The following is a 72089-nucleotide window of genomic DNA, read 5'->3' as shown; positions in this document are numbered from 1 at the left end:
GCGCTACCAGGAGACAGGCCAGTACATCAGGAGATGTGGAGGAGGCCGTAGGAGGGCAACAACCCAGCAGCAGGACCGCTACCTCCGCCTTTGTGCAAGGAGGAGCAGGAAAAGCACTGCCAGAGCCCTGCAAAATGACCTCCAGCAGGCCACAAATGTGCATGTGTCTGTTCAAACGGTCAGAAACAGACTCCATGAGGGTGGTATGAGGGCCCGACGTCCACAGGTGGGGGTTGTGCTTACAGCCCAACACCGTGCAGGACGTTTGGCATTTGCCAGAGAACACCAAGATTGGTAAATTCGCCACTGGCACAAAGTGCTCTTCACAGATGAAAGTAGGTTCACACTGAGCACGTGACAGACATGACAGAGTCTGGAGACGCCGTGGAGAACGTTCTGCTGTCTGTAACATCCTCCAGCATGACCGGTTTGGCGGTGGGTCAGTCATGGTGTGGGGTGGCATTTCTTTGGGGGGCCGCACAGCCCTCCATGTGCTCGCCAGAGGTAGCCTGACTGCCATTAGGTACCGAGATGAGATCCTCAGACCCCTTGTGAGACCATATGCTGGTGCGGTTGGCCCTGGGTTCCTCCTAATGCAAGACAATGCTAGACCTCATCTGGCTGGAGTGTGTCAGCAGTTCCTGCAAGAGGAAGGCATTGATGCTATGGACTGGCCCGCCCATTCCCCAGACCTGAATCCAATTGAGCACATCTGGGACATCATGTCTCGCTCTATCCACCAACGCCACGTTGCACCACAGACTGTCCAGGAGTTGGCGGATGCTTTAGTCCAGGTCTGGGAGGAGATCCCTCAGGAGACCATCCGCCACCTCATCAGGAGCATGCCCAGGTGTTGTAGGGAGGTCATTCAGGCACGTGGAGGCCACACACACTACTGAGCCTCATTTTGACTTGTTTTAAGGACATTACATCAAAGTTGGCTGAGCCTGTAGTGTGGTTTTCCACTTAAGTTTAGAGTGTGACTCCAAATCCAGACCTCCATCGGTTGATAAATTGGATTTCCATTGATTATTTTTGTGTGATTTTGTTGTCAGCACATTCAACTATGTAAAGAAAAAAGTATTTAATAAGATTATTTCTTTCATTCAGATCTAGGATGTGTTGTTTAAGTGTTCCCTTTATTTTTTTGAGCAGTATATTTTGTCCTGTAGTTCATTCAATGTAGTTGGAGAATCCAGTGTGTTCTGCTGGTCTTTAATAGTTGATTCTAAGATTTGTATTTGATCATGTGTCACGACTTCCGCCGAAGTCGGTCCCTCTCGTTGTTCGGGCGGCATTCGGCGGTCGACATCACTGGCCTTCTAGCCATCGCCAATCCGCTTTTCATTTTCCATTTGTTTTGTCTTTGTTTTACACACCTGGTTCCAATTCCCCAATTACTTGTTCATTATTTAACCCTCTGTTCCCCCATAGTTTTTTGTGAGTGATTGCATGTATACGGTCTGTTATTGTGGGATAGTTTATTGTGTTGTATTTATTGATTCCTTGCGTAAATTACGTTCCTTACTCATATCTGCTGTCCTGCGCCTGACTCCTCCACACCAGCTACACATAGGCCGATTACAGAATCACTCACCCGAACGAATGGAGTCAGCAGGAGCAGACGCCCTCCCTGTGGCGGTAGAGTAGTGCGTCCAGCAGCACGCGACCATATTGCAACATCTGGGCACCGCCATGGATCGCGTGCTGCAGACGATGGATCGTTGGGGGACGAGGAGCACGCAGGATTTCGTATTGGACTTCCGGACCCTGGCCGCCAGCGCGGGTTGGAATGACAGGGCCCTGATCGATCACTACCGGTGCAATCTGCGAGAGGACGTCCTTCGGGAGTTGGCCTGCCGAGACACCACCCTCACGTTGGACCAGCTGGTGGACCTGTCCATCCGGCTGGACAACCTGCTGACTACCCGCGGACGTCAGGATCGGGGCCTGTCAGTTCCAGCACCTCCGCTCCGACGCCCATGGAGCTGGGAGGTGCTGCACTTAGGGCGCCCGGAGGAGGGGCCATTCCCTGCACCATCTGTGGCTGCAGAGGGCACACTGTTGGTCGGTGCTGGGGGGGTGCCTCAGGGAGTCGAGGAAGCAGACAGAGCAATGTCGTGTCACCCCAGGTGAGTCGGCACCAGGCTTACCCAGAGCCCCCTGTTGCTCACATGTGTGTTTATTGAATTTCCTGAGTTTTCCCCGCATTCCCAGCATAAGGCGCTCATAGATTCAGGTGCAGCTGGGAATTTTATTGACCGTTCTTTTGCCCATAGTTTAGGGATCCCCCTTGTTCCTGTGGATATGCCCTTCCCTGTGCACGCCCTAGATAGTTGACCATTAGGGTCAGGGCTGATTAGGGAGGCCGCCGCTCCACTTGACATGGTTACGCAGGATGGTCACAAGTAGAGAATCTCTCTCTTCCTTATTGATTCTCCTGCGTTTCCCGTGGTGCTGGGCCTACCCTGGTTGGCCTGTCATGACCCCACTATTTCGTTGCAACAGAGGGCTCTCAAGGGGTGGTCACAAAAGTGTTCAGGGAGGTGTTTAGGGGTTTCCATCGGTGTGACTACGGTTGAAAGTCCAGAAAAGGTCTCCACCGTGCGCATCCCCTCAGAATATGCCAATTTGGCTCTCGCCTTCTGTAAGAAGAAGGCGACACAATTACCACCCCATCGATGGGGGATTGTGCGATAAATCACCTGGTAGACTCAGCATTTCCCAGGAGTCATGTGTATCCTCTGTCACAGGAGGAGACGGCGGCTATGGAAACATATGTCTCTGAATCCCTGGGGCAGGGATACATTCGGCCCTCCACTTCACCTGCCTCCTCAAGTTTATTTTTGTGAAGAAGAAGGATGGAGGTCTGCGCCCGTGTATTGCCTATCGGGGTATCAATCAGATCACTGTGAGGTACACCTACCCGCTGCCTCTCATTGCCAGTGCGATCGAGTCAATGCACGGGGTGCACTTCTTCACAAAATTGGATCTTAGGTGCCTGGTGCGTATCTGGGAGGGGGACCAGTGGAAGACGGCATTTAGTACCACCTCAGGGCACTATGAGTACCTCGTCATGCCGTACGGGTTGATGAATGCTCCATCAGTCTTCCAAGCCTTTGTTGACGAGATTTTCCGGGACCTGCACGGGCAGGGTGCAGTGATGTATATCGACGACATTCTGATATTCTCCACTACACGCGCCGAGCATGTGTCCCTGGTGCGCAGGGTGCTTGGTAGACTGTTGGAGCATGACCTGTACGTCAAGGCTGAGAAATGTCTGTTCTTCCAACAGTCCATCTCCTTCCTAGGGTACCACATTTCCACCTCAGGGGTGGAGATGGAGAGTGACCGTATTTCAGCCGTGCGTAATTGGCCAACTCCCACCACGGTAAAGGAGGTGCAGCGGTTTCTAGGGTTTGCCAACTACTACCGGAGGTTTATCCAGGGTTTTGGTCAGGTAGCGGCTCCCATTACCTCACTCCTGAAGGGGGGACCAGTGCGACTGCAGTGGCTGAGGCAGACAGGGCTTTTGGTCACCTGAAGGCTCTGTTTACCTCGGCTCCCGTGCTGGCTCATCCGGATCCCTCTTTGTTCGGGCGGCGTTCGGCATTCGATGTCACCGGCCTTCTAGCCATCGCCGATCCGCTTTTCACTTTCCATTTGTTTTGTCTTTGTTTTACACACCTGGTTCCAATTCCCCAATTACTTGTTCATTATTTAACCCTCTGTTCCCCCATGGTTTTCTGTGAGTGATTGTTTGTATGTATAAGGTCCATTATTGTGGGCTAGTTTATTGTGTTGTATTTATTGATTCCTTGAGTAAATTACGTTCCTTACTCATATCTGCTGTCCTGCACCTGACTCCTCCACACCAGCTACACATAGGCCGATTACATCATGTATATCTTTTGCTGTTTGTTCTTTGTTATAGGGCCAAAAGGATTGGTGAAGTGGTTTACCCATACATCTCCATTTTGGATTGATAATTCTTTGTGTTTGTCACGCTGTATAATGATAGGAGACTGGCGCAGGAATACAAAATATTTTTTATTTATTTCACTACCCAGAATAGCATACGTCATCAACATGATGGGAACGAAGCCCAAGACAACAACGTATATACAGTATATAACACAGGGCTGTAACCCAAACAAAGAGCGAGGTGTAAACCTTAAGGGGACGAGACCCGTAATAACAATACACGGGATGAGACCCATAACAACAAGTGCACACGAACAAGCAAGCCGATACAACAGAGCACAGGTACTCACAAGACCAACAGACATGGAACAATAATCAGCAAGGACAATGGGAACAGAGGGCACATATATACACATACTAATAAGGGGGAATAGGAACCACGTGTGCGTAATGAGACAAGCCAGTCCGGGGTTGGTGGTAATGAAACAATTCAGTGACGCCTAGAAGGCCGGTGACGTAGACCTCCGGAGCTGGTGAACGGAATGAGCAGCAGTACCGAGGGAATCTGTGACAGTGTTGTTTAGTGTTTTCCAATTGTCCCAGAAGTGGTGAGAGTCTATGGATTCTTCAATTACATTGAGCTGATTTCTGACGTGCTGTTCCTTCTTTTTCCTGTAGTGTATGTCTGTATTGATTTAGTGATTCACAATAGTGAAGGCATAGACTCAGGTTTTCTCGGTCTTTATGTTTTTGTTTGGATAGGTTTCTCAATTTCTTTCTTAGGTTTTTGTATTCTTCATCAAACCATTTATCATTGTTGTACATTTTCTTTGGTTTTCTGTTTGACATTTTTGGATTTGATAGGGAAGCTGAGAGGTCAAATATACTGTTAAGTTTTTCTACTGCCAAGTTTACACCTTCACTATTACAGTGGAACGTTTTGTCCAGGAAGTTGTCTAAAAGGGATTGAATTTGTTGTTGCCTAATTGCTTTTTTCCACACTACACTCCTTCCATCTATAGCATTTCTTAATATTTTTCAGTTCCTTTGGATTTGATGCCTCATGATTGAGTATTGCTCTGTTCAAGTAGACTGTGATTTTGCTGTGATCGGATAGGGGTGTCAGTGGGCTGACTGGGAACGCTCTGAGAGTCTCAGGGTTGAGGTCAGTGATAAAGAAGTCTACAGTACCACTGCCAAGAGATGAGCTATAGGTGTACCTTCCATTGGAGTCCCCTCGAAACCTACCATTAACTATGTACATACCCAGCGTGCGATAGAGCTGCAGGAGTTTTTTTGTTTGTTGGTTATGTTGTCATAGTTGTACCTAGGGGGGCATATGGGGGAGGGAATGCTGTCACCTCCAGGTAGGTGTTAGTCCCCCTGTGTGCTGAGGGTGTCAGGTTCTTGTCCGGTTCTTGCATTTAGGTCACTCTCTCTTTCTCTCCTGTTGTCACTCTCTACCTCTGAATCACTTGCTACCTGTTGTTTTCAAACAGCATCTTCCCCTCTGTATTTCTCTCAAGTGCTGTCCTCTCTTTGTTGTAGGGTGTCTCTAATACCAATTTAGTAATTCTCTTCCTTTCCTTTGCTCTGTGAATTGCCTTCATCCCACCCGCTCTCTTTGAAATGATTGTCATCTAGGAATGAGTCACAAGATCGTCATCCTCCGGTTTTTCTTTCTCTTTGTCTCTATTTCTCTCTGGCCCTCACTCGTGAGTCATGAGGAGTGTAAGTGGGGAGGACCTCAGTGCAGCTGATGGATCGTGGGTTTTTCTCACAAGTGACTCATTGTGAGTAAGAGGTTTCAGTGTGACATCGACATGCACCACACTCAACCACACTCACACACGAGGCAGCGACTGGGGTCAAATTGTAGGAGTAGGGTCAAATTGGGGAGATGTTTTGACTGCTAAGGGCTAGAGCTGTACACTGACAGCTGTCTCTACAGAAATAACTCCAGACATGTGTCTCCCAGTGGGTCTGTGTGTGTGGGTAGGTGGGTTTACATTGTGGAATTATTTTGTGTGTTTTTACTGTTTATTGTGTGTGTGTCTGTACTGTGTGTGTTTGTTTAGTGTGTATGCATGTGTGTGTGCAGTTTGTGTCTTTATACTGTGTCTGTTTTCGTACTGTGTGTGTTTGTACAGTGTAGGTGTTTGCACTGCATGTATTGTTTTACAGCTGTGTGTTTGTACAGGTCCCCTCATTATTCAGAGTCCTTGGTGTGACCTGATATGAGAGCGAGACTAGTGTATATCTGACGGCTGATAATCTTCTCTCCTGTCTCTGTTGCTTGCTGATGAACTTTGATAGAACTGGATTTGGGATTTAACCTTCATTCATCACTCATGCAGTAATAACATCGAGTGACAGGCAGCTGGGAATGACTTGCCACTATCTCTCTCTCTCTCTCTCTCTCTCTCGCTCTCTCTCTCTCTCTCTCTTCCCCTCTCGCTGCTGTCAGTACAGAAACTTCAATGACACAGGATCATCTTGGCTTGATATTTTGGCAAGGAATCCCTTTATCTACTTCCCTATAGTCAGATGAACTTGTGGATAACATATTTGTGTTCAGTTTGAAGGAAGTTGCCAACTAACGTTACCGCAATTGCTTACTAGCGTTATCACAATGATTGGAAGTCTATGGGAACAGCTAGCATTCTAGTTGGCATTGGCTCGTGAAGCTACCTCTAACTTCCTTCATACTGAATGCAGAGACATGAAAATGGTATCCACCAGTTCATCTGACTCTTGTAGACAATTAGAACATCATTTATTGTAGATTTTATTACCAAAATCCCAAACTATCCTTTATTAATTATAATTCATAGTAAATAAACAAAAAAAGAAAGCAGCCCTTGATGTGGACAGGTGCTGACTGCTGCTTCTAAACTCTGTGTAACGTCGCCGTAAGGAGTGGACCAAAACGCAGCGGGTACATTAATCATCTTCTTATTTATTGAAGGAAAAACACTTAAACAAAACAAACGACAAAAACAGTCCCGTAAGGTGCACAGACTACACAGGAAACAACCACCCACAAACACAAGTGAAAACGAACACACAACAACAACCAGCTGCCTCTAATTGGAGGTCATTGACAAAACTAACATAGAAATAGAAAAGCTAGATAAACACATAAAAATAGATAACCTAGAACATAAACCTTAAACCCCGAAACACACAAAACAAACACCCACTGCCATGCCCTGACCAAACTACAATAACAAATAACCCCTTTTACTGGTCAGGACGTGACACTCTGGCCCTATAACAAAGAACAAACAGAAAAAACTCTTATTTTCTACTGTTTGAGTACTGGTACCTCTTATAGAAATACCCACTATATCAAATCCACAACAATACCGACACCTTTTTTCCATAATTGTGAAATATTCAGAACTAGCATAGCATATAATAAAGACTTCCACTTATACAGTTGAAGTCGGAAGTTTACATACACCTTAGCCAAATATATTTCAACTCAGTTTTTCACAATTCCTGACATTTAATCTTAGTAAAAATTAGGATCACCACTTTATTTTAAAAATGTGATATGTCACAATAATAGTAGGGAGAATTATTTATTTCAGCTTTTATTTCTTTCATCACATTCTCAGTGGGTCAGAAGTTTATATACATTCAATTACTATTTGGTAGCATTGCCTTTAATTTTTTTTACTTGGGTCAAACGTGTCGGGTAGCCTTCCACAAGCTTCCTACAATAAGTTAGGTGAATTTTGGCCCATTCCTCCTGACAGAGCTGGTGTAACTGAGTCAGGTTTGTAGGCCTCCTTGCTAGCACACGTTTTTTCAGTTCTGCCCACAAATTTTCTATAGGATTGAGGTCAGGGCTTTGTGATGGCCACTCCAATACCTTGACTATGTTGTAGTTAAGCAATTTTGCCACAACTTTGGAAGTATTGCTTGGGTTCATTGTCAATTTGGAAGACCCATTTGCGACCAAGCTTTAACTTCCTGACTGATGTCTTGAGATGTTGCTTCAATATATCCACAGAATTTTCCTACTTCATGATGCCATCTATTTTGTGAAGCGCACCAGTCCCTCTTGCAGCAAAGCACCCCCACAACATGATGCTGCCACCCCTGTGCTTCAAGCCTCCCCATTTTTCATCCAAACATAATGATGGTCATTATGGCCAAACAGTTCTATTTTTGTTTCATCAGAACAGAGGACAAAGTTTATTTGTCACGTGCGCAGAATACAACAGGTGTAGACCTCACAGTAATATGCTTACTTATAGGCTCCAACCAATAGTGCAAAAAAGGTATTAGGTGAACAATAGGTAGGTAAAGAAATAAAACAACAGTAAAAAGACAGGCTATATACAGCAGCGAGGCTATAAAAGTAGCGAGGCTACTTACAGACACCGGTTAGTCAGGCTGATTGAGGAAGTATGTACATGTAGATATGGTTAAAGTGACTATGCATATATGATGAACAGAGAGTAGCAGTAGCGTAAAAGAGGGGTTGGCGGGTGGTGGGTGGGACACAATGCAGATAGCCCAGTTAGCCAATGTGCGGGAGCACTGATTGGGTGGCCAAATTGAGGTAGTATGTACATGAATGTATAGTTAAAGTGACTATGCATATAAGATAAACAAAGAGTAGCAGCAGCGTAAAAAGAAGGGTTGGGGGGGCACACAAGTGATGTACTGGGCCGTACGCACTACCCTCTGTAGTGCTTTGCGGTCAGAGGCCGAGCAATTGCCGTACCAGGCAGTGATGCAACCAGTCAGGATGCTCTCGATGTTGCAGCGGAAGAAACTTTTGAGGATCTCAGGACCCATGCCAAATCTTTTTCGTTTCCTGAGGGGGAATAGGCTTTGTCGTGCCCTCTTCACGACTGTCTTGGTGTGTTTGGACCATTCTAGTTTGTTGTTGATGTGGACACCAAGGAACTCGAAGCTCTCAATCTGCTCTACTACAGCCTTCTCCACTCCACCACTATGTCAATATAAGACTCGTTTTACTGTGGTTATAGATACTTTTGTACCTGTTTCCTCCAGAATCTTCACAAGGTCTTTTGCTGTTGTTCTGGGATTGATTTGCACTTTTCGCACCAAAGTACCTTCATCTCTAGGAGACAGAATGCGTCTCCTTCCTGAGCAGTATGACGGCTGCGTGGTCCCATGGTGTTTATAGTTGCATACTATTGTTTGTACAGATGAACATAGTACCTTCAGGCATTTGGAAATTGCTCCCAAGGATGAACCTTGGGAGCAATTTTCTGAGGTCTTGGCTGATTTCTTTTGATTTCCCCATGATGTCAAGCAAAGAGGCACTGAGTTTGAAGGTAGGCCTTGATATACATCCACAGGTAAAACTCCAATTGACTCAAATGATGTCAATTAGCCTATAAGAAGCTTCTAAAGCCATGACATCATTTTCTGGAATTTTCCAAGCTGTTTAAAGGCACAGTCAACTTAGTGTATGTAAACTTCTGACTCACTGGAATTGTGACACAGTGAAATATATCTATAAGTGAAATAGTCTGTAAACAAATGTTGGAAAAATTACTTGTTACATGCACAAAGTAGATGTCCTAACCGACTTGCCAAAACTATAGTTTGTTAACAAGAAATTTGTGGAGTGGTTGAAAAACGAGTTTTAATTACTCCAACCTAAGTGTATGTAAACTTCCGACTTCAACTGTATGCATTAGCCCTAGATGACAGACAGGGGGCGCTGTTTTGTAGCCGCTGCACAGCCATTTTAGTGCTTTTTAGCAGAATTGGTCAGGAGCCCGTCAAACTGCAAATTTACATTCCAGCGACATTCTCAACATGAGAATATACTGAAGTGGGTAAAACAGTATGTAAACATAATTAAAGTGATCAGTATTCAATGACTGTGTACAAAGGCAGCAGTCTCTAAGGTGCAGGGTAGAGTACTGGGTGGTAGCTGGCTGGTAACAGTGACTAAGTTCAGGGTAGGGTACTGGGCGGAGGCTGGCTAGTGGTGACTGTTTAACAGTCTGATGGCCTGGAGATAGAAGCTGTTTTTCAGTCTCTCAGTCCCAGCTTTGATGTACCTGTTCTGTCTCCGCCTTCTAGACGGTAGCGGGGTGAACAGGCCATGGCTCGGGTAGCTGAGGTCCTTGATGATCTTCTTGGCCTTCCTGTGCCACCGGGTGCTGTAGAGGGTCTATATGCTGGGCTGGGTGCTAAGGGTGTCAACCTCCTCACGGTAAATGCTGCTGCTGAGTGCTTTTTCCTGCACCATTTCAGGTCTGATGAAGGCCATTTAAGCTGAAACTGTTATGGTGCAACAGCTTGTACCTGAGTGACAGTGCTACTGTGCTAAGACACAGAGAAGGGTAGCTGTGTTGCAGTAGGGAGGTGGCGAGAGGGAGAGGGGTTAAGGGGTTCATAGCCCGTTGCTATGGTAGCTAGTGGAACAGATCAGCTGTGTGAACTCATCCTCAGCTCTGTGTGTGTGTGTGTGTGTGTGTGTGCGTGTGTGTGTGTGTGTGTGTGTGTGTGTGTGAGAAAAACCCATGATCAATCAGCTGCACTGAGGTCCTCCCCACTTACGCTCCTCAAGATTCATGAGTGAGGGACAGAGAGATATAGAGACAAAGAGAAAGAAAAAGGGAACATTCCTAGATGACAATCCTTGATTCGGAGGTAGAGTGACAACAGGAGAGCGAGAGCGAGGGAGAGAGAGAGAGTTGGGGGTGGAAGGAGAGAATGAGGGGGTTCTACTAAGCTATATAGTTTCAACATAAAAATAAAAATAAATGATCAGATTAATCTCTGCATGTCTGGCAGACATATCAGTGTGGGTGACGGATCACCACCTCAAGCTGAACCTCGGCAAGACGGAGCTGCTCTTCCTCCCGGGGAAGGACTGCCCGTTCCATGATCTCGCCAGCACGGTTGACAACTCCATTGTGTCCTCCTCCCAGAGTGCTAAGAGCCTTGGCGTGACTCTGGACAACACCCTGTCATTCTCCGCTAACATCAAGGCGGTGACCCGACCCTGTAGGTTCATGCTCTACAACATTCGCAGAGTACGACCCTGCCTCACACAGGAAGCGGCACAGGTCCTAATCCAGGCACTTGTCATCTCCCGTCTGGATTACTGCAACTCGCTGTTGGCGGGGCTCCATGCCTGTGCCATTAAACCCCTACTACTCATCCAGAACGCCGCAGCCCGTCTGGTGTTCAACCTTCCCAAGTTCTCTCACGTCACCCCGCTCCTCCGCACACTCCACTGGCTTCCAGTTGGTGCTTCCATGGTGCTTGCCTACGGAGCTGTGAGGGGAACGGCACCTCCGTACCTTCAGGCTCTGATCAGTCCCTACACCCAAAGAAGGGCACTGCGTTCATCCACCTCTGGCCTGCTCGCCTCCCTACCTCTGCAGAAGCACAGTTCCCGCTCAGCCCAGTCAAAACTGTTCGCTGCTCTGGCACCCCAATGGTGGAACAAGCTCCCTCACGACGCCAGGACAGCGGAGTCAATCACCACCTTCCGGAGACACCTGAAACCCCACCTCTTTAAGGAATACCTGGGATAGGATTAAGTAATCCTTCTAACCCTCCACCCCCCCCTACCCCCCCCCCCCCCAAAAAATATATAGATGTACTATTGTAAAGTGGTTGTTCCACTGGATATCATAAGGTGAATGCACCAATTTGTAAGTTGCTCTGGATAAGAGCATCTGCTAAATGACGTAAATGTAATTGTAAATGTAAACATATTTTGGGCCTTACTGCTATTAGCCCGTACAAACGCATTGAATAACAGATTCACTACATGGAACAACAGACAGTCACAAAAAAAGAAATCTAAAGGAAGTTTGTTCTTAAGTGTCTGTCCTATATCTGAGCATTATTAGAAAGATCAGGACACCTTTGTTATTTTTCTGCATGTATTTAGACCCTTATTTTTGGCACTAAACAGTCTCCATAAATTCTTCTAATGATGTTTGGACCCAGGGAACCTTCAGACAAGTGTTGTGCTGTCCTTGGGATTTTGTAAGAAGACAGATTTTTGGGATGTCTCATGGTCTGACAAACATCGCTCTCTCTCTCTCATCTTTCACCAGATGTGGAAGTGCGGCAGACAGATGTTTTATTATTCTAATTCAATTTCCGCGGTGGCGCTGGCATCGACTCCAGGGGGGTTAAATAAAGGTAGGGCCATGGATCAAAAATAACTGTCAGTATCTGGTGTGAACACCATTTGCCTCTTGCAGCGCTACCCATCTCCTTCACATAGAGTTGATCAGGCTGTTGATTGTGGCCTGTGAAATGTTGTCCCACTCCTCTTCAATGGCTGTGCGAAGTTACTGGATATTGGCGCTGGAACGCGCTGTCTTACACGTCGATCCAGAGCATCCCAAACGTGCTCATTGGGTGACTCGTCTGGTGAGTGTGCAGGCCATGGAAGAAGTGGGACATTTTCAGCTTCCGGGAATTGTGTGCAGATCATTGCAACATGGGGCAGTGCATTATCATGCTGAAACATGAGGTGATGGCGGCTGATGAATGGCACAACAATGGGCCTCAGGGTCTAGTCACGGTATCTCTGTGCATTCAAATTGCCATTGATAAAATGCAGTCGTATTTGTTGTCTGTAGCTTATGCCTGCCCATACCATAATTCCACCGCCACCATAGGGTCTCTGTTCACACCATTAAACCGTTCGCCCACACGACACCATACAGTACATCTGCCAGTTATTTAACTAGGCAAGTCAGTTAAGAACAAATAATTCTTTACAATGACGGCCTACCGGGGAACAGTGGGTTAACTGCCTTGTTCAGGGGCAGAATGAAATATTTTTACCTTGTTAGCTCAGGGATTCAATTCAGCAACCTTTCAGTTACTGGCCCAACGCTCTAACCACAAGGGTTTCTGCCCAGTACGTTTGAAACTGGGATTCATCCATGAAGAGCACACTTCTCCAGCATGCCAGTGGCCATCAAAGTTGAGAATTTAGACACTGAAGTCGGTTACAACGTTGAACTGCAGTCAGGTCAAGACCCTGGTGAGGATAACGAGCACGCAGATGAACTTACCTGAAACGGTTTCTGACACTTTGTGCAGAAATTATTCGGTTGTGCAAACCTACAGTTTCCTCAGCTGTCCGGGAGGCTCGTCTCAGACAATCCCGCAGGTGAAAATGCCGGATGTGGAGTTCCTGGGCTGGCGTGGTTGCAAGTGGTCTGCGGTTGTGAAGCCGGTTGGATGTACTGCCAAATTCTCTAAAACAATGTTGAACGCAGCCTATGGTAGAGAAATTAACATTAAAGTCTCTTGCAACAGCTCTGGTGGACATTCCTGCAGTCAGCATGCCAATTGCACAGTCCATTAAAACTTGAGACATCTGTAGCATTGTGTTGTGTGGCAAACATGCACATTTTAGAGTTGCCTTTTATTGTCCCCAGCACAAGGTGCACCTGTGTAATGACAATGCTGTCTAATCAGCTTCTTGATATGCCACACCTGTCAGGTGGATAGATTATCTTGGCAAAGGAGAAGTCCTCACTAACAGGGATGTAAACAAATTTGTGCACAACATTTGAGAGAATTAAGATTTTTGTGCGTATGGAACATTTCTGGAATCTTTTATTTCAGGTCATGAAACATGGGACCAACACTTTACATGTTGTATTTACATTTTTGTTCATTATTAAAACTCTTAGTAAGAGAACATTCATGATGATGATGAGTGCTGAATAATGTAATTTAAAGACTTCAAAAAAGACTCCATATAAAAGAGGGATTGTAATGGAAACCTGATCAATGTTATGCTGTCAGAATATAAAATGGTTGATTTCCTCCAATAGGTTTGAATATTCATGAGACAGGCTCCTCTGTCTAGCCAATGACATGCTTGGATGGTCACTGTGGCGTTCTTCCTTATTTGGGAGGGAAAATATGGCGACGTAGATTGTCTTCTGCTATGGTTATTATGAACCCCCATCTGTAGCATCACTACTGACAGCAGAGAGAGAGAGAGAGAGAGAGAGAGAGAGAGAGAGAGAGAGAGAGAGAGAAAGACTCATCTAGATGTTCTCAATCTCCGACATGTCACATCAAACTAACTGATAAAGTATAGTAGGAAATACTTGCGTACATCATCAACTTTACCAACTATACAGTAAAACAATAATACAGTACAATGTCCAGTTTAGTTAATCAATTCTAAACCACTACTAAACTCAAAGCAGGAACTAACACACACCATTGTGTGTGTGTGGTTGTTCTGCCCTCTCTCTCCCTACTCTCAGGTGTCCATGGTGTGTCTGGGGGATCTGTGTGGCTCTCCCCTCCCCCTTGCCCTCCTCTCTCCTCTTCCTAGTGGCTGGGTGTATCTAAGTTTGGTCTTCCTGCGTCTTTTCTCTGAGCACCAGACCCTCTCACAGTACTCCTCCAGCCGCTGTGTATCCCGATATCCTATAAGCTGGAGGAACTCCTTGTACCACAGCCGAGAGGTAGCTGGAGCGGGGGCTAGGGAGGACCCTGGTAGGGCTCCTGGTAGTCTGGAAGTGGGGTCAGAATTGGAACCAGTGTGGTAGTCTGGAGGGGTATCTATGGGAACGTGACAGGAGGTTGCTGTGGTCTCCCCTTCTTCCTCTCCTTCCTCCCCTGTCCTGTGTATCAGGGCACTGACCCTCTCCCCTCCCAGCACATGTAGCGTGACCGTCAGTAGGGTGTGGACATAGCCGTGTTCTACCGTCTGACACACGTACATGCCAGCGTCCCCAATCCGCACAATCAGGAACAACAACCCGTGGGTCGTTATGACTACACTCTCATCACCTCTGACCTGGGGGAGGGAGAGAAGAGGGAGGGGAGGTAAGGAGAGATGGAAAAGGAAGAAAGAAAGGAGGAAAGTGGTGTGTATGTATATATGTCTCTCTCACCTTCTCTCTGTCTGGACCTCTCTGTATGTACCACAGAACTCTGGCCTGTAGAGAACGAGGGGTACACTCCAGTAGAGTACTGTTATTCTCTACCCCATACACCTGCCTCTCCTCCGCACCCTGATACTTCTCCCCTACACACACACACACACACACACACACACACACACACACACACACACACACACACACACACACACACACACACACACACACACACACACACACACACACGCACACAATTCAGCAGTGACCTTTCTGTTACCTCAGCCAGGCCAAAGGCCATTGGCCAAGGAGTAATTACTTTCTACCCCCCTCCTCCCCCCCACCCCCCCACCCACACACACACAAACACACAGACTGACCATCAATCTGCAGCCCATTGCATAGCTGTACAGCGTTGCCATGGAGAACATCCTGTCGTCTGAATCGTCTGCTGAGAGAGAGAGGGGGAGTGATGGAGGGTGTTAAATGGGCATTTGGGAAAGTGAGATAAGGACAGAGTGGCATCAAAGGGAAGAAAGGGAAGGGATGATGAGAAAGAAGAAGGGGATTAGGGAGGATAGAGGTGCTAATGATTGCTATATGATGCCTCTGCGCCACTGTGCACATGTGCATATGTCTGTGTGTGACTGTACATGCCTGTGTGTCTTTGTGTATGAGGTGTGTGTTTCTGTCTCACCTCTTGGTGTAGACCCCAGCAGGGTAGTATCGTGAGCAGGTGAGTCCGTCCCAGGCACAGTAAGGATCCCTGGCTAGGCAACAGTCGGCACACTCTGACCCGTACAGTTCACATTGATGGAGCCTCACCTGAGCCACACCCACCTCAGAACCCACATAGAGCTGTTGCTATGAAAACAACAACACAGGGACCAAAATTAACAGAGGTACACATTTTTGTAAATATCAACATCATAAATCGTTTTTGTACTGTCATTATATTTCCCGACATTCAGTAAATCAATACACTGTCATCTTGTGGCTAGATGAAGATACTGTAGTTTTAAACAGCCATGCTTCAAAACAATGTTAGTAACTATGTTATTAACTTAAGATTTTAACATGATAAGTAGTTGTCATACTCGTTTTGCAGATATGATGATCTCAGTTATTGGCACAGGGACCTAGAAATAAATAACATGAAAACATTTTGATCTTCCACAAACAAATGAAATTGTCGAGTGCCAAGAATGTGTAATTGATGCAATGGCCATATTTTTCCATATGGTGGCGCTAAATAACAACAGTACCTTGAACACCTGCAGTTCCTCCAGTAGCACTTCCTCTATGGTGTCTGTGTCTTTGTTGTAGATGCTGATAACCTTCAACACAACAGAGTCGTCTATGGGAGAGAGTATTAAGTGATGTAAATATAACACCTTCACCAATACAACCACCCAGGACATCCAAATAGAAGAAAGTCAAAGGCTTTGTTTTGGGATGTCAGTGCCTGTCTGTCTGGTAGGCCAATCTTACCTTCCTGTAGATTGTGATTGTAATGCTGTATGTGATCAGTGGAGGGAGCTATAACCTTGGTGATACACAGCACTGGATGATCATAGTGTAGTGTCAGTGTGCGTACCTCTGCCTATGTACAGAACGTGGTAGTGTCCGTCCTGGGCCTGGACGCGGTCCACAGCAATCTGGGTTAGTCTCCTTCCTCCTGGCTCCGTCTGCAGTAGGACAGGTTTCTTGTGGAGGGGCAGGACCGGGCTTGACATGACGGGGTGGGAACGCACGAAACGCAGAACGTCATCAGGGAACTCCTTAGAACCTGAAAATCCACCACCGTTCACCTTACTGGCACACTGGAGAGAGAGAAGAAGGGAAAGAGATGGAGAGGGAAAAAGGATAGAGAGGGAGAAAGAGAGAGAGGAAGAGAGTGGAAGAGGGGGGAGAAGAAACATATGAATAAGAAAATAGCATTACACTGTCAAAGACTCGAATGGTTACTATTGAAGCTGTATGTTGCAGTATAATGATAGCACTGATTGTCCTCTTCTCTGATGCGACCTGCAGAGACAGCTACAGTAGCTCTGACATTCACAGGAAATGTTGTTTAACGACCTGTAACACTCTTTCTCTGCAAAGGGCAGCTGCCACAGACACAGGCATAAGGGGAGTGCTGTGAATGTACAATGCTGCTGCTGGAATGTCACATTTTTGAAAGACATTGTTGAAGGTATATTGTTTGGATATACAGTATGGAGTTTGCTGTAATGTAGGTGCAACTCTTAAGCAAATTCCTAAACTACCATTTTCTTGTGTTGCACCAACTATGCAGTGCATGGATCCTTACTTATCGGGTATGGAGAGCCAATCAGGTAATGTAGAGTCTATTGATAAGTCAGTAGATGTTGTAGCTGTAGGTTGCAACTCACAGATCCGGGGCGTGGGTAGGGGACCCGGCCTTTGTATGGGGTCCAGCGGTGCTCTGGTCTCTCCCGGTGTGCAAATTGGCCGTTGAACGCTGCTCGCACAACATTCATGTGGTACACACACACTGCATAGCCCCGGAACACAGCACTGAGGAGGGGAGGGGTGTAGATAGAGAGAGAGAGAAGATATTCAATACAATATACCAGTACATTTAAAAAAAAAACACACGTGACTCTCTCAGCAGACCTTGTAGTACTGAAGAGGCCAAATATCTCTGGATTCTTCTCATCCTTGTTCTTCAACACAAATACATCCTCTGAAATGAAACACACATGGGAGAGAGAAAGAGAGAGAGATTTAGGGTTCCATTAAGTGAAAGTACTATAGGTGTATCCCCTTCTCTAGGAAACACACACGAACACACAGCCGTACCCAGCTCGTCGAAGTGTGTGTCGATGCCGTTGGATCCAGCCACGGAGCAGATGAGACGGGTCTTTAGGAAGGAGCTCCAACGATTCACCAACATCCTCTGACCTCCTTGGTCATTCTGAAGGGAGGGGATGGAGGGAGAGGGGAGAGGAGAGGGGGAAAGGAAATAGATTAGAATTGGAAGGAGGCGAAGGAAGGGAGGACATGATACAGTATATGGATATGCTGGCATGCAGGATAGAACAGAGCATTTGTGCCGTTCTCACCGCACAGACCCGTCCCACCCGGGTGTAAACAGCCTTGTTAACCCCCTCTGCGTCCATCCCTCTCTCCGTGAAGAAGAAGTAGACCTTGTCATCATCTCTGTCATCGTTATCAGGAATCACCACCGACCCAATGAACTTAGGCTCTAGAGGAAACATGACAGTTTCAGAAAGAGAATGTGACCGCAGGATTACAAAGTTCACTTTGCTGCCAGGAAAATGTATCATACTTCTACATTTATGTAGAGAGCATATACAATATAGCATGTGAAAAGGCACTGATACTAATATTATTGCAAATACTTGTGTTACTTTAAAATGATGCTTTGCATCACCACCTGGTATGGCAACTGCTCGGCATCTGACCGTAAGGCGCTACAGAGTGTAGTGCGAACGGCCCAGTACACCTATATAATAGGCGGTGTCAGAGGAAAGCCCATAAAGTTGTCAGAGACTCCAGTCACCCAAGTTATAGAATGTTTTTTCTGCTACCGCATGGCAAGCAGTACCGGAGCGCCAAGTCTAGGACCAAAAGGCTCCTCAACAGCTTCTACCCCCAAGCCATTAGACTGCTGAACAATTCCCCTCCCTTTTGTACACTGCTGCTACTCACTGTTTGTTACCTATGCATAGTCACTTCGCCCCCACCTACATGTACAGATTACCTCAACTAGCCTGTACCCCTGCACTGACTCGGTACCGGTGCCCCCTGTATATAGCCTCGTTATTGTTATTCTTATTGTGTTACTTTTTATTTTAGCCTACTTGGTAAATGTTTTCTTCTTCTTGAACTGCACTGTTGGTTAAGGGTTTGTACTGTAAGTAAGCATTTCACGGTAAAGTCTACACTTATTATATTCGGCGCATGTGGCAAATAAAGTTTGATTTGATTTGACACACATGGAATCCATGAGTTCATCTGACTCTGGGGAAGTAGATAAAGGGCTTCATTGTCAAAATCCTAATACGCGAGATTCTGGCAATTAAGCAATTTTTCTACCTACCCAGAGTCAGATGAAGTCGTATGGATACCATTTTTATGTCTCTGTGTGCAGTATGATGGAAGTTAGAGGTAGTTTTGTGAGCCAATGCTAACTAGTGTAAGGCCAGGGTAAAGAACGATTGTCCATGGACACTGCGACTTCAGATATTACTCAAGGTTTAATTATTAGAGAAACCAAACAACTTCAATGGACAAATTACATGAAGGAAAAATAATATGAGCTGAGAGCTGGCACTTGGCACCAAACTCTAAACTAGAGCTACCCCAGCAACCCCTGATCTTTATACCCCAGAGCCCCAGCATCTGGTATAAAAATGAAAGTTTTCCAATTATGGTCCCACGGTACTCCCTTTGCAAAAGAAACATAGAGTCTCTCTAAATGCAACATGCAACATACAACAATATCGCTACAACATTAAGATGACATGTAGGCCTGACTAGAATATTCACAGAAAGTAACACAACAGCACAGTATGAAATTATCTTCATTCTTTCTTTTTTTTAAGCTAGTGTGTGTGTGTTCCTTCAGGTCCATGCCCACTCAATGAGTGAATGATGACTAGTATGTCAGGTGGCCTGGAGGTTGTTGATAGGCCCATGTTGTAGTGTGCTACCATCGCCGTAGTGCTCTAGGCACCTCTTGCTCCACAGCAGTCATCTCCAGTCACTGGCCAAGCCTGCAATGCCTCGGCAAAAGGCCCCACAGGTACACCACCGAAAGTCTCCTTTTCGATCTCTTCCTTTCCCCAAATGACACCACCCACAGTTAGCATGTAGGAACTCCTCCTGTCCAGAACTTGTGAGGTAAAGCTAGCTACTATCTAGCCAGCTAGCTAACTAACACTCAGAGATGGTCATCTAACATTAGCTAGTAAAAATAGCATGTAGACAACGGGCAAAATACAGGCACAAGGGTCCCACATTGCTTGAAGTAGTCACAGTAACCAATGTTGAAGTCCTGCTGTCATAAACATTGCTGATGTCACTCACGATGAAACTCTTTAGCACAGAACCACCAACCAGGTCGGGAAACTCCAGTACATCGACAAGCTAGATAGGGAGAAGCTCCAAATCAGCTCCAAATGCAGTTAAGAAAGTCCAAAACCCGGCGGAGTTCGTTAGCTTCCAGTCTTGAAAGAACCACCGCTGTCACCAGATGTAAGGACGGGGTAAAGAATGATTATCCATATCCGCGGGCTTCAGTTACTCAAGGTTTAATTACTAGAGTAACCAAATGCCTAAAAACATATTTTCACTTTGTCGTTATGGGGTTATGTGTAGATGGGTGAGATAAAAAAATGTTTTACTCTTTTGAATTCAGGCTGTAACACAACAAAATGTGGAATAAGTCAAGGGGTATGAATACTTTCTGAAGGCACTGTAAGTGTGGGTGAGTACCGGAGATCAAACAGAAAGTAATAAAGAGATAACCATTAATTCCTGGCCACTGACCGTTGAGCTGTTGTCTGTTGTCTCTCTCAGTGCGTGTATAGCTTTGGTTGTTCAGTCGACACAGAGCTGCATCATTTTCCCAGTAGTCTGTATACAGGCCGATATACAGCTCTCCTCCTAACACACACACACACACACACACACACACACACACACACACACACACACACACACACACACACACACACACACACACACACAGAGAACCATAATAAACCAGATGTTTCATCAGTTAACACCTAATTTTCCACACATTAAATTAAGAACAAAATTACAATCAATTGCAAATTATGTTTCGGAATTTTTTGTTTGGTAATTTATCGCATTCTGAAAATAACGGATTTATAATTAGTTATTTCCACACGGTGGCAGCATTGGGCTAAAACTAAACCTATCCTCTAAGCCACCGTTTCCCAAACACGTTTTGTTTTTGCCCTAGTACACAGTTGTTCAAATAATCAAAGCTTGATGATGAGTTCATTATTTGAATCAGCTGTGTAGTGCTAGGGCAAAAGCTGAAATGTGCACCCCTTGGGGTCCCCAGGACCGAGGTTGGGAAACGCTGCTCTAAGCACTGTGCAATATACTCAATAACAGCAATTCTACTAGAGTATCAGTCTTCTAATAGGGTTAGGGTTAAGTGTGCCTGAGACAGAGCGTTATTGAGAAAATATCATATTATGAAACATACAAGAAGGTAGAAAGTGAAACAACAGAAGTGATAATGTCTTGTAGTGTGTGGTCTTCTTACTGTCCAGGGTGGAGGTTACGGGGCTGTTGTGGTCATAGGGACATCTCCCTCTGCCACTCTCTACACTCTGCTCCTCCAGCTCAAACTGTCTGGCCTGGGGACCAAAACGTATCAGTGAGAACACACACACACACACATGCTCGCTCACACATGCACACACACTTCGTAAAATGGCCTGTTTCCAAGTACGTATTGGTGTGATCAAATGTAAAAAAAAAATATGAATCATAGTGTCACATATAAACAAGTAAATTAACAGTATATAAAGCAGGGACAATGAAGAGAGTGGGGGGCTTGACAAGGGTGAGGTGTGAGTGTCACGATATGTTCCAACATCTAGCAACCGTTATTAGAAGTACCTCTCAGCAAACAGGGGGGGATGTCTCAGGCCTGACACAGTGGCAGTCAGATTGCTAGTCTCTATTAACACCCCTGTGTTACCATTATCAAACAGTCATGAGATAAAGCTGCTTGTGAGTCATCACAGATACAAGTCTGTAGACACTCTGAATGGCAAGGAAGTGACAAGAGTCTTCAGATAATTAGCAGTACGAAACAGGGGTATTTGGTGTAGTGACACACAGACATCCCTGAGCTTGACCTTAGCCATAGCATGTTCTGTTCTTTATTCTGACTGTTGTCTTGTGGGAGACTGGTTTGTTTTCCCTGCTGGTGCTGTTGTCACAGGTCCTCTCAGACAGACAGGGGGTGATATAAATTAAACTAATTTACAATCCAGACAAACACATTCCCTCTTTCTCTCAGAGGACACAAACTAACTATCAGTACCAACTTCCTCTTTCTCTTCTCCTCCCCCTCTCTCCTCTCTCCATTTCTCTCTCAAAGGACACACAAACATCAAAAATGTCACACCTTGTGTCTCTGTGTGTATCTCCTTCAGATGAATAAACAAACTCCCTGTCTCTCTCTGAGGAAACATAAATTGACCATTGGGCGTGTTGAGGTTTTTACAGCTCATTCAGGAAAGACTGCCTGTGTCTAAAGAACAGATGACGAGACTGAGCCAAAACAGCACCATGTCCTTCTATATGTTCGCATGTCAACCTTATTTGCAATAACTCCAAGGAAAAAATCCCAAACCTGCTCACCTGCCCTGCATGTCCCACCTTGATGGTAGCACAGAGAGGGTTAAATGCTCCTGTTCCACAGGCCAACAGGTGGGTTGTGTTAAACTGCTGCAACACCTTGATGTAGTTAGCACACTCTGGCTGTAGGGGAGGGGGGAGAGGGAGACAGAGGGGAGGTTAAGTAGGTAGGTAACTTGAAGTGTATGGCCGTGTCCGAATATCTGTACTTGCATTTTAAATTGTTGGCGGATTAGGTATGCGAAAATAGATAATTTTATAGTACAGTATGTCATTATATATATTTTTTTATGAGTAGGCTTTAAATGTCAAGATATCATACTAATTTCGGTATTTTATCTAGTACAAATTCCTTTCACGCTATTGAGGAAGATAATTGTCTTTTCAGAACCATGTGTTTAACACAGCTGATAATCAGCTGATAATCATGAGGCTGTGCTGTACCAAAATGCGCAAATGGCTGGAAACAATGCAAATGCTCATTAGATGTTGCATTCTCAGTATGGGTGAGCCTAGTATTTTGATATTTATTTTTACTGCATACATTTTTGCTAAACAGTACGTTCTAAATAGTATGTAGTATGAATAGCACACAGTATGTAGTGTCAGTAAGTAGTAGGCAAGACAGATATCGGACACTGCATATATGTAGTGTAAACTATGACAGATGCAGATGTAGAATGAGCAGATTCTGTTACCTTCTCTTTACCCTTCATCATACAATCTTCTACTTGTGACTCAGAGCTGGCCCAGTCAATCTGATGAGAGATGACAATAAATAAGACATGCATACGGACATTCACACACACACTCACACATGCACATTTTCTGTCTGCTTAACTAGTGTGCAGCATAACATCCTGTAATTAATGTTTGTTTATGGGTGGACTGAACCACAAAAGGTCTCCATAACCATCATAACCATCCTGAAGTGTCTGAACTACACTCTTAGAATTAAAACTTCCTCGAGGAACCCCTCTAAAAAGAGTCTTCAAGGAACTCTTTGAGGAACCTTTTTGGGATGGAAGGGTTCAATTTAGTACCTTTTTAATAATATATTGCAGAGGTGGCAGCATGGCTTAATAACTTCAGATAGTTATTTTTGGGCACCCGTTAGAGTAAATGTCATTCTTGTTCATCATGTTAAGTTCGTACACTGCAAATGTCAATTTCCCTTGAATATATGATATATGATATATTCTCATATAATATAAACAATGCTGATAACATATAGTAATACAGTGGTAACTATTCCAACTTTGGGATTTGCTTAGGCTCTTGAGGAACTCATTCCCCCCTGTAAGCCTCAGTGAAGCTACAAAACTATCAGTGTCCAACCTTAACATGTGATGACAATAGAACAGAACAGATGAACAGGAATAACATTTACTTGAAAGGGTGGCACAAAAAAATCTATCTAAAAGCCAGGCCCCTACTAAGCCATGCCTCCAGTCCCAGGTTCCTCCAGGAACCCGTTACTACATTAAAGGAAATCTAACTTTTGGTATTTGTTGCATTAGTCCATCGTTGATTTGATTTGAATTATTGTAATGTGTGTGTATGTGCTCATCTATCAGTTACACACATGTCAGTACATACACACAACAAGTAGGTCACATGGGGAGAGGAACTGTGCCGTGAGTTGTTGCTATATTTGTTTTTTTAAACCAGGTTTACTGTTCACTTGCACTATATAAGATGGAAGAGAGTTCCATGTACTCATGTCTCTGTATAATACTGTATATTTCCATTAATTTGTTCTGGACCTTCGGACTGTTAAAAGACCCCTGGAGGCATGTCTGGTGGGGTAAGTGTGTGTGTCAGTGCTGTGTATAAGTTGACTATGCAAACAATTTGGAATTTTCCAACACATCAATGTTTCTTATAAAAACAAGAAGTGACGCAGTCAGTCTTTCCTCAACTCTCAGCCAAGAGAGACTGGCATGCATAGTATTAATAATGACAAGCCACCAGGGTCTGACAACTAGAATAGAACATTATTGAGGATAATAGCAGACGATATTGCCACTCCTATTTACCATAACTTAAATTTAAGCCAACTTCAAAGTGTGTGCCCACAGGCCTGGAGGGAAGCAAAAGTAATTCCGCTTTCAAATCAAATCAAATGTATTTATATAGCCCTTCTTACATCAGCTGATATATCAAAGTGCTGTACAGAAACCCACCCTAAAAGCCCAAACAGCAAGCAATGCAGGTGTAGAAGCATTCCGCTTTCTAAGATTAGTAAAGCCCCCTTAACTGGCTTAAATTGCCGACCAATCAGCCTTTTACTAACCCTTAGTAAAGTTTTGGAAAAAATTGTGTTTGACCAGACACAATGCTATTTTACAGAAAACAAATTAACAACATACTTCCAGCATGCTTATAGGGAAGGACATTCAACAAGCACAACACTTACACAAATTGATGATAAAAAGATTGTGGCTGCTGTTGTGTTAGACTTCAGTGCAGCTTTTGACATGATCAATCATAGTCTGCTGCTGGAAAAACATATGTTATGTCTTTACATCCCCTTGTATATTGTGGATAAAGAGTTACCTGTCTAACAGAACACAAAGGGTGTTCTTTCATGGAAGCCTCTCCAATATAATACAGGTAAAATTAAGAATTCCCCAGGGCAGCTGTCTAGGCCCCTTACTTTTTTTCAGTCTTTACTATCAATATGCCACTGTTTTTGAGTAAATCCAGTGAGTCTATGTATGCGGATGACTCAACACTATACACATCACTACTACAGTGACCGAAATGACTGCAACACTTAACAAAGAGCTGCAGTTAGCTTCAGAATGGGTGGCAAAGAATAAGTTAGTCCTAAATATTTCAAAACTAAAAGCATTGTATTTGGGACAAACAATTCACTAAACCCTAAACCTCATTTATATGTTGTAATAAATAATGTGTAAATTAAGTAAGTTAATTAAGGTGACTAAACTGCTCGGAGTATCCCTGGATTGTAAACTGTCATGGTCAAAACATATTGATACAATAGTAGCTAAGTTGAGGAGAAATCTGTCCATAATAAAGCGCTGCTCTACCTTCTTAACAGCAAAATCAACAAGACAGATCCTACAGGCTCTAGTTTTGTCGCACCTGGACTACTGTTCAGTCGTGTGGTCCGGGGCCACATGGACTTTGTGATTGTCCGTTTGTGAATTCAGAGCGTTTCGAGTTCAGAGTGCAAACCGGACACTCTGGCCGATTAGTTTACTGACGCTTACTTGACACTTGACATATTCAACGGTGTTCAGCGTTCGTATATTCATCAGTTATTCGGCGCTCTCTGGCACACTCAGACGAGAGTGCTCTGAAATCAGAGTAGATGGCCAGACTGAATTTACAAATGCACCTGAAATGGTTACTTGTTTGGTGGAGTATTTTGTTAAGATATGTAGCTAGCTAGCTAGTTAGGTAAACAATGAACCATAATCACAACTCATGACGTTACTACCCTGCATGAATCTGCATTTTTACATTTTAGTCATTTAGCAGACGCTCTTATCCAGAGCAACTTACAGTAGTGAATGCATACATTTAATTTCATACATGTTTTTTTTTTCGTACTGGCCCCCCATGGGAATCAAACCCACAAACATCATGCGTTGCAAACACCATGCGTTGCAAACACCATGCTCTACCAACTGAGCTACAGGGAAGGGAAGTAGCTAACTAACCAGGTTCAATGTTAGCTAGCTAACATTAAGCTATAGCTAGCCAAGCAAATAGCTCTGAGATACGAATAATAAGGTCATACATGTAAAGTTAGCTTGCGAGCCAGCCAGCTAACGTTAGCTACCTAGCTAGGTAAACAATGAACCATAATCACAACTCATGACGTTACTACCCTGCCTGAATCTGCAGGTAGCTAATCAACCAGGTTCAATGTTGGCTAGCTAACATTAGGCTATAGCTAGCCAAGCAAATGGCTCTTTCTATGAAAATTTGAAACGTGTAATATCTGAAAATGTAGCTAGCTAGACTATCTTATCCGCATTAAATTTCATGGTTGGACACGTCTCCTGTCGAATTCCATGGTTGCCCTTAGGTTGAAGATGTAATCTGGAGACAGGTGTTTTCTCAATCTCCTTAGCTATCATACTCAAATTCCACTGATTTCAAAACTTAGTCCTCCAGAATGTGGAGAGCAACACTTATGCAGTTTTAAGACACAATGCATTTAAAAAAGCTGCATTAGACAGGATTACCTAGACATACAGTGGTTCTTCCTGTAAAAGTTTTGTCACACTGCAGCACACCTTGCCAGCTACCGCAGAACTCTATTGCATGTTATTTAAATGTCAGCCATTGTTACATTAATGCTAGTTAGTGCTAGTTTGAAAACCAGAGGGCATCTTTGAGAAGCATATGATAACCTTCAATATGATGCTGTACAACGTGACGGTCGGGAGTAGGCTACAGTACTAAGAGCATAACATTTCCACACCCTGACCAATACCCAAACGGAGATAAAGACATCCAAACGGAGATAAGAAAAAAAATCTCTTTGATTTATCAAGACCAGTCCCCAAGCTTGTATCAGAGCAGTGTGAAACGGTGCTGAAATAGTTGACTACAGCGGGTAGACTATTGCTTAAAATACTATTGCTTCTAAATTCAATATGCTTTTTAAATAAATAAGACCTACACCCCTTTTAACAGCACAGCATTACTCAACACTAGTGAGACTCATGTCGCCTACGGCAGGCCTACAGTATATCGGACTCTCGGCCAATAATTAGATTCAAAGGATTGGAGGATTCTAAATTAATATGTAAGGAGTATTTTCTGTTAGAAATTCTCACAGATTGGATTTGCCCTAAGGGGCTTTTATATAATTCTAAATTACTTAATAATCTCTTTGTTTATTTCATTGTCAAATAACCTAACCGGACGACGCTGGGCCAACTGGGGACCACCCTATGGGACTCCCAATCACAGTCGGATGTGATACAGGGGCTGTAGTGATGCCTCTTGTACTGAGATGCAGTGCCTTAGACCACTGCGCCACTCAGGAGCCATGACCAATATGACCAATATATATTGTCCCATCCTAGAAACGTTGTTTGCAGAATTCACAGCCTGCTACACAGGGTGTTAACAGGGTTAATAATAATAATCATATTTTTTCCCCCTTCCACATGTTAATTGGGGAAATGAAAACCAGGTGTGTATGGAAACAAGACAAGACACATGGATATATGAAAAATGGAGCGGCGATGGCTAGAAAGCCGGTGACGTCGATCGCCGCCTGAACAAGGAGAGGAGCCGACTTCGGCGGAAGTTGTGACACCTCAGGGAAACAGTCGGATCTGACAGCCAGTCCTACCGACTCTATTGGCCAATAATTATTATTACACGTGTGTATAGTGCTGGAGAAAAATTTGTAATACATTATGGAGACAATTTTACGTAGTCTATGAGATGTTACGGAAAGTTAGGATTTGAGACTGGCCATATGGCAGTATCTCTCTCCTCGCTGTGTCCAGCTGTGCTTTTTATGGAAGGACTCTGTGTACCAACTTTAGTAACATAATAAAGACACACAAATATATACACTCTGTTTGGGTAACCTACTTACCTGGAGGGACAAGAGTTCAAATCACCTCCACACATGCACAGACAGGCCTACCTCTCTGTATTGGTGGTTAACTCTCTCCAGGCTGAGGGAGTACAGGGTGTTTTTAGCCCCTACATACAGCCTCTCATGGGCCTCTTCCAACATCATGGTCTGGGTTTGCAGGGAGGGACCTGGTCCCTGGAACACCCACGTCCTGTTCAACTCACATAGCTCTGTAGATAGAGAGATAGAGATAGGGAGAGAGAGAGAGGTGGAAACTGAGATGCAATTTATAACCTCCTGCCAAATGTACGACCATAGAAGAGACAGATATTTTCCTCAAATTGCACAAATCCACCAAAAATTCCAATCAAATTTTGACAAACTCCCGTATCTGTAAGGCGAAATACCACAGTGTGCAATACCATCAGCAACATTTGTGACCTGCTGCTACAAAAAAAGGTAAACCAGTAGGTCAGAAACACAACATATATTTATCTGCCAATTTATTCTTGACACAAACCGGTGAGTGGCACACATACACATTCCATGTCTCAATTGTCTCCAGGCTTAAAAATCCTTCTTTAACCTATGTCCTCCCTTTCATCTACACTGATTGAAGTGGATTTAACAAGTGACATCAATAAGGGATCATACTGTACCTTTCACCTGGATTCCCCTGGTCAGTTTACATATTTTGTTGTGTGTTTTTACAACTTTTTCGTGATATCCAATTCGTAGTTACAGTCTTGTCCCATCACTGCAACTCCAGTATGGACTCGGTAGAGGCGAAGGTCGAGAGCCATGCGTCCTCTGAAACACGGCCCTGCCAAGCCGCACTGCTTCTTGACACACTGCTCGCTTAACCTGGAAGCCAGCTGTACCAATGTGTCGGAGGAAACACCGTACAACTGGCAACGGAAGTCAGCGTGCATTCGCCCAGCCCACCGCAGGAGTTGCTAGAGCGCGATGGGACACGGATATCCTGGCCTGCAATCCTTTCCCTAACCCGAACAGCGCTGGGCCAATTGTGTGCTGCCTCATGGGTCTCCCGGTCGCTTACATGTGTGTGTGCTGAATTAATACCCACAAATGAAACCCTCTATAAAACCAATGATGTAAAGGCAAGATAAAGACCTTGGGTGATACAGAGCCTGAGGATATGTACCTCTGAGTCTGCATGATCAGGCTACCTGCTGTTGAACTAGAGAAATAGAAAAACTGTCCTTGTCTAACGTAGGTGGCACTGTAAAATCTCTCCATGCCACGAAAGGGCGTAATCCGATTCTGGGATGCTTCACCTGGGGAAAGGCTATGGGGTTCATGCATGTTTGTCACGGGTACTTAGGGCAGGAAGAAGGAGCAGAGTCAAATGCAGGAGATATTGTCCAGTAGCTCGAAGTTTATTCACACCCAAACACTAGGTGATCAAAAAGGCACAGGGAGTGCACAATACCCAAAAGGGAAACAGGTAATCCACAAAGGGAAAATCACACACGGGGCGCAGCCCGGCGAGAAAATAAATCCTCCAATAAAACGATGGAGAAAAAAGACACGGCCACAGCGTAAAACCCCACTGCCCGCTGACAAACCAACAATCCCGCACAACACACAACCCCAAAGGAACAAACTAAATACCCCCCCCCCCCACTAATGACAGAAATGAAAACAGGTGCGGACCTAGACAGACAAAACACAATGAACACAGAAACACAGATCGGCGGCAGCTAGTAGACCGGCGACGACGACCGCCGAGCGCCGCCCGGCCGAGGAGGGGCACCATTTTCTGTGGATACTGTGACAATGTTCCAGGATTGCCTTTAAAATAACATCTGAAGCCCCATGTTTGTCAGGTAAAGCTTGAAGTTGAATATTACATTTTCATCATCAAAAGATCAATATTTTTGCCTCAACTTTATATCCTTGGGGCTGCCTATCATAACCAATTAGCGTCTGTTATTACAAACTTTGTGTGCTATTTTGAATGACGGCACTAGCTAGTTAGCAAACCAAACCGAAACATTAGCGAGCAAGCCTTACGAAAGGTAATTTTGCTGTGAAATTATTGAACAGGCGTCCTAGTCAAGAGTCAACACCAACAAAAAAGGACTATACAGCTAGCTACAAGTGAGTGGAATAACAAATAGACTACCCAGTTAAAAAGTGAGTGGAATCATATTGGAGACCCAGCAGATTTCAAAGTAAAAAATACCAGAACTTAGGATGACATTTTGCCAAAGACGATCCTTTCAAATATTTCTGGTTTTGCCGCGGTCTGAGCGCCAACAGTTAACCGAGAGGTGAAATGATGTCAGCGAACCTGTTGTTGCTCCTGCATAGAGCCTGTGTGAGTAATACCAAAGATTATAATGATGGGAGGACAAGGAGGTTTATTTATATATATATATATATATCGTAGGTGCTTGAGAAGCTTTAATATTGCAGACATACTGTGGCTTCCATCAATGTAATTGTCTACATCATTTCCTATTCCCCATATCTTTGTTTGTAAATATATATACAGTACCAGTCAAAAGTTTGGACACATCTACTCATTGAAAGGTTTTCCTTATTTTTTTACTATTTTCTACATTGTAGAATAATATTGAAGACATCAAAACTATGAAATAACACATGGAATCATGTAGTAACCAAAAAAGTGTTAAACAAATCAAAATATATTTAAGATTTGAGATTCTTTAAAGTTGACACCCTTTGCCTTGATGACAGCTTTGCACATTCTTGGCATTATTTCAACTAGACATGAAGGTCAGTCAATACAGAACATTTCAAGAACTTTTAAAGTTTCTTCAAGTGAAGTTGCAAAAACCATCGAGCGCTATGATGAAACTGGCTCTCACCACAGGAAAGGAAGACCCAGAGTTACCTCTGTTGCAGAGGATAAGTTCATTAGAGTTACCAGCCTCAGACATTGCAGCCCAAGTAGATGCTTCACAGAGTTCAAGTAACAGACACATCTCAACATCAACTGTTCTGAGGAAACTGCGTGAATCAGGCCTTCATGGTCGAATTGCTGCAAAGAAACCACTACTAAAGGACACCAATAAGAAGAAGAGACTTGCTTGGGCCAAGAAACATGAGCAATGGACATTAGACCGGTGGAAATCTGTCCTTGGTCTGATGAGTCCAAATGTGAGATTATTGGTTCCAACCGCTATGAGACGTAGAGTAGGCGAAGAGATGATTTCCACTTCCAACTCATCCCAAACCATTTCAATTGGGTTCAGGTCAGGTGATTATTTAACCAGGTAGGCTAGTTGAGAACAAGTTCTCAATTACAACTGCGACCTGGCCAAGATATAGGCACACTTAACCATGAAGCATGGAGGATGAAGTGTGATGGTGTGGCGGTGCTTTGCTGGTGACACTGTCGGTGATTCATTTAGAATTCAAGGTACACTTAATCAGCCAGCATGGCTACCACAGCATTCTGCAGCGATACGCCATCCCATCTGGTTTGCCGATTGTGGGACTATCATTTGTTTTCAACAGGACAATGACCCAACACACCTCCAGGATGTGTAAGGGCTATTCGACCAAGAAGGAGAGTGATGGAGTGCTGCATCAGATGACCTGGCCTCCACAATCACCCAACCTGAACCCAATTGAAATGGTTTGGGATGAGTTGGACCGCAGAGTGAAGGAAAAGCAGCCAACAACTGCTCAGCATATGTGGGAACTCCTTCAAGACTCATGGAAAAGCATTACAGGTGGAGCTGGTTGAGGGAATGCCAAGAGTGTGTAAAGCTGTCATCAAGCCAAAGGGTGGCTACTTTGAAGAATCTCAAATATAAAATATATTTTGATTTGTTGAACACTTTTTGGGGTACTATATGATTCCATATATGTTATTTCATAGTTTTGATGCCTTCACTATTATTCTACAATGTAGAAAATAGTAAAACATGTACCATAATGAGATACAAGAAGGGTTTAACCCAATGATTGCATGTATGAATGGACAAAGTCATTGATAACATGACACCATTCATTCCTATGCGAAGACTCAATAGCACATTGAAGCCTGTTAAGATGGCATCTCATGGAGACATTGCATACACAGTTTTAGTTACCCCAGGAAGTGATGCCACAGGCTAGCTCAGTGCTGCCCCTTCTCAATTTCATTTAGCTTTTATTTAACCAAGCAAGTCAGTTAAGAACAAATTCTTATTTACAATGACAGTCTACCCCAGCCAAACCCTCCCCTAACCCGGACGACACTGGGCCAATTGTGTGCCGCCCTATGGCACTCCCAATCACAGACGGTTGTGATACAGCCCGGGATCGAACCCAGGTCTGTAGTGACACCTCTAGCACTGCGAAGCAGTGCCTTAGACCGCTGCGCCACTCGGTCTGCTTCAATGTGTAAGTCAAGTTGAAGGCCGACCGGGGTACTGCAGGCTGCCATTAGCAACTAAATGATCCTTCTTTTGTGTCCAATTTTCAAATAATCAGTTCAAGGACATACATATTAGAAGCAGGTATTGTTACCATGATTGTCTTCAAAAAAAGATGAAGATTGACCACGAAGATCGACATTTTTCCATTCACAAACATTTGGGAGATTTCCACTAACAAGGCCTGAGAGGGGGTAGTCCCCCTCTAATAGAGGCAGTAAAGAACTCACTCAAGCATTTTAGCCATTTTTAACAGACACTGGTTTCCAGAGTGACTTACAGGAGCAATTCGGGTTAATTGCCTTGCACAGATTTTTCACATAGCTGGCTCAGGGATTCAAACCAGCAAACTTTCGATTAATCTCTGAATACTCTTAACCACTAGGCTACCCTGCAACCCCGGACTTGATTGTAGACTAACAGTAAAATGTTTACTTACATGTCCTTTTCCAACAATGAAGAGTTAAAGATTTAAAAAATTACAATTATTAGGAATAGTGACACGAGGAATAAATACACAGTAAATAATGAATAACAATGAGTAAACAATTGTATACAGGGAGTACCAGTACCGATTCGATGTGCAGGGGTGTGAGGTAATTGAGGTAGCAATGTAAATGTACTGTAGGTAAGGGTAAAGTGACTAGGCAACAGGATAGATAATAGACAGTAGCAGCAGTGTATGTGGTGTGGAATTGTGTGTGTGTGTGTACGTGCGTGTGTGTGTGGCATCAGTGTGTGTGTGTGTGTGTGTGTGTGTGTGTGTGTGTGTGTTTGTGTGTGTGTGTGTGTGTGTGTGTGTGTGTGTGTGTGTGTGTTAGGGTGTCAATGTAAGTATGTGTGAGTGTGTGGGTAGAGTCCAGTGTGTGTTCATGGAGTCAGTGAAGGAGAGTTGGTGGAAAAAAGTGTGTGTTGGGGTGTGTATGTGTGCCACAGGAGGATGGGCTCGTGGTAATGGCTGGAGCGGAATTGGTGGAAAGGCATCAACAACATCCAACACACACTTTCTATGTGGTTGATTCCATTCCATTTGCTTTGTTCCAGTCATTATTATGAGCCGTCCTCCCCTCAACAGCCTCCACTGATGTGGGTGTTCAGCCTGGTCTCATAGACTAGAGGTCTCTTCACTGTCCTCAAGTCCAGAACATACTACAGGAAAGTCACAGTACTACATAGAGCCATGACTACATTGAACTCTATTCCACATCATGTCACACAGTCAAGCAGTAAAATCAGATTAAAAAAACAGATAAAACTACACCTTATGGAACAGCACAGACTGTAAAGAGACACAGACACACACACACACACACACACACACATCATTTGTAAACACGTGCTAACACACAGACTCTACACACACTTACATTTTAATATTGCTATTTTGCAGTATTATTGATTTTGTATTGTAGATATGTTGGTATAGAGTAGTGTGTAATAATGTGTTGTGTTATTTATTGTTTTCATTTCTGTAATTTTTAAAATATTTTATTTTATTTTATTTAACTAGGGAAGTCAGTTAAGAAAAATTATTATTTATTTACATTGACAGCCTACCAAAAGGCAAATGGCCTCCTGCGGGAACGGGGGCTGGGATAAAAAAAAGAAAATTATATATATAAATATATATAAATAAATATAGGACAATACACACATCACAACAAGAGACACAACACAACAGTACATAAAGAGAGACCTAAGACAACAACATAGCAAAGCAGCAACACTGACAACACAGCATGATATTAACACAAAATGGTAGCAGCACAAAACATGGTACAAACATTATTGGGCACAGACAACAGCACAAAGTGCAAGAAGGTAGAGACAACAATACATCACGCAAAGCAGCCACAACTGTCAATAAGAGTGTCCATGATTGAGTCTTTGAATGAAGAGATTGAGATAAAACTGTAATTGTGATTGAACCCCAGAATGAGTAGCTGCTGCCTTGACAGCAGCTAATGGGGATCTAGAATAAAATACAAATACTGGTACCGCTTGCCGTGCGGTAGCAGAGAGAACAATCTATGGCTTGGGTGGCTGAGAATATTTTGTATTTGAGAATATTTTGGGCCTTCGTCTGACACTGGCTGGCATAGAGGTCATGGATGACAGGGAGCTCGGCCCCAGTGATGTACAGGGCCGTACTCCCCATCCTCTGTAGCACCTTGCGGTCGGGTGCCTTGCTGTTGCTGTACCAAGTGGTGATGCAGCCAGTCAAGATACTCTCAATGGTATAGCTTTTTGAGGATCTGAGGGCCCATGCCTAATCTTTTCAGCCTCCTGAGGGGGAAGAGGTGCTGTTGTGCTGTGTGGGTGTGTGTGGACCAAGTTAAATCCTTAGCGATGTGAACACTGATGAACTTGAAGCTCCAATATAGGCTAATAATGAATGTAGGCTAACAGCCCCTTGCAGTCACCATGCATTTTTGATATGGTCAGAAAGTTACTAAAGTAATGAGCTCATCTTTCAACAGCATTTACAGTAAAGCAGAGTAATACAAGACAGATGAATCAGAGACAGAACCTAAGGTATTAATGCTAATATATCTAGTACATGGTTCATGTTTTGTTGTATCATATGTTATATGAACTTGAAGATACATTTTGCATTACAGAGTTTCTGACCTAGATAAAGATATATCAGAAAGAACACTAGTAACATCCCAAAGCTTCTCCCAGAAGAGCATTGGTAAGAACTTGGATGTCTGGGAAAGATGTTGTGATTGCTGAAAGGGTTATTTGATCCTCACAGCCCAGCCTATCAGCTGTCCTGAGGGGAGGAATTCCTTTCATCAGACAGGAAGCGGAAGTTTTGTCTTTATCTGACCCTGGGTAGCGGCTGTCCTTGGGCACAGATCTAGTACCAGCTTACAGTCCACAAATCCTAACCTTAACCATTTGGGGAATAATGCAAAACTGGCAGTAGGTCAGTATCTAAGGGGAACATCATCCTTTTTCTCTTAGTTTTAGTTATTTATTTATCTTAAAGTGGAAGTAGTGTGTCACTAGACCATGAGTTTGATTAGGATGGGGAAGTTTAATAGTGACTGAACACATGACACATGGTTCACACACACACACACACACACACACACACACACACACACACACACACACACACACACACACACACACACACACACACACACACACACACAAAGGCCCATGTCCATACACACATACACACACACACACACACATTGAGTAATCAATTGCATGTGCTCTATTGCTCTGAATTTGCTCTCAATTAAGAATTGATCATATTGGGAAAAAAATACAACAAATTAAAGATCTGTGCGGCCCTCTGAATGAATGTCTCAACCCAAAGTGGCCCCTTTACAAAAAATTGTGAGTAACACTGGTCTATGTTGTAGAAAAAGCAGGTGTTCTTAATATTTGTTTACTCTGTGTATTTTCTCTCTAATCAAACCCGTAAGGTGTTCCTTCTATCATGTCTACAGCTCTGGAGCCCAGGTCTGAAGGACCAGAGTCAGAAGCTACCACCCCAGAGAGGGCCACTTCCCCTGGGCCCTGAAGCACAGCATTGGATTAGACAGGGTCTGTAGAGTGTTAGGAATCCCCCTAAACCTTCATAATGTCAGGCAGAGCAGTCTAGCACACAGGTGGTTTATATGATCAAATGAGACCCTCTGTATTCCTCCCTTTCCCAAATTGGAGCTGCCATTTTATCTTGCACTGAGGAGAGGAGAATACTCCTGGCTACCCTCACCATCTCCTCAGACACAACTTCTATGGAGTTATATGTCAAGGTTTACGTTACTTCAAACACCTACAGGGCTTTCTAAATGCCAGTGTTTCAGGATGGAGATTCTGTTATTTGTTATTTCAGCATCTGTTTTTAGAAGCATTACATCTAGAGACAGAGAGTGTGTTTATAGTATTAGATATCTTGGTAGAGACAGATAGTTTCAGTTTATTTTTCAGATTTTAGATCCAGTCTCTTGGTTGTGCTAGCAATAGGGATCTATGTGGTACAAGCAGAGTTAAGGTTTGTTTTAAAATGTATTAGATCTCTAGGTGCTATTAGGATTTAGATTAGTCTGATTGTTCTGGTAGCATCATTGATCTCAAACAGTGTGTGTGTGTGTGTTTTGTGCTAATAGATCTTTATGGTAGAGACAGAGGGGATGTGGCAGTGGTGTTATGCCAGCGCCCATACACGCTTCCTGTAATTATCTAATCCAGGCAGTTACAGCTCTTAAATGCATGCACGTGTACAAACACACAGATGCATGCATGCTAACGCGAGCAGACACACATGATGTGAAAACAAACGTATGTGGGGCTCACACACACACACACCTCCAGATGAAACACATATGGAATGAGTAATGATTCAGCTGACGCTGACAAGGACAGACAGGTGAAGTGGAGCAGGACAGAGCGTGTCATTCACTGGGCAAGACTAAATATATGTTGTTCTCTAATTCTCTAGTTCTCTAATGTTTCAGATGAACTACACATTTACTCATTGGATGCTTCTCCCATCGATCGGGTACCGGCCTATCTGGGCATTTGAATTGAAAAACAATTCATGTTATTTAATTAACATGTGGATGAGCTAGTTAAAGAGCTAAGATTTAAAGTGGGCTTCTTTTTTAGAAATAGATTTTGCCTCGCTCTAAATAGCAGGAAGCCGATTATACAGTCAACTTTCCTGCCAGTTCTTAACTATGGTGACACTATTTATCAGATTGCAGCAGCCACTACACTTAAACATTTGGATGCCATCTACCATAGGGCGCTTCACTTTATCACAGGTGACAGTTTTAATACTCACCACTGCATCCTGTATCAAGAGGTTGGCTGGTATTCATTGAAGTCCCGTAGATCACTTCATTATTCCCTTTTTGTTTACAAAGCTCTACTATACAAGCAGAATGAGCTACCAAACCCGCTCGCATGATTGGTAAACTCTTGAGGTCCCTCTGGTCTTTAGGTAAATGCACCTATAGTTTTAATGCCCACATTTTTTTGAATAACCTACAAAATTCTTGATTCCCTGGTGCCGCTGGGGCAGTTTAGGACTCTGGTGTTGAATGAATTCATTGAGGATTGCAGTTGTTTCGATTGATTGAGGTGGTTTATTTGTTGAAATGGTGGTATCGAGGTTGTGCCTTGTGGTTATTTTACCTCTTCTTGTTTTATTTGTCATGTAAAAAAAAAATCTTCCTGTTTGTGAGAAGATGTTTGTACTCGTGGCACCATTGGGAAAATACAAGTTTATAAATAAATAAAAATGAGCACTCTGGAGATATGATGAAGTTAACACATCACTGGACCAAATCAAAAGTCCTTAATAATGAGATTGAAGATAATGATAAGGATGAAGGTGACAATGAAGAGGATACTGAAAATGCTGATAACAACAATTATAATGACGGTGGTGGTGGTGATAATGATGGTGATGACGATGATGATTTATGATGATGATAATGACATTACAGGAGGAGAGTGAAGTAGATAGGATGATCATTTGATCATGCTGAGACATGCATAGCTAACAAACATCAAACAGTGTATAATTATCTAAAGCAGTTACTGCTGTTCAGTCTCTATAGACACATTAAGGAGATTTCTACTCCTCTCCTCTCTGTCATCTTCTGCAGCTGGTTGATGTGTGAGTGTGTTACTGTGTGACTGTCTGTGTCTGTGTAACTGTGTGTGTGTGTGTGTGTGTGTGTGTGTGTGTGTGTGTGTGTGTGTGTGTGTGTGTGTGTGTGTGTGTGTGTGTGTGTGTGTGTGTGTGTGTGTGTGTGTGTGTGTGTGTGTGTGTGTGTGTGTGTGTGTGTTCTCTCCTCACTCTCACTCTCTCCAGCTAAGTAGTGAACGAGGGAGTGTGTCTTTTGCTAAAACAAACGAGAGTGAGACTGTGCTCCCACTTCAAATGGAAAACAGAAGGAGAGAAAAAACGAGAGACTCCCTCATGACTAATCCTTTCATCACCCGCCTGTGAAGTGCTAAGAGATGGCAGGGGAGATTTAGAGAAATTAAATCATAATAAACTATTTAAATCCCTACCATGGAATCTCTGTAACTGTATTCCTACTGGAACAGAGAGCAGAGTGTATCAGACATGGAGGAAACAAGGCTTCCTTTATTTTACTCAACAGTGGTGAAGCGAGGGAAACAGTTAGTTAGAGAGAAATACAGATTCTTGCTCAGAGTCTATAAAACATGAACCTCAGGAAAGTTAAAGACAATAGACAGGTTGCCTAACAACGTCACGAAAACAATGCACACACATCACAGAGATTTCTGGCTCCCAGGTGTCTTTTATACAGGTAATGAGCTGAGATTAGGAGCACACTCTTAAAGGGAATGCTCCTAATCTCAGTTTGTTACCTGTATAAAAGACACCTGTCCACAGAAACATTCAATTAATCAGATTCCAAACTCTCCACCATTGCCAAGACCAAAGAGCTCTCCAAGGATGTCAGGGACAAGATTGTAGACCTACACAAGGCTGGAATGGGCTACAAGACCATCACCAAGCAGCTTGGTGAGAAGGTGACAACAGTTGGTGCAATTATTCGCAAATGGAAGAAACACAAAAGAGCTGTCAATCTCCCTCGGCCTGGGGCTCCATGCAAGATCTCACCTCGTGGAGTTGCAATGATCATGGGACTGGGACCATAGTCACCTAACAACGTCACGAAAACAATGCACACACATCACAGAGGCAGAAGGCTGTGTGTTGTTATGATTCTGGGCGGCCAGATAGCTAGCAACAATAACAAGAAGCTGCCATGTGACGAATCGTAGGTGGCTTGTTTTTGAATCTTTTATTGATACCATGTCTTTTTTGTGCTAATATGGCAACAATTATCTAGTTAGCTAACCAACGACTGTGACAATGTAATTCCAAGACAACAAGTGCTTATTGTGGAAATCTATTTATGTTTTCAATAAACATTTGGAGAGTAAATAAAATAAAACAAAATGTTATTTGTGACATGCGCCAAATACAACAGATTTAGTCTTTACCGTGAAATGCTTACTTACAAGCCCCTAACCGACAATGCAGTTCAAAAAATAGAGTTAAGAAAATATTTACTAAATAAACTAAAGTAAAAAAAGAAAAGAAAAAAGTAACACAATAAAATAACAATAACGAGGCTATATACAAGGGGTATCGGTACCGAGTCAATGTGTTAGTCAATGTACAGGTTAGTCAAAGTAATTTGTACATATACAGTGAGGGAAAAAAGTATTTGATCCCCTGCTGATTTTGTATGTTTTCCCACTGACAAAGAAATGATCAGTCTATAATTTTAATGGTAGGTTTATTTGAACAGTGAGAGACAGAATAACAACAAAAAAATCAAGAAATACGCATGTCAAAAATGTTATAAATTGATTTGCATTTTAATGAGGGAAATAAGTATTTGACCCCTTCTCAATCAGAAAGATTTCTGGCTCCCAGGTGTCTTTTATACAGGTAATGAGCTGAGATTAGGAGCACACTCTTAAAGGGAATGCTCCTAATCTCAGTTTGTTACCTGTATAAAAGACACCTGTCCACAGAAACATTCAATTAATCAGATTCCAAACTCTCCACCATTGCCAAGACCAAAGAGCTCTCCAAGGATGTCAGGGACAAGATTGTAGACCTACACAAGGCTGGAATGGGCTACAAGACCATCACCAAGCAGCTTGGTGAGAAGGTGACAACAGTTGGTGCAATTATTCGCAAATGGAAGAAACACAAAAGAGCTGTCAATCTCCCTCGGCCTGGGGCTCCATGCAAGATCTCACCTCGTGGAGTTGCAATGATCATGGGACTGGGACCATAGTCACCAAGAAAAGCTGGGACCATAGTCACCAAGAAAACAATTGGTAACACACTACGCTGTGAAGGACTGAAATCCTGCAGCGCCCGCAAGGTCCCCCTGCTCAAGAAAGCACATATACATGCCCGTCTGAAGTTTGCCAATGAACATCTGAATGATTCAGAGCACAACTGGGTGAAAGTGTTGTGGTCAGATGAGACCGAAATGGAGCTCTTTGGCATCAACTCAACTTGCCGTGTTTGCAGGAGGAGGAATGCTGCCTATGACCCCAAGAACACCATCTCCACCGTCAAACATGGAGGTGGAAACATTATGCTTTGGGGGTGTTTTTCTGCTAAGGGGACAGCACAACTTCACCGCATCAAAGGGACGATAGACGGGGCCATGTACCGTCAAATCTTGGGTGAGAACCTCCTTCCCTCAGCCAGGGTATTGAAAATGGGTCGTGGATGGGTATTCCAGCATGACAATGACCCAAAACACACGGCCAAGGCAACAAAGGAGTGGCTCAAGAAGAAGCACATTAAGGTCCTGGAGTGGCCTAGCCAGTCTCCAGACCTTAATCCCATAGAAAATCTGTGGAGGGAGCTGAAGGTTCGAGTTGCCAAACGTCAGCCTCGAAACCTTAATGACTTGGAGAAGATCTGCAAAGATGAGTGGGACAAAATCCCTCCTGAGATGTGTGCAAACCTGGTGGCCAACTACAAGAAACGTCTGACCTCTGTGATTGCCAACAAGGGTTTTGCCACCAAGTACTAAGTCTTGTTTTGCAGAGGGGTCAAATACTTATTTCCCTCATTAAACATTTTTCTCATGCGTTTTTCTGGATTTTTTTGGTGTTATTCTGTCTCTCACTGTTCAAATAAACCTACCATTAAAATTATAGACTGATCATTTCTTTGTCAGTAGGCAAACTTACAAAATCAGCAGGGGATCAAATACTTTTTCCCTCACTGTAGGTAGGGGTAAAGTGACAATGCATAGATAATAAACAGCGAGTAGCAGCAGTGGGTGGCCATTTGATTAATTGTTCAGCAGTCTTACCGTTTTGGGGGTAGAAGCTGTTAAGGATCCTTTTGGTCCTAGACTTAGCGCTCCGGTACTGCTTGCAGTGATGTCGCGGAGAGAACAGTCTATGACTTGGGTGACTGGAGTCTTTGACAATTTTTAGGGCCTTCCTCTGACACCGCCTAGTTTATAGGTCCGGGATGGTAGTAAGCTTGGCCCCAGTGATGTACTGTAGCGCCTTACATTCTGATGCCGAGCAGTTGCCATACCAGGCAGGGATGCAACCGGTCAGGATGCACTCAATGGTGCAGCTGTAGAACTTTTTGAGGATCTGAGGACCCATGCCTAACCTTTTCCGTCTCCTGAGGGGGAAAAGGTGTTGTCGTGCCCCCTTCATGACTGTCTTGGTGTGTTTGGACCATGATAGTTTGTTGTTGATGTGGACACCAAGGAACTTGAAACTCGCGATCCGCTCCACTACAGCAACGTTAATGTTAATGGGGACCTGTTCGGCCCTGTAGTCCACAATCAGCTCCTTTGTCTTGCTCACATTGATGGATAGCACTATGTGACATCGGCTGATGTAAAAAGGGCTTTATAAATACATTTGATTGATTGACTGATGAAGAGGTTGTTGTCCTGGCACCACACTGGCCAGGTCACTGACCTCCTCCCTATAGGCTGTCTCATCATTATCGGTGATCTTTTGTGTCGTCAGCAAACTTAATGTTGGTGTTGGAGTCGCATTTGGCCACACAGTCATCCTGGACTTCCTGACGGGCCGTCCCCGTCGGCAAGACGGAGCTGCTATTCCTCCCGGGGAAGGACTGCCCTTTCCATGATCTCGCCATCACGGTGGACAACTCCATTGTGTCCTCCTCCCAGAGTGCTAAGAGCCTCGGCGTGACCCTGGACAACACCCTGTCATTCTCCGCCAACAAGGAGTTGCAGTAATCCAGACGGGAGATGACAAGTGCCTGGATTAGGACCTGCGCCGCTTCCTGTGTAAGGCAGGGTCGTACTCTACGAATATTGTATAGCATGAACCTACAGAATCGGGTCACCGCATTGATGTTAGCGGAGAATGACAGGATGTTGTCCAGGGTCACGCCGAGGCTCTTAGCACTCTGGGAGGAGGACACAATGGAGTTGTCCACCGTGATGGCGAGATCATGGAAAGGGCAGTCCTTCCCCGGGAGGAAGAGCAGCTCCGTCTTGCCGACGGGGACTGCCCGTCAGGAAGTCCAGGATCCAGTTGCAGAGGGAGGTGCTTAGTCCCAGGGTCCTTAGCTTAGCAATGAGCTTTGTGGGCACTGAGCTGTAGTCAATGAACAGCGTTCTCACGTAGGTTTTCCTTTTGTCCAGGTGGGAAAGGGCAGTGTGGAGTGCGATTGAGATTACGTCATCTGTGGATCTGTTGGGGCCGTATGCAAATTGGAGTGGGTCCAGTGTTTCCGGGATGATGTTGTTGATGTGAGCCATGACAGCTCGTGGCTGGGTTTCCCTTTGTAGTCCGTAATAGTTTGCAAACCCTGCCACATCCGACGAGCGTTAGAGCCGGTGTCGTACGATTCAATCTTAGTCCTGTATTGACGCTTTGCTTGTTTGATGGTTCATCTGAGGGCATAGCAGGATTTCTTATAAGCGACCGGATTAGCTCCTTGAAAGCAGCAGCACTAGCCTTTAGCTCTGTGCAGATGTTGACTGTAATCCATGGCTTCTGGTTGGGATATGTACGTACGGCCACTGTGGGGTCGACGTCGTTGATGCACTTATTGATGAAGCCGTTGACTGAGGTGCTATACTCCTCAATGCCATTGGATGAATCCCGGAACATATTCCAGTCTGTTCTAGAAAAACAGTCCTGTAGCGTAGCATCCACGTCATCTGACCATGTCCGTATTGTGCGAGTCACTGGTACTTGCTGCTTTAGTTTTTGCTTTTTAGCCGGAATCAAGAGGATATAATTATGGTCAGAATTGCAAAATGGAGGGCGAGGGAGAGCTTTGTATGCTTCTCTGTGTGTGAAGTAAAGGTGGTCTAGAGTTTTTTTTCTTTGGTTGCACGTGACATGCTGGTAGAAATGAGGTAAACGGGATTTAAGTTTGCCTGCATTAAAATCCCCGGCCACTAGGAGCGTCGCTTCTGGAGGAGCATTTTCTTGTTTGCTTATTGCCTTATATAGTTTGATGAGTGCAGTCTTAGTGCCAGCATCGGTTTGTGGTGGTAAATATACGGCTACGAATAATGTTGATGAGAACTCTTTTGGTAGATAGAGTGGTCTGCAGCTTATCATGAGGTACTCTTCCTCAGGAGAGCAATTCCTTCTTTAATATTAGACATTACGCACCAGCTGTTATTGAAAAATAGACACACACCCCTGCCCCTCGTCTTACCAGACGTAGTAGCTCTGTCCTGCCGATACAAGGAAAACAAAGACAGCTCTATATTATCCGTGTCGTCGTTCAGCCACGACTCAGTGAAACAGATTTACAGTTTATATTGTCCCATTGGTAGGATAGTCTTAATCATAGGTTGTCCAGTTTATTTTCCAATGCACGTTGGCCAATAGTATGGATAGTGGTGGAGGTTTACTCACTTGCCTACGAATTCTCACGAGGAACCCCGACCTCCGCCCCCTTTTTCTCCATCTTTTCTTCACGCGAATGACAGGGATTTGGGCCTGGTCTCGAGAAAGTAGTGTATCCTTTGCGTCGGACTAGTTAAAGAAAATATCTTTGTCCAGTTTAAGGTGAGTAATCGCTGTTCTGATGTCAAGAATCTTTTTTTGGTCATAAGAGACGGTAGCAGTAACATTATGTACAAAATCTGTTTGAAACAAAGCGAAAAAACTAATAAAACAAACAAAATAGCACAGTTGGTTAGGAGCCCGTAAAAATATAGGTACCCAAAACGAACCCAAAAGTCCTTAAAAGCAGTGGTGTAAAGTACTTAAGAAGTTAAAATTAATTTAAAGTACTTCTGAAGTACTTTTTTGAGGTATCTATACTTTACTATTTATAGTTTTGACAACTTTTACTTTTACTTCACTACATTCCTAAAGACAATGATGCACTTTTCACTCCATACATTTTCCCTGACACCCAAAAGGACTCATTACTATTTCAATGCTTAGCAGGACAGGGAAATGGTCCAATTTACACGCTTATCAAGGGAACATTCGTGGTCATCACTACTGCCTTTAATCTGGCGGACTCACTAAACACAAATGCTTCTTTGTATGTCTGAGTGTTGGAGTGTGCCCCTTGCTATTCTTAAATAAAATAAAAACAATAACATTTTGCAGTCTAGTTTGCTTAATGTAAGCAATTTGAAATGATTTACTTTTACTTCTAATTTTGATATGTAAGTATATTTTTGCAATTACACATACTATGATACTTAAATATATTTAAAACCAAATACTTTTAGGCTTTTACTCAAGTAATATTTTACTGGGTGCCTTTCACTTTTACTCAAGTATGCCAATTGGGTCGTTTTTCCACAACTGCCCAAAAGTACCCTTAACAACCCCAAACAGGTACCCAAAAGAACCCCAAAGTACCTAAAAGTACCCCAAACAACCCAAAACAGGTACCCACAAGAACTCCAAAGTACCAAAAGAACCCCAAACATATTGAACATGTACCCAAATTATCAGTTCAGGTTCATGTTTCGGGAGGGCTCCCGGACCACCACACATGGGGGAACGATGTCACAGAGTAAAATAAGAGCCACATTGAGTAGGACGGGGAGGCGGACAAGGGGGGGCTAGGGCAGAAGAAAGGAGCTGGGGAAGAAGAGAGAAGAGAGGGGAAGAGGACACGAGAATGGCAGTGTGGGTAACAGGGGTAGAGGGGTAGATGAAGAGGTGGTGGTGAGTTAAAACAGAGTTGGGAAAGCAGAGAAAAAGAGTAGGGATGACAACAGAAGAAGGAGAAGAGAAGGTGGGAGAAGCGACCTCTGATCTTTGAATGAGTGCGTACATCTGGAAAGCAGGAGAACCAGATTGCCTGACATAATACTGCCTGTAGAGAACAACAATAGAACAAACACACTTTCATGTGGTTCACCCCAACTCTGTTTAAGTTTGATGTGAATAGAGTTTGCAGTGTTTTATGGGGTGTCAAACCTTGTTGTAGCCCAAAGGAGAGACAGACATCAGAAAGCTAATATTTTTTAGCTCTGGTCACGTCAGACACACAGAGACATAGTCTCTTAGAGTCTACAGAGAGTCTATAATGATGGAGTTAGATTAAAGCCCAGCTAGTAAAGTAGACCCCCCAGCAAAAGTCCTTTCTAGAACCCTAAACCCTATCTGCTCCATGGTGTGTCTGTGGCGATAGTAAAGGCTGAGGTTCATTTAAAGTGAGGAAATGGAGGGCCTGCTAGCTATAGGCAAACAGATTGCAATGTGCTGCCTGATCAAATAGGCATTACCTCACATCACCCCGTGTGGCTCAGTTGGTAGAGCATGGTGTTTGCAACGCCAGGGTTGTGGGGTCGATTCCCACGGGGGACCAGTACGGAAAATAAAATGTATGAAATGTATGCAATTCACTACTGTAAGTCGCTCTGGATAAGAGTGTCTGCTAAATGACTAAAATGTCAATGTATCACTGCTGCCTCATCCCTAACCCCCTTCCTTTCACCCTAGATCCTACACCCCATGACCATTTCACCTTCTGCATTCCCTCTCTCTCACCCTGGTGTTTGTACAGTGAAAAGGTCAGAGCAGAACTCAAAGTCTTGCCAATTGTTTCTCCCTCTGGACACGATATTAATGAGCTACGGAGCACACTCAACACGGAGGGAGAGATTGTAATTTAACAGTACCTTTATTGGCCAATATTTACATAATTATTAATTGTAACGGACCTAAAAAGTTACATCCAAAATCTCTGCAAACTCCACCAGAGAGAGACTGTGTGAGAGAGAGAGAATTCTATAAGATGCTAAAAGATACCGTCCCCTGAGGTGATTCAGAACATCTCCCTCTCACATCCTCTCCAGGTAGTTTAAGTACTATATAAAGACTTTATAAAGCTGTATTATTTCAGTTTTATCACCAGAGCTGAACCAGTCAGTGGGGAGAATAGTAGTAATTATAGAGTAGGCGGAACAGACTTAATACAGCTCCTCACTTTACACATTATATTTAATGAGAAAAATCACCCTAATTTAAAAGATACAGCATTTAGCCTAACAAACAAAGGACTTCATGCAACACTGGTATTCCCAAACTCGTTCATCATCACAAACCCACCTCCAGCTTAAACCATTTAAGACCGTTAAACATATACAGCAGCTCTCTTCTGTTCTAGTCTGGGAGGGAAGGTTTTATTTTACCGCTCAGAGGGGGGCTCCCTACGGGTAATTACTACCTGCACATTGCACAGTAGGACATCAACAACTGAACAACTGAAGGGCCAGACATAAGGCTGGAACAGAGCTATGGATGATCAGAAATGATCAGAACGTAAACGGTGTATAGGCCTAAAATGAGCTAACTCTCTAAAATGGCCCAACTTGCTATGTCAAAGTTGAAGCACAGTATATATATATATATATATTATTTCTTAAAGTGTTCAGGTGATGATATCAGATTGTTTAGATAGAGCTAATGTCAGACATGTTCACTAAGATAAACTGCTATCGCTAACCTTTTGTAGTGAACAATGTTCCTCTCAGACAACTCCAACAGTGAGATGCTAAAAGCTTTCATCGGACATACTTCACCACTACACTACTTAAACCACATATACCTTAAATATTTCTTACATACTTCCACGCAGTAAAACCATATAGTAAAGACAGCTGATGTCCTCTAGCCCTATTGTAGAAGGCACTCTGAAGTGGTTTAAAATATGCTGAACACACATACAGTATATATACACTACCGTGCAGAAGTTTGGGGTCACATAGAAATGTCCTTGCTTTTGAAAGAAAAACACATTTTTAGTCTATTAAAATAACATCAAATTGATCAGAAATACAGTGTATCAGAAATACATTGTTAATGTTGTAAATGACTATTGTAGCTGGAAACGGCTGATTTTTTATCGAATATCTACACAGGTATACAGAGGCCCATTACCAGCAACCATCACTCCTGTGTTCCAATGGCATGTTGTGTTAGCTAATCGAAGTTTATTATTTTGAAAGGCTAATTGATCATTAAAATACAATTTTGCAATTATGTTAGCACAGCTGAAAACGGTTGTGCTAATGAAAGAAGCAATAAAACTGGCATTATTTAGACTAGTTGAGTATCTGGAGCATCCGGATATGTGGGTTCAATTACAGGCTCAAAATGGCCAGAAACAAAGACCTTTCTTCGGAAACTCATCAGTCTATTCTTGTTCTGAGAAATGAAGGCTATGCCATGCGAGAAATTGCCAAGAAACTGAAGATCTGGTACAATGCTGTGTACTACTCCTTTCACAGAACAGTGCAAACTGTCTCTAACCAGAATAGAAATAGGAGTGGGAGGCCCCGGTGCACAACTGTATTTGGGGAGTTCCTCCCATTCTTCTCTGCAGGTCCTCTCAACCTCTGTCAGGTTGGATGGGGAGCGTTGCTGCACAACTATTTTCAGGTTTCTCCAGAGATGTTAGATCGGATTCAAGTCCGGGCTCTGTCTGGGCCATTCAAGGACATTCAGAGACTTGTCCAAAAGCCACTCCTGAGTTGTCTTGGCTGTGTGCTTAGGGTCGTTGTCCTGTTGGAAGGTGAACCTTCCCCCAAGTCTGAGGTCCTGAACACTCTGAAGCAGGTTTTTGTCAAGGATGTCTCTGTACTTTACAACATTCATCTTTGCCTCTATCCTGACTAGTCTCCCAATCCCTGCCACTGAAAAACATTCCCACAGCATGATGCTGCAAGCACAATACTTCAACGTATGGATGGTGCCAGGTTTCCTCCAGATGTGACACTTGGCATTCAGGCCAAAGAGTTCAATCTTGCTTTCATCAGACCAGATAATCTTGTTTCTTATGGTCTGAGAGACTTTAGGTGTCTTTCGGCAAACTCCAAGTGGGCTGTCATGTGCATTTTACTAAGTAGTGGCTTCTGTCTGGCCATTCTACAATAAAGGCCTGATTGGTGGAGTCCTGCCGAGATACTCCAATACTCTAGATTAGTCCAATGTCTGCCAGTCTCTGGTATTTATTTAGCTAATAACCAGATTGAAGCTCTATAAAACTGTCTGTGTTGGAATTCTAGTGAAGCTCCTGCTTCAAGTCAAGGGTGAGGACAGAGATAGATGGAGATGGTAGAAGAGAGATAAATCATGTTTTGTCTCCTTGTCTCCCTCCGCCTCTTCATTTGGCCGCTGTCTCCACCCCCCATGACACATGCCAGCAGTAACAACCTCTCATTAGACATACAGTATAATGGAATGCTTGTTTTACCCGGGAAGAGTTCATTACAGGGATACAATACGAAGATAATGCAAGTCTGCATATAATTTCAGACATATAATGTATTCTAAGGCTCTGTTAGTGTTTGTATTTGTTTTATGAGGATGTCCGTTCTTGTCATTACAATTATATGGTTAGATCATCCCTCTGGCTGCCATCTTTAGACAATCATACAGATGTGGCGATGGAGCACTAGGATTAAAGGTTTTGATTGGCGGAAAGCCATGCCCAATGAGAGTGTATTAGGCTCTCATAAAGTGAATTTAAGGTCTTTGGAGGAGCTGCATGCAGGGCTTAAGGTCTGTTCTTCTCTGGAGACTGGAGACAGTCTGTGATTGTAACACGATACAAAAGGAGATTTTCTAAGCTGATTATTATGAAAGTCAATTGAGTTCGACGGAAAATATCACCAGTGTTGGAAAATAACTGATCCTACACATGTGTGGTGAAATGTTCAGAGAAGAGTTGCAGGAGAGGAAAGAGGATGAGATGAGTGGAATGGAATGGAAGAGAGGAGAGAGATAGTGATAATATGAACCCTTACAGAAACTAAGATGGAATGTCAATGTCAGAGCTCTGAAGGATCCATATGGATGGCCTTGGAAGCTCTGATGACATTTCCAAAATAATTCAGACCTGTAAACGCAGTCCTGGAGGGCGTCCATTTGAGAGCATATTTTCACAGATATAAAGGGCAGATTCTATTGATCTCTATAGTATAGCACCTGTGAACCAGACATAAACTGGGTCCACATCCAGAGAAAACCAGTCCTCTCCTCCACCCTGTTCTCCTGGCTAGCAGATATTATGATAATATTGTGATTGTTATTAGCCCTGAGGAACTGAACTAAGACTTTAACCACATACCTCTCTCTCCCTGATCTGCCAAGGCCTGTACACGCTAAAGCATTCCCGCTATTCGCTGTGTGTGTGTAAGTCGGTGGGTATGTCGTTGGGTATAAATGCAGGCAGAGACCATGAGACACATTAAAGCGTAGATGTTTTTCATTCCATAATGATAGGATAAGCCAGCAGCCTTCTACAGCATGCTTTACCAGCCAGAACACGCTACAAATGAGAGAGCGAGGAAGAAGTTCAGGGTTGACTGTGGTAGTCTCTCTCTCACTCTCTCTCTCTTTCAATGACTCGGGTGAAATATGAATGTTTCCATTGGACACAAACTGGTTGAATCAACTTTGTTGGATTTGCAAAAAGTCATCAACCTGTAGTGTTTTAAAATAATTTTAAAAATAATTGCAAAGATTGAAATTAGGTTAAACTTCATCTGAAATACAATGTCTAAACCTGAGTAACAGGTTGTTACATCAAACTAATTTCAACGTAATCATCCAAAACTATGTATATGTTGAAAACATAACCACCTGGCCAAAAGGAACACCTACGTGAGAATGTTGTTCATTGACTACAGCTCAGAGTTCGACACCATAGTGCCCTCCAAGCTCATCACAAATATAAGAACCTTGGGACTGAACACCTTCCTCTGCAACTGGATCCTGGACCTCCTGAAGGGCCGCCCCCAGGCGGTAAGGGTAGGCAACAACACATCCGCCATGCTGACCCTCAGCACTGTGGATCCTCAGGGGTGTGTGCTTAGTCCGCTCCTGTACTCCCAGTTCACCCACGAATGAGTGGTCATGGACTACTCCGACACCAAGTTTTCAGACGGTGGTAGGACTGATCACCAACGACAATGAGACAGCCTATAGGGAGGAGGTCAGAGCCCTGGCAGTGTGGTGCCAGGACGACAACCTATTCCTTAACGTGAGCAAGACAAAGGAGGTTATTGTTGGACCTATCATCGTCAAACACACCAAAACAGTGGTGAAGAGGGCATCACCACTTGGTATGGAAACTGCTTGGCATCTGACCGCAAGGCGCTACAGAGGGTAGTGCATATGGCCCTGTACATCACTGGGGCTGAGCTTCCTGCCATCCAGGACCTCTATACCAGGTGGTGTCAGAGGAAGGGCCAAAAAATTGTCAGACTCCAGCCACACAAGTCATAGACTTTTCTCTCTGCTACCGCACGGCATGAGAGTCTTGTTTCTTATAGTCTGAGTGTCCTTTAGTTTTTTTGGGGAAAATTTCAAGGTGGCTGTCATGTGCCTTTTACTGAGGAGAGGCTTCCTTCTGGCCACTCTACCATAAAGGCCTAATTGGTGGAGTTCTACAGAGACGGTTGTTCTTCTGGAAGGTTCTCCCATCTCCACAGAGGAACTCTGGAGCTCTGTCAGAGAGACCATCAGGTTCTTGGTCACCTCCCTGACCAAGGATCTTCTCCCCTGATTGCTCAGTTTGGCCAGGCGGCTAGCTCTAGAAAGGGTTTTGGTGGTTCCAAACTTCTTTCATTTAAGAATGATGGAGGCCACTGTGTCCTTGGGGAACTTCAATGCTACAGAATTGCTTTGGTACCCTTCCCCTGTTCTTTTCCTCAACACAGTCCTGTCTCAGAGCTCTAAGGACAATTCCTTCAACCTCATGGCTTGGTTTTTGCTCTGACATGCACTGTCAACTGTGCGACCTTATATAGAGAGGTGTGTGCCTTTACAAATCATGTACAATCAATTAAATGTACCACAGGTGGACTCCAATCAAGTTGTAGAAGCATCTCAAGAACCATGAATGGAAACAGGATGCACCTGAGCTTAGTTTTGAGTCTCATAGCAAAGGGTTTGAATACTTATAAGGTATTTCAGTTTTATTTTATTTAATAAATTAGCAAAAATCTTTTTAAACCTGTTTTCACTTTTTGATTATGTGGTATTGTGTGTAGATTGATCAGGAAAAACATTAATTTAATCCATTTTAGAATAAGGCTGTAACATAACAAAATGTGGAAAAAGGGAAGGGGTCTGAATACTTTCCGAATGCACTGTACTAAACACACACACACCTATATTCAATATACGGAACAAAAATATAAACACAACATGTAAAGTGTTGATTTTTAATGATCTGAAAATAAAAGATCCCCGAAATATTCCATATGCACAAAAAGCTTATATCAAATCAAATCACATTTTATTTGTCACATGCGCCGAATACCATAGGAATAGACATTACTGTTAACCTGTTGGGGATAGGGGGCAGTATTTGCACGGCCAGATAAAAAACGTACCCGATTTAATCTGGTTACTACTCCTGCCCAGTAACTAGAATATGCATATAATTGTTTGATTTGGATAGAAAACACCCTAAAGTTTCTAAAACTGTTTGAATGGTGTCTGTGAGTATAACAGAACTCATTTGGCAGGCCAAAACCTGAGAAAATTCCAAACAGGAAGCGCTCTCTCTGACTATATCTTGGCCTTCTTGATCATCTCTAACCAAAACAGGGGATCTCTGGCATAACGTGACATTTTCTAACGCTCCCATAGGCTCTCAGAAGGCGCCAGAACGATGAATGGTGGCTTTGCAGGCCCTGGCTGAAAAACATTGGCGCATTTGGATAATGGTTGATCTGAGGACAATGAGACTGGAGGCACATGCACGAGCCGACACCATGTTTACTTTCTCTCTCTTTGAACGAAAACAACGACTCCCGGTCGGAATATTATCGCTTTTTTACGAGAAAAAAAGCATAAAAATTGATTTTAAACAGTGTTTGACATGCTTCGAAGTACGGTAATGGAATATTTAGAATTTTTTTGTCACGAAACGCGTCGGGCGCGTCACCCTTCTTTACCCTTCGGATAGTGTCTTGAACGCACGAACAAAACACCGCTATTTGGATATAACTATGGATTATTTGGAACCAAACCAACATTTGTTATTGAAGTAGAAGTCCTGGGAGTGCATTCTGACGAAGAACAGCAAAGGTAATCAAACTTTTCTAATAGTAAATCGGAGTTTGGTGAGTACCACACTTGGTGGGTGTCAAAATAGCTAGCCTGTGATGGCCGGGCTATCTACTCAGAATATTGCAAAATATGCTTTCACCGAAAAGCTATTTTAAAATCGGACATAGCGAGTGCATAAAGGAGTTGTGTATCTATAATTCTTAAAATAATTGTTTTGTTTTTTGTGAACGTTTATCGTGAGTAATTTAGTAAATTCACCGGAAGTGTTCGGTGGGAATGCTAGTCACATGCTAGTCACATGCTAATGTAAAAAGCTGGTTTTTGATATAAATATGAACTTGATTGAACAAAACATGCATGTATTGTATAACATAATGTCCTAGGATTGTCATCTGATGAAGATCATCAAAGGTTTAGTGCTGCATTTAGCTGTGGTTTGGGTTTATGTGACATTATATGCTAGCTTGAAAAATGGGTGTCTGATTATTTCTGGCTGGGTACTCTGCTGACATAATCTAATGTTTTGCTTTCGTTGTAAAGCCTTTTTGAAATCGGACAGTGTGGTTAGATTAACGAGAGTCTTGTCTTTAAAATGGTGTAAAATAGTCATATGTTTGAGAAATTGAAGTAATAGCATTTCTAAGGTATTTGAATATCGTGCCACGGGATTACACTGGCTGTTGAGTAGGGGTGACACAAGCGTTCCACTGGCCCAGAGAGGTTAAATGCTTAGTTACAAGACCTTATCCAACAATGCAGTTCAAGAAATAGAGTTAAAACTTATTTTGGATCGGTGTCCCGTCCATGGGATGGTTCAGCTAACATAGGCTAATGCGATTAGCATGAGGGTGTAAGTAACAAGAACATTTCTCAGGACATAGACATATCTGATATTGGCAGAAGGCTTAAATTCTTGTTAATCTAACTGCACTGTCCAATTTACATTAGCTATTACATTGAAATAATACTATGCTGTTGTTTGAGGAGAGTGCACAGTTTTGAACATGAAAAGTTATTACCAAACAAATTAGGCACATTTGGGCAGTCCTGATACAATATGTTGAACTGAAATGTAATGGTTCATTGGATCAGTCTAAAACTTTGCACATACACTGCTGCCATCTAGTGGCCAGGATCTAAATTGCACCTGGGCTGGGATAATACATTATGGCCTTTCTGTATTTCAAAGATGATGGTACAAAAAAATACAAATGAATGGTTGTTTTTTTCTTTAACCAGACTATTGTGATATATTATCCTACATTCCTTTCACATTTCCACAAACCTCAAATTGTTTCCTTTCAAATGGTACCAAGAATATGCATATCTTTGCTTCAGGGCCTGAGTTACAGGCAGTTAGATTTGGGTGTCATTTTAGGAGAAAATTTAAAAAAGGGGCGGATCCTTAAGAGACTACATAAACTAGAGTAAAAAAAATACTAAAAGTAATACAATAAAATAACAATAATGAGGCTATATACAGGAGGTACCGGTAGTGAGGCAATGTGCAGCGTTACATGTTTGTCGAGGTCATTTGTACATATAAAAGTGACTATGCATAGATAATTAACAGTGAGCAGCAGCAGTGTAAAAACAAAGGGTGGTGGGGTCAATGTAAAAAGTGTGGGTGGCCATTTGATTAATTGTTCAGCAGTCTTATGGCTTGGGGGTAGAAGCTGTTAAGGAGCCTTTTTGGTCCTATACTTGGCGCCCTGGTACTGCTTGCCATGAGTCATTGACAATTTTTTGGGCCTTCCTCTGACACCGCCTAGTATATAGGTCCTGGATGGCAGGAAAGCTTGGCTCCAGAGATGTACTGGGCCTTACGCACTACCCTCTGTAGTAGAGCAGTTGCCATACCAGGATGTCGAGCAGTTGCCATACCAGGCTGTGATGCAACCGGTCAGGATGCTCTCAGTGGTGCAGCTGTAGACTTTTTGAGGATCTGGGGACCCATGCCAAATCTTTTCAGTCTCCTCTTGGTGTGTTTGGACCATGATAGTTTGTTGGTGCTGTGGACACCAAGGAACTTGAAACTCTCGACCCGCTGCACTACAGCCCCATCGATGTTAATGGGGGCCTGTTCGGCCCGCCTTTTCCTGTAGTCCACAATCAGCTCCTTTGTCTTGCTCACATTGAGGTAGAGGTTGTTGTCCTTGCACCACACTGCCAGGTCTCTGACCTCCTCCCTACAGGCTGTCTCGTCTTTGTTGGTGATCAGGCCTGCCACGTTTGTGTCGTCAGCACACTTAACAATGGTGTTGGAGTTATTTTTTGCCACCCAGTCGCGGGTGAACAGGGAGTACAGGAGGGGACTAAGCACGCACCCCTGAGGTACAGCAGTGTTTAGGATCAGTGTGCCAGATGTGTTGGTGCCTACCCTTACCATCTGGGGGCTGCCCATCAGGAAGCCCAGGATCCAGTTGCAGAGGGAGGTGTTTAGTCCCAGGGTCCTTAGTTTAGTGATGAGCTTTGTGGGCACTATGGTGTTGAACGCTGAGCTGTAGTCAATGAACAACATTCTCACATAGGTGTTCCTTTTGGCCAGGTGGGAAATGGCAGTGTGAACTGCGATTGAGATTGCGTCATCTGTGGTGCGGTATGCAAATTGGATTGGATCTAGGGTTTCCGCGATGATGGTGTTGATGTGAGCCATGACCAGCCTTTCAAAGCACTTCATGGCTACCGCCGACAGTGCTACGGGGCGGTAATGATTTAGGCATGTTACCTTGGGCACAGGGACCATAGTGGTCTGCTTGTAGGTATTACAGACTCGGTCAGGGAAAGGTTGAAAATGTCAGTGAAGACACTTGCCAGTTGGACCATGCATGCTTTGAGTACACATCCTGGTAATTCCTCTGACCCCGGGTCTTTGTGAATGTTGACCTGTTTAAAAGGACTTGCACACATCGGCTACGGAGAGTGTGATCACGCAGTCATCTGGAACATATTGTGCTCTCATGCGTGCTTCAGTGTTGCTTGCCTCAAAGAGAGCATAAAAGGTATTTACCTCATCTGGTAGGCTTGCGTAACTTGGCAGCTCGTGGCTGTGTTACCCTTTGTAGTCTGTAATAGTTTGCAAGTCCTGCCACATCCAACGAGCATCAGAGCCGGTGTAGTAGGTTCCAATGTTAGTCCTGTATTGACGCTTTGCCTGTTTGATGGTTTCACCACATCTGACCACTTCCGTATTGAGCGAGTCACTGGTAATTCCTGCTTTAGTTTTTGCTGTAAGAAGGAATAAAAAGGATGGAATTATGGTCAGATTTGCCAAATGGAGGCCAAGGGAGAGCATTTTATGCGTCTCTGTGTGTGGAGTAAAGGTGGTTTAGAGTTTTTTTTCCTCTGGTTGCACATGTGACATGCTGGTAGAAATAGGTGAAATGGATTTGTTTGCCTGCATTAAAGTCCCCGGCCAATAGGAGCGCCATTTCTGGATGAGCACTTTCTTGTTTGCTTATGGCCTTATACAGCTGGTTGAGTGCGGTCTTAGTGCAAGCATCGGTTTGTGGTGGTAAATAGACGGCTAAGAAAAATATATAGATGAAAATTAGCTTTGTATATAACATTAGACATTACACACCAGCTGTTATTGACAAATAGACACACACCCCCGCCCCTTGCCTGCCGATGCACGGAAAACCCAACCAGCTCTATGTTATTTGCGTCGTCGTTCTGCCATGACTCGGTGAAAAATAACATAATAAATATATTTTCGGTCAAAAGAGACGGTAGCAACATTATGTACAAAATAAGTTAAAAACAACGTGAAAAAACAAACAAAATAGCACAGTTGGTTAGGAGCCTGTAAAAGTGCAGTCATCCCATCCGGTGCCACTATACACAGATATCTCTTATATACCCTACCGTAAAAAAAGTTTCAGAACAGCTACTCATTCAAGGGCTTTTCTTTATTTTTACTATTATCTACATTGTAGAATAATAGTGAAGACCTGACAACTATGACATAACACATATGGAATCGTGTAGTAACCAAAAAAGTGTTAAACAAATCAAAATATATTTTATATTTGAGTTTCTTCAAATAGCCAAACTTTGCCTTGATGACAGCTTTGCACACTGTTGGCATTCTCTCAGCCAGCTTCATGAGGTAGTCACCTGGAATGCATTTCAAGTGCAGTCACAAAAATCATCAAGCGATATGATGAAACTGGCTCTCATGAGGACCGCCACAGGAATGGAAGACCCAGAGTTACCTCTGCTGCAGAGGATATGTTCATTAGAGTTACCAGCCTCAGAATTTGCAGCCCAAATAAATGCTTCACAGAGTTCAAGTAACAGCCACATCTTAACATCAACTTTTCAGAGGAGACTGCGTGAATCAGGCCTTCATGGTCGAATTGCTGCAAAGAAACCACTACTAAAGGACACCATTAAGAAGAAGAGACTTGCTTGGGCCAAGAAACACGAGCAATGGACATTAGACCGGTGGAAATCTGTCCTTGGTCTGATGAGTCCAAATTTGAGATTATTGGTTCAAACCGCTAGGTGAACGGATGATTTCCGCATGAGTGGTTCCCACCATGAAGCATGGATGATAATAATAAGATGAGACATACTTTGGCCAAGAGACACGAGCAATGGACATTAGACCCGTGGAAATTTGTCCAAATTGGAGATTTTTGGTTCCAACCGACATATCTGTGATTTATTTAGATTTCAAGATACACTTAACCAGCATGGCTACCACAGCATTCTGCAGCGATACGCCATCCCATCTGGTTTGCTCTTTGTGGGACTATCATTTGTTATTCAACAAGACAATGACCCAACACACCTCCAGGCTGTGTAAGGGCTATTTTACCAAGAAGAAGAGCAATGCAGTGCTCCATCAGATGACCTGGTCTCCACAATACCCCTACCTCAACCAAATTGAGAAGGTTTGGGATGAGTCGGACCGCAGAGTGAAGGAAAAGCAGCCAACAAGTGCTCAGCATATGTGGGAACTCCTTCAAGACTGTTGGTAAAGCATTACAGGTTAAACTTGTTGACGGAATGCCAAGAGTGTGCAAAGCTGTCATCAAGGCAAAGGGTGGCGATTTGAAGAATCTCAAATATAACACTTTTTTTGGTTACTACATGATTCCATATGTGTTATTTCATAGTTTTGATGTCTTCACTATTATTCTACAATGTAGAACATAGTAAAAATAAAGAAAAACCTTTGAATGAGTAGGTGATCTAAAACTTTTGACTGGTAGTGTATATCTCTAAGATGTATATCTCTCACCTGCTGCGCATAACAGGTGCAAATGGTGCAAGCAGATAGTGGATTAGAGACTATATATAAGAGTATCAAAAACGAACAATTCAAATGTCACATACAAAAGGAAAGAGACAACAGTTTGGGCCACATTACAATATCAGAAGCAACAGATTATGTGACATTTAAATTGTCCATTTTGGATACTCTTATGCTATAGTCCTCGTTAATATGCATTGACTCCCCATTCGCCAGTCTCTAATCCCCTATCTGCTTGTACCTGTTGCGCCTGTTACGCACAGAAGGTTTGACTTAAGTACGTGTCTTCTTAATTTGTTTGTACAGCACTGATGAAGGTATGAGACCAAAACATACAGTATGCGCCGTTCCTTTTTTATATAGCACCTTTCACTTTTTGTATTATTTCAAGCATGGATTAAATTAATTATATTGTTTTTGCATCTTGGCCTCCTTGCGTTATACATTTTCATGGTTTTTAGTGTCAGTACTTTATATTATATTGTCTGTATTTCCCCAGGTTCTGATCTCAGAGGATGTGGGCCAGAGCAGTGTTGATGGAAAATTAGAAGGAAGTAGATGTTATTGCAGAGTACTGGATCAAAGAGCAAACTGTGTGGTGGCCCCCAAATAAATATGACAAAGTAATAAATGATTGGTCCACACACTCTCTTAAATGGAAGTCATTCCAGCTTCTGAGATAAAAACTGACATTGGGTAAATGGAAGATACATTATACTTGAAAATGCAATAAGTGAAAACTGCTGGTTGTTAAAAATGACTGTGCAATTGTTCGAAACCTCACCCCATCATTCAGAATCAAAACAGCAATGTGAAGATGTCAATCCCCAAAGCCAGTGAAGTGGAGATCCCCAAGAGAAACAGAAAGATAAGTACATTACAGTTATTTGTAATGGGTATGTTTAAACACACATTGACAGTTTGTGTAAATTCAATTTGCTTGGCATGGTTTTTATTCTGTGTCTTTTTTTATTCTGTATCTTTTTATTCTGTTGTGTTTAGAATCCCATGAGGAATGTACTCTCCCACCACCAGCAACTACCGCCTCCAAGTTACAGTGCGTAAGTATGGTAGCCTGCAATGCTGATTACTAATCAACCACTTGTCCCTAAACCCTAGCCACTGAACAACCGTCTTGCCTTTTGATTGACTAGGAGGACATTTTACCGCATTACTTTAACTGATCCTTTCAAATCTACAAGCGTGTGTGAAGGAAGCCTCAACCCAGACAGAATCACTCCATTTTTCACCATTGTTAGTGTTGTGAAACTGAGCTGACATCCATCTGGATCACCAGGCTAGGGGGTAGGGGCTTGGGAGGTTAACTCCCAAGCCCCTATTCTGTTGTAGAATTTTGGTTTAATGTTTGGTAATGTGTTTAGGTTTACTTTTTAAGTCTTCCACTTCAAAAAACCCATGACACATGTTTATAGAAAAAGGCTGGATGGTATTTTACACTTGCATTTATTTTCAAGCAAAGGTCTACCCAAGCCCCCATCAAAATTTGCCCTGAAGAACCAGAACCTGTGCCACTGCTACCAAGAAGCAAAAGGCTAAAACGCAGCACAAGCCACCAAGTAATGACGGTGAGGACCAATCTTCACAATTTAAGCCAACTCCTTACTCTTGACCATTTTGTCTCAGAAAGCTATTCTAATTTTAAAAACAATTGGTGTGATGTTGTCCAAACTTTTCTTACAGCATATTCTCTTTGTCTCTCACATGGCTTAACCCTGGAGCATGAGGGCTTGGTCTCCTTCTGACTTCTTAATTGTTGAATCCCCCTCACAAAATCGCTGCAAAGGATCAGACACTTTTCCTGTGACAGACGCAAGTATGAAACTCTCCATTTCAAATTGTGGTTGAAAGTTTGGTAAAATTAGATTGTGTTTAGTTTGCCTTACAAATTTGTGTAGAAAGATGCTGGACATTATGTTACACTTGCACAAGCCCCAACTAAAATCTGCTCCGACGCACCAGAAAGCCAGTGCCACTAAGAAGCAAAAGGCGAAAACCCCCTGCAAGCCACCAAGTATTGGTGGTGAGGGGAAATGGCAAACTAAAACACCACACAAGCCACCAAGTGTGGGGATAGAGAAATGGCAAACTAAAACGCAGCGCAAGCCACCAAGTGATTATAGTGAGAGGATCCATCACAACTTAAGCCAACTGCTTTTTCTCATTCTTGACTGATGTATTTGGGGAAGTTATTCTAATTTTACCAAGAATTGCCATGATGTCCAATATTTTATTGCAGAGAATTTGAGCTTTCATGCTCCAGGGATATGTCCTGTGGGAGACTCTGCTTCTGCTTCTTTGTCACGGTTGTCGTCGGTGATGGAGGACCAAAACGCAACAGGTATGTGTATGCTCATCTTGATGATTCTTTATTTTCAAAATGAATACCAAAATAACAAAACACGAGAACTAACTAACGAACGAACGAACGAACGAACGAACAACAACAACAACAACAACAACAACAACAACAACAACAACAACAACAACAACAACAACAACAACAACCAGTCTGGCAAAGCATAAGGCTCAACACAGAACAATCACCCACAAATAACAAACACAAACACACCCTAATATATGGGACTCTCAATCAAAGGCAGATAGACAACACCTGCCTTCAACTGAGAGTCCCAACCCCAATTAACCAAACATAGAAACAGACATACTAGACTAAACATAGAATACCAGAATACCTGAAAACCAAACAGTGCCCAAAAACCCCGGAATACTTAAACCAAATGCCCCTTCAACAAAACACACCACCCCGAACCACATAAAACGAATACCCTCTGCCACGTCCTGACCAAACTACAATACTAATTAACCCTTATACTGGCCAGGACGTGACACTCTTCAGATGAGAGATCCCCCTCACCAAAGCGTTGCAAAGGATCAGACCCTTTTCCTACACCAGAAGCAAGTATGACACATTTCTTTTTAAACCATTTTTAATGATATTGAAATTAAGCTGTTTATACTTGGAAGTGAACAAATGTAAAACTACTTTGTTTCAGACTTTCAAGAGGCATATATCTCCTTTGTGAGATCCGTGACCTCTTAAAGACAGTCACCCTAGTCCGGTTAAGGAATTTAACTTCAACCTGAACGAAACGGAGGAAGATTTACTAAAGATGGAAGAGCAGCTAATGGAGAACGATTTTTTTTAAATACATGGTGAGAAATTAAATATTTCATTGGTATGAATTGAATGACATATTGCCATGTAGTACTGTATGTTAAAATCCTGTACATGTGTAATGCATTAGTGTCCTTTTGTAAAATTACATTTATCTCATAATAAATGATCTGAAAGCTGGGGGGAAAGACATCCTGGACTGGGTGAAGAGAGTAATGCACTGGTAAACTGTTACATATTTGTTACACTTTTAAATTAGGTCATGGTGTGTCGCTTGTGAAGTACCTATTTTGTGTTCTAGACTGAAACCAGACAAATGGCCTCATGTCAATGATGAATATGAAAGGAAACAAAGGGAAGAGGGCCTTTGAGGACTCCAACCTTTGCAGCGTCATTGTAGGTACAGCGGAATCCAAATCATGACATTTTACAACATTTGAATATCTTCTCTAGATAATATTTGTTTTCCCCCTTTACAGCAGATGTGAGTCTTGGCGAATCAAAGACTACAGAGGCAGGAATACTACAGCTGATGTCAACCTGCCTGAAATATACACCCGACCGCAAGGGGGGCAGTGGGAAGGCCAATGAGTAAGGGGATGAAAATTAAAGGCATGAAAGCCTGTTCCGAAGCCTGTGACAAAAATCCATTTTGGGTCTTTTTTATTTATGTTTTTGCATTGTAAATCTATTTTGTGATGCAATACATTTTTTATTTCAACCATTCTTGACTTTGACACAGTTTTAACACGGACAAAGGTTTACCCAATGTTGTTCCAAGTTACTGCTCTAATTGTGTTACACAGAATGACAATAGCCAACAGTAGTATAAACCCTAAATCTGGAAGATACATTTTGCAGCATGAGTAGAAATGTATCGGGGTGCTTTTCAAGAGCATTCTGGTTGATACAGTTTGTTTTCCTATTCTTGACTCAGGCTATTATCCTTATTTAATGTAAAGAAGCCTACATCACAATGGCAACTACTTCTAAACATCTACTTAACACACTTCATGGATTGGTGTTAATCCCCGTTGAATTCATGGTGTGTTTTGGGTAAATCAGATCATAATGTGTTCTTAACCTCACACCTATATTTAAATGTAGTTGATTATTCCTCAAGTATAATAATCAACTTTTTACTGAAATAAAATAACTGTAGGCTGTCTTTTTCAGTGGGTGAATAAAGGTTGAAATCTCATTGATCAACATCTCAACTAAATATTACCCACATTTACACGTTCAAATGACATGGTATGCCCAGTGGGTTATTACTGTTATTGCTGTGGCGTTTATGATTGAACACATCAGCAAAGCCCAACACACAGCAAGGGTCTCTGTCAATATACCCGCCTATCATGCTCCACTAACCAAACAAACTCTACTCTCTCCCTCCATGTTGTTCTCCTTTCTCGCTTTTTCTCTCAATTTCTTCTCTCGCTCTTCTCTCTTTCCTTCCCTGCCTCCTGGCCTCATCTCTCTCTTCCTTCCTACCCTTCCTCTTATTTTTCCCTCACTTTTTCAATTATTCATGAACTTTCTACCTCGCATTTCATCCTCTCTTCATTCTCTTTCCTTCTCCATCTATATAATAAGGTAATTCAATTGGAGATTCTATCTTAACCAGCGTGGTGATGAGGGAAAATATTGCTGTTAAAGACAAGCCATAGCCAGGCACAGTGAGCCCTCATAGCAGGGTGCCATGTGGATATACCACGCTGTTCGTTCCTGTTCCATGCCTCTGCCCCTTACACATATACAATTTATTGACCATAAAAATTCCACACGTACTCTCAACCATGGCCGACACCTTTTTTACGTGGAATTATATGTGTTACTGTTCCTATAGAATTTAAAGAAACCGTGGAGCCAGAAGAGATGTGTTTACTACAGACTGTTATCTACAAAGTCAGAGCCTCATAATCCCTAAAATATACTATTTAAATAAGCAGACGAGACAACACACACACAATGGACACACACATGCAGACACACGCACCAGTGCATACACACCACTATACCCTCAGGAGTATTCCCCTCTCTTAACCCACCGGTATAACAGTAGAGAAAGCCACATTGTGGAATGCCAACCACTGTGGTCTGAGGAAAAAAACAATCCTCTTTTCAACAACAAGAAGAACAAACAAAAAAACACTCTAACATGAACCCAAGACAGTCAGGGAGAAAACACACACTTCACTAAACACACTTCACTATGCCATATCTGAGGTTAAAAACTCTGACATTGAGTCATCTTTATACTAATTGACAGTTTCTCACAGCAGAGACGGTGTAGGTCTTAGATAACAGTAGATAACGATACTCTACACACAGTATTAGTCAAAAGTTTGGACACACCTACTCATTGAAGGGTTTTTCTTTATTTTGACTATTTTCTACATTGTAGAATAATAGTGAAGACATCAAAACTATGAAATAACACATGGAATTATGTAGTACCTAAAAAAGTGTTAAACAAATAAAAACACATTTTATATTTGAGATTATCTAAAGTAGACTCCCTTTCCCTTGATGACAGCATTGCACACTCTTGGCATTCCCTCAACCAGCTTCATGAAGTAGTTACCTGGAATGCATTTCAAATAACAGGTGTGCCTTGTTAAAAGTTCATTTGTGGAATTTCTTTCCTTCTTAATGTGTTTGAGCCAATCAATTCTGTTGTGACAAGGTAGGGTTGGTATACAGAAGATAGCCCTATTTGGTAAAAGACCAAGTCCATATTATGACAAGAACAGCTCAAATAAGCAAAGAGAAACGACAGTCCATCATTACTTTAAGACATGAAGGTCAGTCAATGAGGAACATTTCAAGATTTTTTTAAGTTACTTCAAGTGCAGTCGCGAAAACCATCAAGCGCTATGATGAAACTGGCTCTCATGAGGACCGCCACAGGAAAGGAAGACACAGAGTTACCACTGCTGCAGAGGATAAGTTTATTAGAGTTACCAGCCTCAGAAATTGCAGCCCCAAAAAATACTTCACAACCAACACATCTCAACATCAACTGTTCAGAGTAGACTGCGTGAACCAGGCCTTCATGGTTGAATTGCTGCAAATAAACCACTACTAAAGGACACCAATTATAAGAAAATACTTGCTTGGGCCAAGAAACACGAGCAATGAACATTAGACCGGTGGACATTTCTCCTTTGGTCTGATGAGTCCAAATTTGAGATTTTTGGTTCCAACCGCTGTGTCTTTGTGAGATGCAGAGTAGGTGAAATGATGATCTCTGCATGTGTGGTTCCCACTGTGAAGCATGGAGGAGGAGGTGTGATGGTGTGGCGGTGCTCTGCTGGTGACACTGTCAGTGATTTATTTAGAATTCAAGGCAAACTTAACCATCATGGCTACCACAGCATTCTGCAGCAATACGCCATCCCATCTGGTTTGCGCTTAGTATGAATATCATTTATTTTTCAACAGGACAATGACCCAACACCTCCAGGCTGTGTAAGGGCTATTTGACCAAGAAGGAGAGCAATGCAGATGGAGTGCTGCATCAGATGACCTGGCCTCCACAATCACCCGACCTCAACCCAATTGAGAAGGTTTGGGATGAGTTGGACTGCAGAGTGAAGAAAAAGCAGCCAACAAGTGCTCAGCATGTGTGGGAACTCCTTCAAGACTGTTAAAAAAGCATTCCAGGTGAAACTGGTTGAGAGAATGCCAAGAGTGTGCAAAGTTGTCATCAAGGCAAAGGGTGGCTACTTTGAAGAATCTCAAATAAAAAATATATTTTGATTTGTTTAACAGTTTTTTGGTTACTACATGATTCCATATGTGTTATTTTATAGTGTTGATGTCTTCACTATTATTCTACAATGTAGAAAATAGTAAAAATAAAGAAAAGCCCTTGAATGAGTAGGTGTGTCAAAACCTTTGACTGTTACTGTATACGGGCACACATGAGCAATTGAGGAGAGCAATACCTTATTTCTGCAGGTTGCATCATGTTTTCCCACTCTCTATAATTTGTTCCAATCAATATACACTATTGATCGGCTCGTCCCAACGGCAAATGGATGTCATGGAGCAATTGGAAAATGACTCGGAAAGTTCAGGGGGTTGTGTAGAGGTGTCATATTTTCACTGACACACCTGTCTGATTCTCAATGTACTATAACGCAGCTGGAACAAGAATGTTCGTTTCCATAAAGCATGCTTTGACTAGTTAGAACTTTAGTGTACATTGCATGGATATGTCATTAATGCTGATGCTTAGCCAATGTCTATACTCACTCCAGTGCCTGATGCCTACCTTTATGGGAGAGTCGTATCCTGGGGTAGACACTCTGGGCTGAGTGTGCTGAGCTCCACAGGAAAACACACATCATCAGAAACACACTCCTCACGCACTCCATCCTGACACACATACTCACAATCAATCACACACAAACAAACACACACACACGGTCACTAAGCAGGGAGTAAGCCAATCCAGAGTGAATCAACACTTAAGTCCAAGGGAAGAGTAGGAAATATCCAACCGGGGGAGTCCAGGTTCAATGACAAGGGTCTGTTATATTGAATCAGATATGCAGTTTCATCCTCCAACTATCCTCTGTAGGAAAAGGCAGTAATCCAGTCTCTGACCACAGGTAACTCACAATCCACTGTGTCCTTCAACTGCACTCCTAAAGCCTGTACTGTTCTGTGTCAGTCTGTAGGGACTACTGCAGTCGTGTCACTCTTTATGAGGGAAGATCCTATACGACTACTATTTTCTGAATGAGAGGGTGTGAGGAATGCAGCTCTTCAAACCAACTGTTTCAGGCGAGGGAGAGAGCACTCCAGCTGTTACAGTCACGGCTGCATGACCACTGCTGTTCTCTGTCTGTCTGTCTGTCCGACTCTGTTTGTCTGTACAGTATCTCTTGTCCTTCTTGTCATAGGGATGTTGTATCTTCTTTCTGTCTGAGCAAATGAAGGAAAACGTATACTGCTGCTAATCCTTCCAAAGTGTTGATGTACGTTTTGTCCTTCTGTCTAAGGCAGAACTGCAGTATCCTCAGCTTGTTTTCTTTCAGGATCCAACGGAGGCGGTGTCTTTCTGCCTGCTAGCCTAGGAGACGCAGTAGAGGCAGAGAGGAAAGGGAGACTCGTGCCCGACGTGTGGTCTCTGCTCTGAGAGGGAGGAGATGGTCTCCCTCATGTTCTCTCTCTCTTTCTCGTGTTCTCTCTTCGCTCTCTCTCTCTCTCCTCACTGAACAGGCAGGGATTATCCAAACAACTGTGCTTACTAGTGTGAACTGCTTCCACTGCTCAGAACAGAGGATTCATACCAGAATGTGTGTGTGTCATTCATTCCTTCTCCTGCTCATGGCTGACTTTTGACCCCGGCTAATGAGAAGAAATATCTCTCTACCATTAACTACCCCCCCCCTCTCTGACAGCTGAAGTGCAGTCTGCTGTGTGTCTCTAAGGGTCAGCCTCTCCCCCACACACTCCAAGAAATACTGCCCTTCTCCAAGCCGCAGAGCACCACACAGCGCAGCCGTCCACCTTTCTCTTCCTCTCTTCCCTCTATCCCTGTCCTCCTCCACTCCTTACTCAATCCTCTACCACCCTTCTCCTGCAGCATTAACATGGACCAGAGACAAAGTTTATCCAGCCTTTTAAGTTTCTTCCTTTTATTTTCTCTCCCTTTCTTTTGTCCTCTATGTCCCGTATTTCTCACTCTTCATTTTCTTGATATAAAAAATTGTACTCTCACTTGCCACTTTCCTTCTCTTCTGCATTTGTATCTCTTGTATTTTCCCTTCCTCTCTCATTCCCTCCCTTTCTCTCTCCCTTCTCTCTCATCTGTCTGAGGCCCTGTTATGTGTGTACTCTTCTCCAGAAGATCCTGCTGTTACGGACTGTTCCTTCTCCAGAGTGTGTGTGTGTGTGTGTGTGTGTGTGTGTGTGTGTGTGTGTGTGTGTGTGTGTGTGTGTGTGTGTGTGTGTGTGTGTGTGTGTGTGTGTGTGTGTGTGTGTGTGTGTGTGTGTGTGTGTGTGTGTGTGTGTGTGTGTGTGTGTGTGTGTGTGTGTGTGTGTGCGTGTGTGTGTGTGTGTGTGTGTGTAGCCTGTAACAGATAATGTCAACACTCCTTAGTATGTTTATAAAACTGTAACATTGAACAAAGCTATAGCTCTTTGGAGTCCACTTTCCTTCAGGTTTTTTTCTCTCTTTACATTTTCTTCAAAGAGACATTCATTTCTCTGATTATCTTCAGTCTTTAGTATATGTAAAGACAAGATTAAATCAAGAATCGTCTGATAGGTGACAATATTACTTGTGAATTACATATGCTGTTTTAGGCTGAGTTTCTGTACAGCACTTTGTGACATCAGCTGATGTAAGAAGGGCTTTATTGTAACGACCGTCCAAAGGAGCAGACCAAGGTGCAGCGTGGTGAGTGTTCATCTTATTATTTATTATAAATCAGAACACTGAAACAAAATCATAAACAAACGACCGTCACGTCTTGCAGGCTATAACAAGCAGTACAAAAAATAAAAAATAAGATCCCACAACTACAGGTGGGGGAAAGGCTGCCTAAGTATGATTCCTAATCAGAGACAACGATAGACAGCTGCCTCTGATTAGGAACCATACTCGGCTCAACACAAAGAAATAGACACCATAGAATGCCCACCCCACACCCGGATGGATTTTCCTTGGGTTTTCACCTGCCATATCAGTTCTGTTATACTCACAGACATTATTTTAACAGTTTTAGAAACTTCAGAGTGTTTTCTATCCGAAAATATGCACATCCTAGTTTACTTTGGGAACGTGAGTCATCCGAAATTCCGAACAATAACCAGTCTCCAAAACAGATTAACCCAGATTAACCGCACAACATAGAATTGCCGCAGGTGCGCACTCCCTCAAATCGTTTGGAGAAAATATTTATATTTTATTCTGCTTTGTTCAATTGTAGTCTTCGTACTATTAAATAATATAAAATAACAGAATTCTAAGCAAATCTTGTCTGTTAAATGAACTAGTGTAGCCCACAGGCATTTGGCATAGCCACATCAGGACTTAACATACAGTAAGGACAACTCAAGAATAATGCTATTCTTTTCTACTGAAATAGACTATATTTTCTTCATATCATGCTTCTTTAGACTTGTCTAAAATAAATAATGGATTTATTGTGAAGGTGTTCGCTATATTACATGGATTTAATATACTTTTTAAATGGCTTGTAGGCTATGTGTGGAAGCCAGGAAATGTTAAATGTGTTTATGATCATTAACGGTCAATTACCGTGAAACCGACAGTTATTTGCTTGACAAACACCGTCTGGCAAAATTTTGAGACCACCATAGCCCTACTCATGACCATTGATGTCATATTCCTCTAATTACAGCCCTTCACACATAGGTATATTGATTTCCTTACACATTATGTGCAGGATAAGTGTAAAAGGCAGGAAATAGGACCGCATCTCAAAAGAGACCAATCACTTGCTTCATAAATTAATAGAGAAAGAGGTCGTTAGAGAAAGAGAGAGAGAACAAGAGCGAGAGACGAGAAAGAGGTCGTTAGAGGGAGAGAACAAGAGCGAGAGAGAGAGAAATTGATGGAGTGCAAGCGGTTGACAGATATTTAGTATCCATCAGCATGTGACAGATTCTTTGAATGTTTACTTTAGGGACAGACAGAGAGGATCATGGTCCATAGAGGCAGCTGTCCTCCCAGAGGTCTGATGACTCTACCTCCCAAGCAGCACCTGTTAACTGGCAGAACACAATAGAGCTCTCATTACACACACACACATGAATCCTAGAGCCGACTAAGTGAAATATCTGTTGATGTGCCCTTGAGCAAGGCACGTAACCCTACTTGCTCCTGTAAATTGCTCTGGATAAGAGTGCCTGCTAAATTACTAAAATGTAAATGTAAAAATGTTATAAATCATCATCTGTTGTGGAGGAGGTGAGTGGAATGGCCACCAAATTATTGTCCACATTTGAAATCACTTTTCTGTGAATCTTATTATTATACTCCTTAGTAGTGATCATTCAGATATCTAACATTGGCATTCATAGTATACACCCCTTTTCTTCCTCCTTCTTTCTCTACCAGCTGTCTGCCCTCGATCTCTCATGAATGATCTCCTCACGGGGGACTAAGGGGAGTGAGGAGTCTGTGTGATTATACTGTAGGCAGTGTTGTTTTCCAACATTCCTTTATTTACCTAGAATCAGGAATCAGGCAAAAGTTGGCGAGGAGGTGGGTTTGGACATATTTCGATATAGGTATTCTGAAGTCTGGAAATATTTAAAACATTTGATCTTGACATATTTCACTGTTTTCCATTCATGACCAAACATTTCACTGTTACCCACCTAGCCTGTAACAAAGAAGCCCCACTATGCTTCTTAGACAAACACCTAACCCTTAGCAAAATGTCTGGGAGGGTCAGCGATAGTGTGATGATGTCAGAGGTTTGTTTTACTATGCCATGTCCAGGAGTTCCTCCCAAGGTTTCCACACAGTCCAAATATTTTCACTCATGTTAATGCTGTGTCAATATCCGCCTCTGTTCAGCAACTCTTCTTGCACACACACATGCAAATGTTGAAACGCACACAGACACACACACACATGCCCACAGGCACGCACGCATGTACACACACAGACACACACCACAATGCACAGCAGGAGCAGAGAGTGTGTAGTGTGAATGGACCATACTCCATGCTCAGAGGTCAGGCAAGGATCAGGGTTGGCCACTACTCTCCTCCAGCAGTGTTCAGAAGCAGAGATAATCAACTGTTCTACAGAGCCACTAGATACCAGACCTGTTAGCACAGGTGCACATCATATGCCTGCAGCATGTCACTCTGTGTCCCACTGCTGGCTTACCTCTGAAGCTAAGCAGGGTTGATCCTGGTCAGTCCCTGGATGAGAGACCAGATGTTGCTGGAAATGGTGTTGGAGGGGCAGTAGGAGGCACTTTTTCTTCTGGTCTAAAAAAATATCCCAATGTCCCAGGGCACTGATTGGGGACATTGCCCTGTGTAGGGTGCCGTCTTTCGGATGGGACGCTAAACTCTCTGTGGTCACTGAAGATTCCATGGCACTTATCGTAAGAGTAGGGGTGTTAACTCCTGTGTTCTGGCTAAATTCCTAATCTGACCCTCATACCATCATGGCCACCTAATCATCCCCAGCTTCCAATTGGCTCATTCATCCCCCTGTAACTATTCCCCAGGTCATTGCTGTAAATGTAAACGTGTTCTCAGTCAACTTCCTGGGTTAAATAAAAAATAAATAAGTGAAATGGCTGGGCACACATGCACTGTGTGATTTCTTAGTATTGTGTTGGTGTCCGTCCATGCGCCCATTCTGTATTTGTCCTGTTCTGAAACTCTGATACCATCAGTTCAGTAGCTCTGGGAGAGGGAGAGAAGGAGAGAGAGAGCTATAGCGCTCTGACTGAAAATCCATTTCCAAGTAAAAGGACCCATGACACCAACATGTGAAGTTCATAGGAGCATGTCAAATGAAAGCTAAGAGTCCATATTTTAAGGCATATACCAGTGGAGGCTCCTCAGAGGAGGACGGTCCCTCAGTGAAATTTCATACAAATAAAAATAGTGAAACATTAAAAAAGTTATCCTTTTTAGACAAAACTGTATTAGATATATTCATATGTCACCAAATAAGTTTTGTAATGAAGGTCTACAATAACTTCAACAGCATTGTCTGGGGTAGCACTGTAGTGTAGCCGGAGGACAGCTAGTTTCCATCCTCCTCTGGCTACATTGACTTCAATACAATACCCAGGAGGCTCGTAGGCCTCACCCCCTTCCATAGACATACATGGTAATTATGACCACTTCCAGAGGACATCCTCCAAGCAATCAAAACTTTTGCAGTATGAACTGACATGTTGTCTATCTAATCATAGTATTAGGATCAGAGAATGAACCTAGTGAGTTGTATTGGGATTGTGCCACAGAGCATTATGGGGGTTCTATGTGTTGAGAAGCTTGGTGACATTGTTGGATAGAGATTAAGAGTGAAAAGTGATAGTTGAGCATTTTTTGGATATTATTAAATTCAAATTAGTTTTTTCAATTTACAGGAGATGGAGGAAGTATATTATAAATTGTTTTCTTGGTTTTAGAACTTTATTTTTGTGTCCAGTTAGTGCAATTTATTTAAATGTGCCTCGCTAACTTCAGTAGCTAGCTAGCTAACGTTACCAGCAAGAGTGTGCAGTTTTCTCCGCCAGAATGGTAGAATGGCCAATGCTGCCGAAAATGTTGTGGACTTTTTGTTGAAGAACCCCTTTCATTCTCTGGGGTACACTGCGAATAAAAGTGAGGGTTCACCTCTGCTGAGATCAGTTTAATGAAGAAGGATGAAAATGTGAGGGCGCTAAATACCAACTAGTATCAAAAGTATAGCTGGCTAACAAGGAGCCTTTCATCAAGCCGCTTGTATTGCTGGCCTTGCCTGCTTTTTGGAAAGTCTGAGCCTTGGTCGAAAGGTAGGTACAGTGACCTGAAGAACATTGATCGATCAGCAGGCAGCATATAAATGCCCACATCAGATTCAAGCTTCTGGGAAAAAATCTGCATTGACCATGATGAAAGTCTGCGAATTCAAACTGTGCGACACAACGAGAAAGTTAGAAGAAACAGAGATGTTCTCAAGCGGCTTATCAAAACCATTGCGTTTTTGGGCATGCAAGAAGTTGCTTTTGGAGGACACTACAAGAAGGAAAGTTCCGCCGACAAGGGAAACTACAATGAGTACGTAACAATGCGTTACTTGCTGAACATATAGAACTTTCGACTCATTTGATAGCTTCCATCGCATCATCCATTAAAAAAAGATTAAAGAGAGAGGTTGACGCAGCGCATTTTTTTGCATACGCTCAAGTAGACTTTCCACTTTCCTCCGGTATTTATTTAGCGAAGATGAAAACACATAATCACTCCAGACAGACACAAGCAAAAACTCATGATATAAATGTTGCAGCAGCCTAGCCTACACCTAAACATTAGAGATCTGACATGCTGTATGAGACGAAAACTAGACACTTTTTTAGTCTGATCAACTGTAGGCTCCTAATAAGAGCAGCTGCATACAGTCTATGTGCGCTGTCCATTTGGTCAGGGTAAACTAATTGGTAACGTTATGTATTTATAGTCCATTTGTGTGTCAGGAGAAAATGTGAATGTGATCAAATTTGGTTTATTTTCACATTTGGGCTGGCTAGTCTGCCAATACGTTATCAATCCAAAATGATTAACTGGAATGAATCAATCAACATAATAGTGATGACAGATGTGAGTTCATTTTTTATAAAGCCTACAGTTGCATAGAACTGTATGATGCAAACGTTCATAAAGCAAGCTC

At 43.0% G+C, this 72089-nt stretch overlaps 1 protein-coding gene and 1 long non-coding RNA gene across 5 annotated transcripts; one reads left to right on the top strand and one right to left on the bottom strand.

Moving 5' to 3' along the window:
* Window positions 1-13501: 13501 nt before the first annotated feature.
* On the bottom strand, window positions 13502-65825 carry sema3e (sema domain, immunoglobulin domain (Ig), short basic domain, secreted, (semaphorin) 3E). Of its 4 annotated transcripts, none has more exons than XM_029696510.1 (18): window positions 64977-65825; window positions 27859-28019; window positions 22910-22969; window positions 22215-22334; window positions 21106-21199; window positions 20355-20471; window positions 17903-18045; window positions 17640-17754; window positions 17454-17523; window positions 17210-17354; window positions 16411-16636; window positions 16079-16170; window positions 15911-15952; window positions 15511-15677; window positions 15194-15264; window positions 14829-14962; window positions 14655-14731; window positions 13502-13899 (listed from the first exon to the last, which is right to left on the bottom strand). In XM_029696510.1, the coding sequence occupies exons 1-18, from the start codon at window positions 65089-65091 to the stop codon at window positions 13872-13874; spliced, it is 1977 nt and encodes a 658-aa protein (XP_029552370.1). In that variant the 5' UTR covers window positions 65092-65825; the 3' UTR covers window positions 13502-13871. The 4 variants fall into 4 exon arrangements, with proteins under 4 accessions (XP_029552370.1, XP_029552372.1, XP_029552368.1 ...); XM_029696512.1 differs by having other exon boundaries at window positions 13502-13896; XM_029696508.1 differs by having other exon boundaries at window positions 13502-14731.
* On the top strand, window positions 59822-61058 carry LOC115152045 (uncharacterized). The gene is made up of 4 exons (XR_003867409.1): window positions 59822-59896; window positions 60399-60478; window positions 60573-60732; window positions 60996-61058. It is a non-coding gene; the product is annotated as an uncharacterized LOC115152045 (long non-coding RNA).
* Window positions 65826-72089: the final 6264 nt, after the last annotated feature.

The sequence above is a fragment of the Salmo trutta genome, chromosome 17 (assembly GCF_901001165.1).
Source record: "Salmo trutta chromosome 17, fSalTru1.1, whole genome shotgun sequence".
Taxonomy (NCBI): Eukaryota; Metazoa; Chordata; class Actinopteri; order Salmoniformes; family Salmonidae; genus Salmo; species Salmo trutta.
The sequence above is the reverse complement of the archived record's forward strand: the minus strand, read 5'-3'. Positions and strand labels throughout refer to the sequence as shown.

Bases quoted from the DNA above. Each gene is read 5' to 3' on its own strand.
- sema3e (XM_029696508.1), bottom strand. From the start codon at position 65,091: ATGTGTGTCAGGATGGAGTGCGTGAGGAGTGTGTTTCTGATGATGTGT. The intron at 22,335-22,909 runs GTAACAGAATCT...CCTCCCCTACAG, and splicing joins TGATGAAGGGTAAAGAGAAG to CCAGAGTGTGCTAACTACAT. The intron at 18,046-20,354 runs GTCAGTGGCCAG...TGTTTCCTCTAG, and splicing joins CAACAGACAACAGCTCAACG to AGCCTAAGTTCATTGGGTCG.